Below are 71,717 nucleotides of genomic sequence, written 5' to 3'. Positions count from 1 at the left end.
GTGTCTGGGTAACTGGAGGAGCCCAGTCCTGTATGGCCTGGATTTTGCTTTCCAGTGGCTGTACCTGGCCTCCACCTACTAGGTGGCCCAGGTATACAACCTTACTCTGCCCTATCTGGCACTTTGTGGCCTTGATAGTTAGGCCTGCCTTTTGCAGGGCCTCCAAAACTTTCTTCAGGTGGATCAGGTGATCCTCCCAGGTGGAGCTAAAGACAGCAATATCATCCAGATAAGCTGCACAAAAGTCATCCAACCCAGTAAGGACTTGGTTCACCAACCTTTGAAAAGTGGCAGGTGCATTCTTCAAACCAAAGGGCATTACCACAAACTGATAATGTCCACTAGGGGTAGAGAATGCTGTTTTGGCTTTTGACTCCTCAGCTAGTCTGATTTGCCAGTAGCCAGCTGTCAGATCAAATGTGCTCAGAAACTTGGCAGAAGCCAATCTGTCAATGAGCTCATCTGCTCTTGGAATGGGGTGAGCATCTGTCCTAGTGACAGCATTGAGACCCCTGTAATCCACGCAAAACCTCATTTCTCTCTTACCATCTTGGGTATGAGGTTTTGGCACCAGGACTACTGGGCTGGCCCATGGGCTCTCTGATGGCTCAATCACTCCAAGCTCCAACATCTTTTGCACCTCAGCCTTGATGCAATCCCTGACATGATCAGGTTGCCTGTAGATCTTATTCTTGACAGGCAGACTGTCACCAGTGTCCACAACATGGGTACACCAGTCAGTTTGGCTGGGTGTGAGTGAAAACATTTGCCTGTGAGCCTGCAAAACTTGTCTGCAGTCCCTCTGTTGCTGGTCAGTGAGGCTGCCTGCCAAGGCTACTCCATCAACTGAACCATCATCAGGGTTCTGGGAAAGCAGGTCTGGGAGAGGGTCACTCTCTTCCTCCTGTTCCCCATCTGTGGCCATGAGCAAGCTCATGTCCTCCCTGTCTACAAATGCCTTCAAGCGATTCACATGGATTACCCTGTGAGGGCTCCTGGGTGTTCCAAAGTCTACCAAGTAGGTGACTTCCCCTTTCTTCTCAATAATAGGATAGGGTCCACTCCATTTGTCTTGGAGTGCTGCTGGAGCCACTGGCTCCAGTACCCATACCTTCTGTCCTGGTTGGAACTCTACCAGTACAGCCTTTTGGTCATGCCAAGCTTTCTGCAATTCTTGGCTGGCCTCCAGGTTTTTGGATGCTCTTTCCATGTACTCAGCCATCCTGGAGCGGAGACCAAGTACATAGTCCACTATGTCTAGTTTGGGCTTTTTGAGAGGTAACTCCCATCCTTCCTTCACCAAACACAATGGACCTCTCACAGGGTGGCCAAACAAAAGTTCAAAAGGGCTGTAGCCAACCCCCTTCTGTGGGACCTCTCTGTAAGCAAAGAGCAGGCAGGGTAAAAGAATGTCCCATTTCCGCCTGAGCTTCTCTGGTAATCCTTTTATCATGCCTTTAAGGGTCTTGTTAAATCTCTCCACAAGCCCATTGCATTGTGGATGATATGGGGTGGTAAACTTGTAGTTTACTCCACATTCCTTCCACATTGCTTTTAGATAGCTGGACATAAAATTTGTCCCCCTATCTGATAGTACCTCCTTAGGAAAGCCCACTCTTGAGAAAACTGCAATGAGGGCTTTTGCCACCACAGGTGCTGTGGTGGTCCTTAGGGGAATAGCCTCTGGGTACCTGGTGGCATGATCCACTACCACCAGTATGAATCTGTTCCCAGATGCTGTTTGGGGGTCCATTGGACCCACAATATCAATTCCAACTCTCTCAAAGGGGACCCCCACCACAGGTAGTGGTATTAGGGGGGCCTTTGTTGTGCCACCTGACTTACCACTGGCTTGGCAAGTGACACAGGAGCGACAAAACTCCTTGACATCCTCTGACATGTGAGGCCAGTGAAAGTGTGGAACAAGCCTGTCCCACGTCTTGTTCTGGCCTAAGTGTCCTGCAAGGGGAATATCATGGGCCAAGGTAAGGAGGAATCCCCTAAACTGCAGAGGTATCACCAACCTCCTGGTCATGCCAGGCTTGGGGGCTCTAGCCTCTGAGTAAAGGAGTCCCTCATCCCAATACACAGTATGGGTACCTTGGGCATCCCCAGCAGCCTCAGCAGCAGCCTGCTGTCTGAGGGGTTCAAGGGAAGGGCAATCTAATTGAGCCTGCCTCAGGTCTGCCCTTGAGGGTCCCCCTGTCCCCAGAAACTCAACCTGGTCAGGTTCAAGCTCCTCAGAGACAGTCTCCTCTTGGACTGCAGAATCAGTTTCCTCTGAAACCTGATCCTCAACCTGGGGCAAGGTGGAAGGCAAGGCCTTTCCTCTCTTGCTCCTTCTCTTGGGTTGTGGCTGGTCTATTGTCTCAAGATCCACCACTGGTTCAGGAAGGCACTTCTTAGCCTGAGCCCTTGTCATGGCAAGGACATGCTCTGAAATCCCTAGCATTTCTGCATGAGTCCTGTACTCCACTTCTGACCATGCTGAGCTTTCAAGGTCATTGCCTAACAGACAGTCTACTGGTAGGTCTGCACTCACCACAACCTTCTTTAGGCCATCAACCCCTCCCCAGGAGAAGTTCACAACTGCCACACTATGGGAGGTAGTGGAGTTGCTTGCATTGGTTACTAGGTAGCTCTCTCCTAGTACAATCTGTCCAGGGTCCACAAAGCCAGGGGTCACCATGGTGACACTAGCACATGTGTCCCTGTAAGCTTGAGCCAGTTTCTCATTTATTAAGGGAGTCTGCCTGTATTTGCCCAGGTTAGTGGGGCTTACTGCAGTGGGCAACTCAATGTCCACATCATACAGGAGAACTGCCTGTGTAGGGACTCTGACTAGGCCAGATCCTACTTCAATACCCAGGGTCAACCCAGCTACACCCTTGGACTGTGTTCCACCACTGCTTACTGTACTTGGGGTTGCAGTTGCTTTAGGAGCTGTAGTGGTGGGAACTGGATTTGCCTTGGTGCACTCACTGCCCCAGTGTGAAACTGATTTGCAGGTATTACACCAAGGTGTCTTTGGACCTTTGTTCTTCTTCTTCTTGTTACCATTTTGGGAACCACCCTCCTTACTATTAGTTTGGGGGCCTGAAGACTTCTGGTCTTTTTCTTTATCTTTCTGATTCTGATTACCACCCTTCTGGTCTGTTTTCTTCTGGTCACCACCTTGGTTCTGGGGTTTCTGCTTAATCCTTGTTCTGACCCATTTGTCTGCCTTCTTTCCCAATTCTTGGGGAGAGGTCAGATCAGAGTCAATAAGGTATTGATGCAACAGCTGGTTTGTACAGTTATTAAGGATCTGTTCTCTCATCATAAGATTGTACAATCCTGTATAGTCTGAAACTTTACTTCCCTGTAACCAACCCTCCAAAGCCTTAGTGGCACACTCCACAAAATCAGTCCAGTCTTGAGTCTGTGCTTTCTGGGTGTCTCTGAACAACAACCTGTATTGCTCAGTGGTTAGGCCATACCCTTCAATGAGAGCACTCTTCAAAACAGAGTAGTTTTTGGCATCCTCAGGTCTAACTGTGAGGAGCCTGTCTCTCCCTTTCTCAGAAAAGGAGTACCACAAAATTGCAGCCCACTGGTTCTCAGGAACCTGCTGTACCATGCAGGCTCTCTCAAGAGCAGTCATCCATTTGTGGATGTCATCCCCTTCTTTAAAGGGGGGCACAATCTTGGTCAGGTTTCTATTGTCATAGGCCCTGTCTTTTTCTCTTGGAAAATTGCTGCCACCAGTGACATCTAAGCCACTTAATTTCTGCTCTCTTGCCAAGGCAAGTCTAGCTTGAGCCAAGGCTACCTCCTCCCTCTCTATCTGGAGTTTGACAGCCCTCATTCTGGCCCTATGCTCTAACTTTTGAGAAGCATTCATGCCTCTCTGTGATTCCCTGGAGGCACTAGAAAGATGAGAGTCTCCTGAGGGAGATCTCACTCTTCTGTTGCCTGGGAGAATCATTTGTTGGGATCTGGGGAGGTGCTGGCCCTCTCCATTTCCCAGTAGGTCCAAGTTGGCCTGGCTAAGCCTACCAACTGGAACCTGGCTACCCTGATCCTGTACTTCTAAGTCCTCAACTTCTGAGTCCTCATCCAAGTCATCATCATCCTCCTCTTCAGGGGGATCAACTGCAGGGGGGTTCCCTCCAGTTCCTGTATCTAGGGAAGCTGCTTTTGCCCTCTCTAAGTCATCCTGTTCTAGGAGTCCTATCAGGATTAGGCAGGTGGGGCTTCTGCCCCTTTTTAACCCTCTTGCTTTGCACAAGACAATCAAGTCTCTGCGGGTTAGTTTGTCATATCCAGAAGTTGCCTGGGTAGGGTCAACTGTCACAGGACTAGACCCTGAGGCCTTTCCTGTGTCGGACATGGTTACTAGTGAGGTGTAAGTGGTGCACTTACCTACACTAAGTGTTTTCCTACTGGACCTTGCTAGTGAGTTGTAGTCAGGGGTGTGCTACTCCCTTCAACCTACAACTACTAAGTTCAGTAGAACTTAATATGCTAAGCTTTTGATTTTATATGTACCTAGAGGTACTTGATGTGATCTTTCAATTTGATATAAAGATTGCAATGGTAAAACAACAGCAAGCTCAAATCCGCACCGCTGCTCACCAATGTGAGAAGTTGGCCTGGTAGGGGATGTTTCCAATTCTGGAACCACCTACTACCTGACCAAACAATCCCCTTATGGTGTCTGGTTGTAAGTCAACCTTATTAGACAAGCTATCCTAGTGGTAGCATGGACTAAGCAGCCTAAAGGCTTAACTTAAGAGGTCGTGTTAAGCGAGCTGTTTTACCACATACAATCCTGTAATACCAAATGAAAGGACACCACACAAGTATATATTATAAAAATATATGTGTTTATTACTAAAAACAATCCCCAGTATTCTTTATGAATAAAGGGGCACAAGCGTTAAATCAAAAGCACTGTTTAAACATACAAAGTTGCACAATTATGGATGAGGGCAGGGGGCCACTCAAACCATATACTAAACAAGTGGTATAAGAGAGGCCACTCGAGCAGTGGTTAGGCCTAGGGCCTAGGGAATCGCTGGGAGCAGTCAGGACAAGCAATGCTGAAGTCGGGAATGGCCCTCGGGATTCGGGAGATGTGCGGAAAGCGCACGCATGCACCAATGTTAACCAATGGTGCGTAAAAGTCAAATAGTTAAAGTTTAAGGACACTTCCGCTGAACCTAGAGGAACAAAACTTAACACACAGACCCTAGAGGTGTGCACCAGTGTGGGAACACCGGCGGAGCAAAGTTACCTCACCCACAGGAAGTGGGTGCACAGGGTCGAAGTGGCGTCGGGTTTTGACACGCAGGCTCTTGGTGCTTGAAGCTGAAAGGGCTGCAGGCAGGGTGAAGACGAAGTGTCCGGTGGAGTCCAAGGGTGGACCCAAGTTGTAGAGTACCTGAAAGCAGAGGGGACAGAGTCTGGGTCACTCAGCAGTGACCAGGGTGGAACCAGGACGGAACCAGGCAATGTCGGGCGCAATCAGGTGGTCGTCGAGGCGCTTCTCTTCGCTGTCACGTGGGCTCTGGGGCATCTGCGACGTCCAGGAGCAGGTCACGATCTGTCCCACGCAGGCTCTCACCGTCGGTGCAGTCGGCTTCCGGTTTGGAGCAAACAAGCCTTGGTAAGAGCAATCCACGCGGGATTGGAAGATGGCGTCTCACTCGGACCAGGAAGGTCAGAGTCGGGGCTCCCTTTCAGGGGAGCTGGTGTGGATCTGGAGCAACCAGAATCACGAGTCTTCTTTTGTAGTTCGTCGGCACAGGGACCACAAGCCAGCTGGCAAGTGACCGGGCCAACGCGTTGAGCCAAATCGTGCCAAAGGGCCCCACGCAGCACTCGTCGAGTGTGGAGGGCTGAACTTCGGCTCAGGAGTAGCTCAGGGTGGGGGCTTCTCAAACCCCGGTGTACAGCTTCGAGGGTCACTCGTGGGCTGCACGGTCAGCGTCTCGTGGTCACTTCAAGATGGCGTGCCCCACGCTTCCGGTCGCCTCCACGGGTCTCAGCTTTGCAGGGACTGTGGATCGGGCTGTTAGAAGCTGGGCAGGCTTGATCTCGTCGATCTCAGTCGCTCGAGTTCCGGCGGGAACTGCAACCAAGTAGACGTCGAGGGCTGGATGGTGCCTGCTGCTGCAGGGTGGTCACTCCTTGACCACAAGGGAGATTCTTCGGGCTTCCACGTTGAGATGGAGGGCGAAGGGTCCAGAATATCGTTTCAAATGTTTCTTCCAGGAAATCTGATGTGCATTGGCACTGCTCCCACTCTTATTCGAATCTGGTGGGCGTGATTACCTGCTAGGTCCCCTCCTATGGGTGGGACCCAGGAAGTGGGTGGATACACCCCCTTCCTTTGATCCAGGCCGCCCTGGCACGAGGGCTGGAGTGCCCCAGAACCGGTTTGGCCGGATTATGCAAGGGGCAGCCTTGTGCGCCCCAGGCAGTGTCTGGTTTCTTTCAAACCTCCCTGCTACAATACACTATCTCCTGTCTGGAGGGCGGTGACACCCTCCTGTGACAGGAAACCCCTTGTCCAGGACCCCCTTGACTGGGTTTCGGTCAGCTCCAGGGGTCCAGACATTTGTCTGTGGCAGAGGCATCCATTTTGGGGATCTTAAGGTCTTTGGAGAAATCAACCGCATTAAAGTAAAGTAACATGTCTTACCCCTCTAGAGGGGTGGAATGCCATCCCCGTCGCCAGAACTGGCGAGGGGATGGTATTCCAAAGCGTATGACACCTTACACGACATGTTTTGATAAAGCCAAACCAGAGTTGCTAAATAACCGCGAGGATTATAAGGCACTTAATAGTATATGGTATGGCATTATCCTGAAACAGCTTAGGGATTTGTTCCCGACGGCTGCAGACAGGCTCAGCTCATGCTAGAGCTCCATCTCACATAAAAACCAAGCACCCAGCCTCCAGGATTGGTGAGGCCTGTCTATAGGAGTGGCTCACAGGTTTACATGTGTCCAGATATAGGTTTAGACATAGGTATACTATATCTAAGCAAGGGGTGTGTACACCACCTTACCCCAGCTGAGTGATCAGCCAGTTGTGTCAATTTAAGAACCAGCCAGGGGTGGCAAAAGATATGCTGCAGCCCCTGGTAGGCCTTAGTGGCTCCTGTGCCCTGTGCACCTATAGTGCATTCTACAGGGGCTGACAAGGAGTCCATTTCCAATTGGTATGTGCCTATAGCACATGTGTCATTAATTTAGTGAGAGAACAGCAGGCTGGGGGTCTGATCAGCAGGCCCACAGCCTCAGTAGTCGAAAACCAGTGAAGCAAAAAGCAAAAATTTGGGGTGACCATAGGATAGCAGACCCTACTCTCCTACAGTGCGTAAAAGTCAAATAGTTAAAGTTTAAGGACACTTCCGCTGAACCTAGAGGAACAAAACTTAACACACAGACCCTAGAGGTGTGCACCAGTGTGGGAACACTGGCGGAGCAAAGTTACCTCACCCACAGGAAGTGGGTGCACAGGGTCGAAGTGGCGTCGGGTTTTGACACGCAGGCTCTTGGTGCTTGAAGCTGAAAGGGCTGCAGGCAGGGTGAAGACGAAGTGTCCGGTGGAGTCCAAGGGTGGACTCAAGTTGTAGAGTACCTGAAAGCAGAGGGGACAGAGTCTGGGTCACTCAGCAGTGACCAGGGTGGAACCAGGACGGAACCAGGCAATGTCGGGCGCAATCAGGTGGTCGTCGAGGCGCTTCTCTTCGCTGTCACGTGGGCTCTGGGGCATCTGCGACGTCCAGGAGCAGGTCACGATCTGTCCCACGCAGGCTCTCACCGTCGGTGCAGTCGGCTTCCGGTTTGGAGCAAACAAGCCTTGGTAAGAGCAATCCACGCGGGATTGGAAGATGGCGTCTCACTCGGACCAGGAAGGTCAGAGTTGGGGCTCCCTTTCAGGGGAGCTGGTGTGGATCTGGAGCAACCAGAATCACGAGTCTTCTTTTGTAGTTCGTCGGCACAGGGACCACAAGCCAGCTGGCAAGTGACCGGGCCAACGCGTTGAGCCAAATCGTGCCAAAGGGCCCCACGCAGCACTCGTCGAGTGTGGAGGGCTGAACTTCGGCTCAGGAGTAGATCAGGGTGGGGGCTTCTCAAACCCCGGTGTACAGCTTCGAGGGTCACTCGTGGGCTGCACGGTCAGCGTCTCGTGGTCACTTCAAGATGGCGTGCCCCACGCTTCCGGTCGCCTCCACGGGTCTCAGCTTTGCATGGACTGTGGATCGGGCTGTTAGAAGCTGGGCAGGCTTGATCTCGTCGATCTCAGTCGCTCGAGTTCCGGCGGGAACTGCAACTAAGTAGACGTCGAGGGCTGGATGGTGCCTGCTGCTGCAGGGTGGTCACTCCTTGACCACAAGGGAGATTCTTCGGGCTTCCACGTTGAGATGGAGGGCGAAGGGTCCAGAATATCGTTTCAAATGTTTCTTCCAGGAAATCTGATGTGCATTGGCACTGCTCCCACTCTTATTCGAATCTGGTGGGCGTGATTACCTGCTAGGTCCCCTCCTATGGGTGGGACCCAGGAAGTGGGTGGATACACCCCCTTCCTTTGATCCAGGCCGCCCTGGCACGAGGGCTGGAGTGCCCCAGAACCGGTTTGGCCGGATTATGCAAGGGGCAGCCTTGTGCGCCCCAGGCAGTGTCTGGTTTCTTTCAAACCTCCCTGCTACAATACACTATCTCCTGTCTGGAGGGCGGTGACACCCTCCTGTGACAGGAAACCCTTTGTCCAGGACCCCCTTGACTGGGTTTCGGTCAGCTCCAGGGGTCCAGACATTTGTCTGTGGCAGAGGCATCCATTTTGTGGATCTTAAGGCCTTTGGAGAAATCAACCGCATTAAAGTGAAGTAACATGTCTTACCCCTCTAGAGGGGTGGAATGCCATCCCCGTCGCCAGAACTGGCGAGGGGATGGTATTCCAAAGCGTATGACACCTTACACGACATGTTTTGATAAAGCCAAACCAGAGTTGCTAAATAACCGCGAGGATTATAAGGCACTTAATAGTATATGGTATGGCATTATCCTGAAACAGCTTAGGGATTTGTTCCCGACGGCTGCAGACAGGCTCAGCTCATGCTAGAGCTCCATCTCACATAAAAACCATGCACCCAGCCTCCAGGATTGGTGAGGCCTGTCTATAGGAGTGGCTCACAGGTTTACATGTGTCCAGATATAGGTTTAGACATAGGTATACTATATCTAAGCAAGGGGTGTGTACACCACCTTACCCCAGCTGAGTGATCAGCCAGTTGTGTCAATTTAAGAACCAGCCAGGGGTGGCAAAAGATATGCTGCAGCCCCTGGTAGGCCTTAGTGGCTCCTGTGCCCTGTGCACCTATAGTGCATTCTACAGGGGCTGACAAGGAGTCCATTTCCAATTGGTATGTGCCTATAGCACATGTGTCATTAATTTAGTGAGAGAACAGCAGGCTGGGGGTCTGATCAGCAGGCCCACAGCCTCAGTAGTCGAAAACCAGTGAAGCAAAAAGCAAAAATTTGGGGTGACCATAGGATAGCAGACCCTACTCTCCTACAGTGCACTTACCTACACTAAGTGTTTTCCTACTGGACCTTGCTAGTGAGTTGTAGTCAGGGGTGTGCTACTCCCTTCAACCTACAACTACTAAGTTCAGTAGAACTTAATATGCTAAGCTTTTGATTTTATATGTACCTAGAGGTACTTGATGTGATCTTTCAATTTGATACAAAGATTGCAATGGTAAAACAACAGCAAGCTCAAATCCGCACCGCTGCTCACCAATGTGAGAAGTTGGCCTGGTAGGGGATGTTTCCAATTCTGGAACCACCTACTACCTGACCAAACAATCCCCTTATGGTGTCTGGTTGTAAGTCAACCTTATTAGACAAGCTATCCTAGGGGTAGCATGGACTAAGCAGCCTAAAGGCTTAACTTAAGAGGTCGTGTTAAGCGAGCTGTTTCACCACATACAATCCTGTAATACCAAATGAAAGGACACCACACAAGTATATATTATAAAAATATATGTGTTTATTACTAAAAACAATCCCCAGTATTCTTTATGAATAAAGGGGCACAAGCGTTAAATCAAAAGCACTGTTTAAACATACAAGTTGCACAATTATGGATGAGGGCGGGTGGCCACTCAAACCATATACTAAACAAGTGGTATAAGAAAGGCCACTCGAGCAGTGGTTAGGCCTAGGGCCTAGGGAATCGCTGGGAGCAGTCAGGACAAGCAATGCTGAAGTCGGGAATGGCCCTCGGGATTCGGGAGATGTGCGGAAAGCGCACGCATGCACCAATGTTAACCAATGGTGCGTAAAAGTCAAAGAGTTAAAGTTTAAGGACACTTCCGCTGAGCCTAGAGGAACAAAACTTAACACACAGACCCTAGAGGTGTGCACCAGTGTGGGAACACCGGCGGAGCAAAGTTACCTCACCCACAGGAAGTGGGTGCACAGGGTCGAAGTGGCGTCGGGTTTTGACACGCAGGCTCTTGGTGCTTGAAGCTGAAAGGGCTGCAGGCAGGGTGAAGACGAAGTGTCCGGTGGAGTCCAAGGGTGGACTCAAGTTGTAGAGTACCTGAAAGCAGAGGGGACAGAGTCTGGGTCACTCAGCAGTGACCAGGGTGGAACCAGGACGGAACCAGGCAATGTCGGGCGCAATCAGGTGGTCGTCGAGGAGCTTCTCTCCGCTGTCACGTGGGCTCTGGGGCATCTGCGATGTCCAGGAGCAGGTCACGATCTGTCCCACGCAGGCTCTCACCGTCGGTGCAGTCGGCTTCAAGTTTGGAGCAAACAGGCCTTGGTAAGAGAAATCCACGCAGGATCGGAAGATTGCTTCTCACTCGGACCAGGAAGGTCAGAGTCGGGGCTCCTTTTCAGGGGAGCTGGAGTGGATCTGGAGCAACCAGAATCACAAGTCTTCTTAGGTAGTTCGTCGGCACAGGGACCACAAGCCAGCTGGCAAGTGACCGGGCCAACGCGTTGAGCCAAATCGTGCCAAAGGGCCCCACGCAGCACTCGTCGAGTGTGGAGGGCTGAACTTCGGCTCAGGAGTGGCTCAGGGTGGGGGCTTCTCAAACCCCGGTGTACAGCTTCGAGGGTCACTCGTGGGCTGCACGGTCAGCGTCTCGTGGTCACTTCAAGATGGCGTGCCCCACGCTTCCGGTCGCCTCCACGGGTCTCAGCTTTGCAGGGACTGTGGATCGGGCTGTTAGAAGCTGGGCAGGCTTGATCTCGTCGATCTCAGTCGCTCGAGTTCCGGCGGGAACTGCAACTAAGTAGACGTCGAGGGCTGGATGGTGCCTGCTGCTGCAGGGTGGTCACTCCTTGACCACAAGGGAGATTCTTCGGGCTTCCACGTTGAGATGGAGGGCGAAGGGTCCAGAATATCGTTTCAAATGTTTCTTCCAGGAAATCTGATGTGCATTGGCACTGCTCCCACTCTTATTCGAATCTGGTGGGCGTGATTACCTGCTAGGTCCCCTCCTATGGGTGGGACCCAGGAAGTGGGTGGATACACCCCCTTCCTTTGATCCAGGCCGCCCTGGCACGAGGGCTGGAGTGCCCCAGAACCGGTTTGGCCGGATTATGCAAGGGGCAGCCTTGTGCGCCCCAGGCAGTGTCTGGTTTCTTTCAAACCTCCCTGCTACAATACACTATCTCCTGTCTGGAGGGCGGTGACACCCTCCTGTGACAGGAAACCCTTTGTCCAGGACCCCCTTGACTGGGTTTCGGTCAGCTCCAGGGGTCCAGACATTTGTCTGTGGCAGAGGCATCCATTTTGTGGATCTTAAGGCCTTTGGAGAAATCAACCGCATTAAAGTGAAGTAACATGTCTTACCCCTCTAGAGGGGTGGAATGCCATCCCCGTCGCCAGAACTGGCGAGGGGATGGTATTCCAAAGCGTATGACACCTTACACGACATGTTTTGATAAAGCCAAACCAAAGTTGCTAAATAACCGCGAGGATTATAAGGCACTTAATAGTATATGGTATGGCATTATCCTGAAACAGCTTAGGGATTTGTTCCCGACGGCTGCAGACAGGCTCAGCTCATGCTAGAGCTCCATCTCACATAAAACCATGCACCCAGCCTCCAGGATTGGTGAGGCCTGACTATAGGAGTGGCTCACAGGTTTACATGTGTCCAGATATAGGTTTAGACATAGGTATACTATATCTAAGCAAGGGGTGTGTACACCACCTTACCCCAGCTGAGTGATCAGCCAGTTGTGTCAATTTAAGAACCAGCCAGGGGTGGCAAAAGATATGCTGCAGCCCCTGGTAGGCCTTAGTGGCTCCTGTGCCCTGTGCACCTATAGTGCATTCTACAGGGGCTGACAAGGAGTCCATTTCCAATTGTGGTATGTACCTAGGGTACATGGAATCCATTTTACAGAGAGAGCAGATGGCCTGGGGCCCTGATTAGCAGGGAACCAGGTCAACTAAGTCAAAAAACCAGCTAAACACAGGCAAAAAATCTGGGGTAACCATAGTCAGGTAGCCACCTTCCTACATAACCCCCCCCCAAACGAAAGGAGATAAGGCTATCCTTGGCCAGGTAAGCCTATATTGCCTGAGTGGCCATATAAGGAAGTACCTGCACTAGCATGGGTACCCCCTGTCTCATGGTCCACTAAGCAGTCCCTCACCCTTTGGGTATTAGAGGGTCTCCACCATAGGGAATCACTACCTTGGGTGTGTTTAGGCAAAGTTAAAGGCTGGTTTGGATATGGAGTATTGAAGCGAGGCTCTACTAATTTAGGGCTTAGCTTCCTCCAATTATCTTCCACCATGTGTGCCTTTCTCCCTTTAACTGAGTTGCACTGTGCTCTCAGGGTCAACCTCTGGCTACCTAAAGCTGGAGGCTGGGTCCCTCTGTTTGGCTTGCTGGAGGGACAGTTCAGGTTTGGGCCCCTTGGGTCCCAGGTTTGGCTGTGCCCAACAGAATCCATCTGTGGGAGGTCCCTAACTGTTTTTAAGGGGGCTCCCTCAGGAGTTTTTAAAGTTTTCACCTTACTAGGGCTACTAGTTTTGGTGCACCTAATCTTTTGATGGGGGTGCTTTATTTGACAGGGGGCCCTCTGGGTCTCACTGTCCTTCTTGTCCTCTGCAGCCCTGGGCTGGCTAAGGCAAGGTAGAGAGGGGCAGGTTACCTGCTCCAGACTGGGTCCCACCTGAGAAGGTTCCACTGACATCAGAGGTTCTGTCAGGCTAGGCCCAACCACCTCTGGGGCAGTTCCTTCATCAGGGGTAAGATCAGTTCCCTGAGGAGGCTGATCCTGTCCTAAAGTCTGGTGAGGGGGAGATTTCTCTTCCTCCTCCATGCTCTCAGTTTGTGTGGAGTTATCCATCATTTCAGGTTTCACAACACACGTGTCAGTTTGAGTTTGGGCTGTGGCCATCACAGCCCCACCAACCTTTTCAGGAGGAGACTCAGTTTGGGTTTCTGCTGTTACCATAACAGCTTTGCTATTCTGTTCAGGAAGAGCTTTTGCTAAAGATGGGGCAGAGAGTTTCTCAGCCCTACCAACCTTTTCAGGAAGGACATCTTGAATTGGGGCTGTAGCCATTACAGCCCCACTAACCTTTCCATTGGAATTCACCATTCTAGAATGGGTTTCCTGTTCAACCTCAGCCCAGGCTGAGATCTCCAAATCATTACCAAGTAGGCAGTCTACAGGCAAGTTTGGTGACACTGCCACTCTCTTTGGGCCAATGACACCTCCCCAGCTGAGACTTACTACTGCCATGGGATGATTTGTTTGGATGCCATCAATGTTTATTACCTGGTATGTGGCACCAGGTAAAAGTTGCTTAGAGGGGACTATGCCATCAGCCACCATGGTGATGCTAGCCCCTGTGTCTCTAAAAGCTTCAACTCTTAAACCATTGATGATGGGTTCTTGTCTATACTTGCTCAAAGTATTTGGGCAAGCAGAGAAGTTGGCAAACCCCATGCCAGCCTCATAAACAAGATCATTGGGTGATGGGGACCTGGATAGGCCAGGGTCCACCTGATTTCCAAAAGTAAACCCACCCAGATTACTGGGTGTGCTTCCACTTCCTGGGGGATTACTGCTGACAGTAACAGGAGGTGTTGAAGCTGGCTTTGGAGGTATATTTTCTTTATTGTTATTCTTGGGACAACAGCTGTCTGTTTTGTAATGCCCCACCTGTTTACAGGGATAACAATAAGGTTTTTTCTCAGTGGAAGAAGTGTCTTGGGACCCACCCCCATCCTTGGAGTTTTGGGGCCCTGGGGAAGTCTTTTCTTTACTTTTATCCCCACCCTTATCTTGAGGCTTGGTAGACTCCTTCTTCTGGTTACTGTCCTGATTCTTAGGCCTAATCCTGGTTCTGACCCATTTGTCTGCCTTCTTTCCCAATTCTTGGGGAGAGGTCAGATCAGAGTCTACCAGGTGCTGGTGTAAGAGCTGGTTCTGACAATTACTTAGGATCTGCTCCCTCATAATCAAATTATACAATCCTGTAAAGTCATGTACTTTGCTGCCATGTAGCCAACCCTCCAGAGCCTTAGTTGCACAATCAACAAAATCAGTCCAGTCCTGAGTCTGTGTCTTCTGGGTGTCTCTGAACTTCAACCTGTACTGTTCAGTGGTTAAGCCAAACCCATCTATCAGAACACTCTTCAGGACTTTGTAATTGTTTGCATCCTCATGTCTAACAGTGAGGAGCTTGTCTCTCCCTTTCTCTGAAAAGGAGTACCATATGATTGCTGCCCACTGTTCCTCAGGAACCTGCTGTACCATGCAGGCTCTCTCAAGAGCAGTCATCCATTTGTGGATGTCATCCCCTTCTTTGAAGGGGGGCACAATCTTTGTCAGGTTTCTACTATCATAGGACCTGGGTTTCTCTTTAGGAATATTGCTGCCACCAGTGGCATCTAAGCCACACAATTTCTGCTCTCTTGCCAAGGCAAGTTTAGCTTGAGCTAAGGTAAGCTTAGCTTGACTCAGGGCTACCTCCTCTCTCTCTATCTGGAGTCTGACAGCCCTCATTCTAGCCCTATGCTCAGCTTTTTGAGAAGCACTCATGCCTCTCTCTGATTCTCTGGAGGCACTAGAAAGATGAGAGTCCCCTGAGGGAGATCTCACTCTTCTGTTGCCTGGGAGAATCACATGTTGGGTTCTGGGGAGGTGCTGGCCCTCTCCATTCCCCAGTAGGTCCAAGTTGGCCTGGCTAAGCCTACCAACTGGAACCTGGCTACCCTGATCCTGTACTTCTAAGTCCCCAGCATCTGAGTCTTCATCCAAGTCATCATCATCCTCCTCTTCAAGGGGATCAACTGCAGGGGGGTTCCCTCCAGTTCCTGTATCTAGGGAAGCTGCTTTTGCCTTCTCTAAGTCATCCTGTTCTAGGAGTTCTACCAGGATTAGGCAGGTGGGGCTTCTGCCCCTTTTTAACCCTCTTGCTTTGCACAAGACAATCAAGTCTCTGCGGGTTAGTTTGTCATATCCAAAAGTTGCCTGGGTAGGGTCAACTGTCACAGGACTAGACCCTGAGGCCTTTCCTGTGTCAGACATGGTTACTAGTGAGGTGTAAGTGGTGCACTTACCTACACTAAGTGTTTTCCTACTGGACCTTGCTAGTGAGTTGTAGTCAGGGGTGTGCTACTCCCTTCAACCTACAACTACTAAGTTCAGTAGAACTTAATATGCTAAGCTTTTGATTTTATATGTACCTAGAGGTACTTGATGTGATCTTTCAATTTGATATAAAGATTGCAATGGTAAAACAACAGCAAGCTCAAATCCGCACCGCTGCTCACCAATGTGAGAAGTTGGCCTGGTAGGGGATGTTTCCAATTCTGGAACCACCTACTACCTGACCAAACAATCCCTTATGGTGTCTGGTTGTAAGTCAACCTTATTAGACAAGCTATCCTAGGGGTAGCATGGACTAAGCAGCCTAAAGGCTTAACTTAAGAGGTCGTGTTAAGCGAGCTGTTTTACCACATACAATCCTGTAATACCAAATGAAAGGACACCACACAAGTATATATTATAAAAATATATGTGTTTATTACTAAAAACAATCCCCAGTATTCTTTATGAATAAAGGGGCACAAGCGTTAAATCAAAAGCACTGTTTAAACATACAAAGTTGCACAATTATGGATGAGGGCAGGGGGCCACTCAAACCATATACTAAACAAGTGGTATAAGAGAGGCCACTCGAACAGTGGTTAGGCCTAGGGCCTAGGGAATCGCTGGGAGCAGTCAGGACAAGCAATGCTGAAGTCGGGAATGGCCCTCGGGATTCGGGAGATGTGCGGAAAGCGCACGCATGCACCAATGTTAACCAATGGTGCGTAAAAGTCAAATAGTTAAAGTTTAAGGACACTTCCGCTGAACCTAGAGGAACAAAACTTAACACACAGACCCTAGAGGTGTGCACCAGTGTGGGAACACCGGCGGAGCAAAGTTACCTCACCCACAGGAAGTGGGTGCACCGGGTCGAAGTGGCGTCGGGTTTTGACACGCAGGCTCTTGGTGCTTGAAGCTGAAATGGCTGCAGGCAGGGTGAAGACGAAGTGTCCGGTGGAGTCCAAGGGTGGACTCAAGTTGTAGAGTACCTGAAAGCAGAGGGGACAGAGTCTGGGTCACTCAGCAGTGACCAGGGTGGAACCAGGACGGAACCAGGCAATGTCGGGCGCAATCAGGTGGTCGTCGAGGCGCTTCTCTTCGCTGTCACGTGGGCTCTGGGGCATCTGCGACGTCCAGGAGCAGGTCACGATCTGTCCCACGCAGGCTCTCACCGTCGGTGCAGTCGGCTTCCGGTTTGGAGCAAACAAGCCTTGGTAAGAGCAATCCACGCGGGATTGGAAGATGGCGTCTTACTCGGACCAGGAAGGTCAGAGTCGGGGCTCCCTTTCAGGGGAGCTGGTGTGGATCTGGAGCAACCAGAATCACGAGTCTTCTTTTGTAGTTCGTCGGCACAGGGACCACAAGCCAGCTGGCAAGTGACCGGGCCAACGCGTTGAGCCAAATCGTGCCAAAGGGCCCCACGCAGCACTCGTCGAGTGTGGAGGGCTGAACTTCGGCTCAGGAGTAGCTCAGGGTGGGGGCTTCTCAAACCCCGGTGTACAGCTTCGAGGGTCACTCGTGGGCTGCACGGTCAGCGTCTCGTGGTCACTTCAAGATGGCGTGCCCCACGCTTCCGGTCGCCTCCACGGGTCTCAGCTTTGCAGGGACTGTGGATCGGGCTGTTAGAAGCTGGGCAGGCTTGATCTCGTCGATCTCAGTCGCTCGAGTTCCGGCGGGAACTGCAACTAAGTAGACGTCGAGGGCTGGATGGTGCCTGCTGCTGCAGGGTGGTCACTCCTTGACCACAAGGGAGATTCTTCGGGCTTCCACGTTGAGATGGAGGGCGAAGGGTCCAGAATATCGTTTCAAATGTTTCTTCCAGGAAATCTGATGTGCATTGGCACTGCTCCCACTCTTATTCGAATCTGGTGGGCGTGATTACCTGCTAGGTCCCCTCCTATGGGTGGGACCCAGGAAGTGGGTGGATACACCCCCTTCCTTTGATCCAGGCCGCCCTGGCACGAGGGCTGGAGTGCCCCAGAACCGGTTTGGCCGGATTATGCAAGGGGCAGCCTTGTGCGCCCCAGGCAGTGTCTGGTTTCTTTCAAACCTCCCTGCTACAATACACTATCTCCTGTCTGGAGGGCGGTGACACCCTCCTGTGACAGGAAACCCTTTGTCCAGGACCCCCTTGACTGGGTTTCGGTCAGCTCCAGGGGTCCAGACATTTGTCTGTGGCAGAGGCATCCATTTTGTGGATCTTAAGGCCTTTGGAGAAATCAACCGCATTAAAGTGAAGTAACATGTCTTACCCCTCTAGAGGGGTGGAATGCCATCCCCGTCGCCAGAACTGGCGAGGGGATGGTATTCCAAAGCGTATGACACCTTACACGACATGTTTTGATAAAGCCAAACCAGAGTTGCTAAATAACCGCGAGGATTATAAGGCACTTAATAGTATATGGTATGGCATTATCCTGAAACAGCTTAGGGATTTGTTCCCGACGGCTGCAGACAGGCTCAGCTCATGCTAGAGCTCCATCTCACATGAAAACCATGCACCCAGCCTCCAGGATTGGTGAGGCCTGTCTATAGGAGTGGCTCACAGGTTTACATGTGTCCAGATATAGGTTTAGACATAGGTATACTATATCTAAGCAAGGGGTGTGTACACCACCTTACCCCAGCTGAGTGATCAGCCAGTTGTGTCAATTTAAGAACCAGCCAGGGGTGGCAAAAGATATGCTGCAGCCCCTGGTAGGCCTTAGTGGCTCCTGTGCCCTGTGCACCTATAGTGCATTCTACAGGGGCTGACAAGGAGTCCATTTCCAATTGTGGTATGTACCTAGGGTACATGGAATCCATTTTACAGAGAGAGCAGATGGCCTGGGGCCCTGATTAGCAGGGAACCAGGTCAACTAAGTCAAAAAACCAGCTAAACACAGGCAAAAAATCTGGGGTAACCATAGTCAGGTAGCCACCTTCCTACAGCCAGGGTCCACCTGAGCTCCATAGTAAACCCACCCAGATTCCTGGGTGTGCTTCCACTTCCTGGGGGATTACTGCTGACAGTAACAGGAGGTGTTGAAGCTGGCTTTGGAGGTATATTTTCTTTATTGTTATTCTTGGGACAACAGTTGTCTGTTTTGTAATGCCCAACCTGTTTACAGGGATAACAATAAGGCTTTTTCTCAGTTGAAGAAGTGTCTTGGGACCCACCCCCCTTCTTGGAGTTTTGGGGCCCTGGGGAAGTCTTTTCTTTATTTTTATCCCCACCCTTATCTTGAGGCTTGGTAGACTCCTTCTTCTGGTTACTGTCCTGATTCTTAGGCCTAATCCTGGTTCTGACCCACTTGTCTGCCTTCTTTCCCAATTCTTGGGGAGAGGTCAGATCAGAGTCCACCAGGTGCTGGTGTAAGAGCTGGTTATGACAATTACTTAGGATCTGCTCCCTCATAATCAAATTATACAATCCTGTAAAGTCATGTACTTTGCTGCCATGTAGCCAACCCTCCAGAGCCTTAGTAGCACAATCTACAAAATCAGTCCAGTCCTGAGTCTGTGTCTTCTGGGTATCTCTGAACTTCAACCTGTACTGTTCAGTGGTTAAGCCAAACCCATCTATCAGAACACTCTTCAGGACTTTGTAATTGTTTGCATCCTCATGTCTAACAGTGAGGAGCTTATCTCTCCCTTTCTCTGAAAAGGAGTACCATAAGATTGCTGCCCACTGTTCCTCAGGAACCTGCTGTACCATGCAGGCTCTCTCAAGAGCAGTCATCCATTTGTGGATGTCATCCCCTTCTTTGAAGGGGGGCACAATCTTTGTCAGGTTTCTACTATCATAGGACCTGGGTTTCTCTTTTGGAATATTGCTGCCACCAGTGGCATCTAAGCCACACAATTTCTGCTCTCTTGCCAAGGCAAGTTTAGCTTGGGCCATGGTAAGTTTAGCTTGAGCCAAGGCTACCTTTTCCCTCTCTATCTGGATTTCGACAGCCCTCATTCTGGCCCTATGCTCAGCTTTCTGAGAAGCACTCATGCCTCTCTCTGATTCTCTGGAGGCACTAGAAATATGAGAGTCCCCTGAGGGAGATCTCACTCTTCTGTTGCCTGGGAGAATCACATGTTGGGTTCTGGGGAGGTGCTGGCCCTCTCCATTCCCCAGTAGATCCAAGTTGGCCTGGCTAAGCCTACCAACTGGGACCTGGCTACCCTGATCCTGTACTTCTAAGTCCTCAACATCTGAGTCCTCATCTAAGTCATCATCATCCTCCTCTTCAGGGGGATCAACTACAGGGGGGTTCCCTCCATTTCCTGTGTCTAGGGAAGCTGCTTTTGCCTTCTCTAAGTCATCCTGTTCTAGGATTTCTACCAGGATTAGGCAGGTGGGGCTTCTGCCCCTTTTTAACCCTCTTGCTTTGCACAAGGCAATCAAGTCTCTGCGGGTTAGTTTGTCGTATCCAAAAGTTGCCTGGGTAGGGTCAACTGTCACAGGAGCAGACCCTGAGGCTTTTCCTGTGTCAGACATGGTTACTAGTGAGGTGTAAGTGGTGCACTTACCTACACTAAGTGTTTTCCTACTGTACCTTGCTAGTTAGTTGTAGTCAGGGTGTGCTAATCCCTTCAACCTACAACTACTAAGTTCAGTAGAACTTAATATGCTAAGCTTTTGATTTTATATGTACCTAGAGGTACTTGATGTGATCTTTCAATTTGATATAAAGATTGCAATGGTAAAACAACAGCAAGCTCAAATCCGCACCGCTGCTCACCAATGTGAGAAGTTGGCCTGGTAGGGGATGTTTCCAATTCTGGAACCACCTACTACCTGACCAAACAATCCCTTATGGTGTCTGGTTGTAAGTCAACCTTATCAGACAAGCTATCCTAGGGGTAGCATGGACTAAGCAGCCTAAAGGCTTAACTTAAGAGGTCGTGTTAAGCGAGCTGTTTTACCACATACAATCCTGTAATACCAAATGAAAGGACACCACACAAGTATATATTATAAAAATATATGTGTTTATTACTAAAAACAATCCCCAGTATTCTTTATGAATAAAGGGGCACAAGCGTTAAATCAAAAGCACTGTTTAAACATACAAAGTTGCACAATTATGGATGAGGGCAGGGGGCCACTCAAACCATATACTAAACAAGTGGTATAAGAAAGGCCACTCGAGCAGTGGTTAGGCCTAGGGCCTAGGGAATCGCTGGGAGCAGTCAGGACAAGCAATGCTGAAGTCGGGAATGGCCCTCGGGATTCGGGAGATGTGCGGAAAGCGCACGCACGCACCAATGTTAACCAATGGTGCGTAAAAGTTGTAAAGTTAAAGTTAAAGGACACTTCCGCTGAACCTAGAGGAACAAAACTTAACACACCGACCCTAGAGATGTGCACCAGTGTGGGAACACCGGCGGAGCAAAGTTACCTCACCCACAGGAAGCGGGTGCACAGGGTCGAAGTGGCGTCGGGTTTTGACACGCAGGTTCTTGGCGCTTGAAGCTGAAGACGCTGCAGGCGATGTGAAGGAGAAGTGTCCGGTGGATCCAAGGGTGGATCTGAAGTGGTGAAGACCTGAAAGCAGAGGGGACAGTGTTCAAAGTCACTGGCCAGTGACCACCGTGGAACCAGATTGGAACCAGGTAAAGTCGGGTGCAAACAGGTGATGAGGTGTTGCTTCTCTCTGCAGCCACGTGGACACGAAGAGGTCAAGGACGTCCAGGAGTCGATCACGAGCTGATGGCGGTGTCGGCAACTCGATTGAAGCAAACAAGCCTTGGCTAATGCAAGCCACGGGGAAGGTGCAAAAAAGGCTTATTACTCGGACCAGCAAGGTCAGAGCGGGTACTCCTTTCTACAGGAGCGAGGGCAGGTCTGGAGCAACCAGACTCACAGTGTAAATTGTAGGTTTCGTCGCCAAGATGGCCGCTGACCACGTGACAAGCGGCCGGGATGGCGAGTCGAGTGGCACAAAGCAAAAGGGCCCCACGCAGATCGTGGAGATGCTGGAGGGCTGATCTTTGGTGCAAATGCTGCTCGATTGTGGGGCTTCTCAAACCCCAAAGCACAGAGTCGAGGGTGCCTCGGGTGCTGCGCAGTCAGCGTCTCGGGGGTCTTTCAAGATGTCCGCTCCCACGTCTCTCGGTGCCTCCACGGGTCCCTTCTTTGTAGGGACTGTGGATCGGGCTGGGAGAAGTCTGGGAAGCTGGGTCTCGTCAGGCTCTGCACTCGGGCTCCGGCGGGAGGCGGCGGCAAAGCAGATGTCGAGGTGCTGGGTGGTGCCTGTGTTCACAGGGTGGCCCCTCCTAGGCCACAAGGGAGATTCTCTTCAGTCTTCTATCATCAGAATGTCGAAGTCCAGTCGTCTTCTTAGTTTAAAGGTGATTTCAGGATGATCTGCTGTGCTAGGGCACTGCTCCCACTCTTATTCCAATCTGAGGGGTGGATCTCCTGCTAGGTCCCTCCCTATGGGTGGGACCAGGAAGGGGGGTGGTTACACCCCCTTTCCTTTGTCCAGGTCTCACTGGAGCTGGGGCTGGGCTGCCCCAGAACCGGTTTGACCGGATTATGCAAGGGGAAGCCTTGTGCTCCCCAGGCACTGTCTGGTTTCTTTCAAACCTCCCTGCTACAATACACTATCTCCTGTCTGGAGGGCGGTGACACCCTCCTGTGACAGGAAACCCTTTGTCCAGGACCCATTTGGTCGAGTTTCAGTCAACTGCAGGGGTCCAGACATTTGTCTGTGGCAGAGGCATCCATTTTGTGGATCTTAAGGTCTTTGGAGAAATCAACCGCATTAAAGCAAAGTAACATGTCTTACCCCTCTAGAGGGGTGGAATGCCATCCCCGTCGCCAGAACTGGCGAGGGGATGGTGTGAGAAGTTGGCCTGGTAGGGGATGTTTCCAATTCTGGAACCACCTACTACCTGACCAAACAATCCCATTATGGTGTCTGGTTGTAAGTCAACCTTATTAGACAAGCTATCCTAGGGGTAGCATGGACTAAGCAGCCTAAAGGCTTAACTTAAGAGGTCGTGTTAAGCGAGCTGTTTTACCACATACAATCCTGTAATACCAAATGAAAGGACACCACACAAGTATATATTATAAAAATATATGTGTTTATTACTAAAAACAATCCCCAGTATTCTTTATGAATAAAGGGGCACAAGCGTTAAATCAAAAGCACTGTTTAAACATACAAAGTTGCACAATTATGGATGAGGGCAGGGGGCCACTCAAACCATATACTAAACAAGTGGTATAAGAGAGGCCACTCGAACAGTGGTTAGGCCTAGGGCCTAGGGAATCGCTGGGAGCAGTCAGGACAAGCAATGCTGAAGTCGGGAATGGCCCTCGGGATTCGGGAGATGTGCGGAAAGCGCACGCATGCACCAATGTTAACCAATGGTGCGTAAAAGTCAAATAGTTAAAGTTTAAGGACACTTCCGCTGAACCTAGAGGAACAAAACTTAACACACAGACCCTAGAGGTGTGCACCAGTGTGGGAACACCGGCGGAGCAAAGTTACCTCACCCACAGGAAGTGGGTGCACAGGGTCGAAGTGGCGTCGGGTTTTGACACGCAGGCTCTTGGTGCTTGAAGCTGAAAGGGCTGCAGGCAGGGTGAAGACGAAGTGTCCGGTGGAGTCCAAGGGTGGACTCAAGTTGTAGAGTACCTGAAAGCAGAGGGGACAGAGTCTGGGTCACTCAGCAGTGACCAGGGTGGAACCAGGACGGAACCAGGCAATGTCGGGCGCAATCAGGTGGTCGTCGAGGCGCTTCTCTTCGCTGTCACGTGGGCTCTGGGGCATCTGCGACGTCCAGGAGCAGGTCACGATCTGTCCCACGCAGGCTCTCACCGTCGGTGCAGTCGGCTTCCGGTTTGGAGCAAACAAGCCTTGGTAAGAGCAATCCACGCGGGATTGGAAGATGGCGTCTTACTCGGACCAGGAAGGTCAGAGTCGGGGCTCCCTTTCAGGGGAGCTGGTGTGGATCTGGAGCAACCAGAATCACGAGTCTTCTTTTGTAGTTCGTCGGCACAGGGACCACAAGCCAGCTGGCAAGTGACCGGGCCAACGCGTTGAGCCAAATCGTGCCAAAGGGCTCCACGCAGCACTCGTCGAGTGTGGAGGGCTGAACTTCGGCTCAGGAGTAGCTCAGGGTGGGGGCTTCTCAAACCCCGGTGTACAGCTTCGAGGGTCACTCGTGGGCTGCACGGTCAGCGTCTCGTGGTCACTTCAAGATGGCGTGCCCCACGCTTCCGGTCGCCTCCACGGGTCTCAGCTTTGCAGGGACTGTGGATCGGGCTGTTAGAAGCTGGGCAGGCTTGATCTCGTTGATCTCAGTCGCTCGAGTTCCGGCGGGAACTGCAACTAAGTAGACGTCGAGGGCTGGATGGTGCCTGCTGCTGCAGGGTGGTCACTCCTTGACCACAAGGGAGATTCTTCGGGCTTCCACGTTGAGATGGAGGGCGAAGGGTCCAGAATATCGTTTCAAATGTTTCTTCCAGGAAATCTGATGTGCATTGGCACTGCTCCCACTCTTATTCGAATCTGGTGGGCGTGATTACCTGCTAGGTCCCCTCCTATGGGTGGGACCCAGGAAGTGGGTGGATACACCCCCTTCCTTTGATCCAGGCCGCCCTGGCACGAGGGCTGGAGTGCCCCAGAACCGGTTTGGCCGGATTATGCAAGGGGCAGCCTTGTGCGCCCCAGGCAGTGTCTGGTTTCTTTCAAACCTCCCTGCTACAATACACTATCTCCTGTCTGGAGGGCGGTGACACCCTCCTGTGACAGGAAACCCTTTGTCCAGGACCCCCTTGACTGGGTTTCGGTCAGCTCCAGGGGTCCAGACATTTGTCTGTGGCAGAGGCATCCATTTTGTGGATCTTAAGGCCTTTGGAGAAATCAACCGCATTAAAGTGAAGTAACATGTCTTACCCCTCTAGAGGGGTGGAATGCCATCCCCGTCGCCAGAACTGGCGAGGGGATGGTATTCCAAAGCGTATGACACCTTACACGACATGTTTTGATAAAGCCAAACCAGAGTTGCTAAATAACCGCGAGGATTATAAGGCACTTAATAGTATATGGTATGGCATTATCCTGAAACAGCTTAGGGATTTGTTCCCGACGGCTGCAGACAGGCTCAGCTCATGCTAGAGCTCCATCTCACATAAAAACCATGCACCCAGCCTCCAGGATTGGTGAGGCCTGTCTATAGGAGTGGCTCACAGGTTTACATGTGTCCAGATATAGGTTTAGACATAGGTATACTATATCTAAGCAAGGGGTGTGTACACCACCTTACCCCAGCTGAGTGATCAGCCAGTTGTGTCAATTTAAGAACCAGCCAGGGGTGGCAAAAGATATGCTGCAGCCCCTGGTAGGCCTTAGTGGCTCCTGTGCCCTGTGCACCTATAGTGCATTCTACAGGGGCTGACAAGGAGTCCATTTCCAATTGGTATGTACCTAGGGTACATGGAATCCATTTTACAGAGAGAGCAGATGGCCTGGGGCCCTGATTAGCAGGGAACCAGGCCAACTAAGTCAAAAAACCAGCTAAACACAGGCAAAAAATCTGGGGTAACCATAGTCAGGTAGCCACCTTCCTACATAACCCCCCCCCAAACGAAAGGAGATAAGGCTATCCTTGGCCAGGTAAGCCTATATTGCCTGAGTGGCCATATAAGGAAGTACCTGCACTAGCATGGGTACCCCCTGTCTCATGGTCCACTAAGCAGCCCCTCACCCTTTGGGTATTAGAGGGTCTCCACCATAGGGAATCACTACCTTGGGTGTGTTTATGCAAAGTTAAAGGCTGGTTTGGATATGGAGTATTGAAGCGAGGCTCTACTAATTTAGGGCTTAGCTTCCTCCAATTATCTTCCACCATGTGTGCCTTTCTCTCTTTAACTGAGTTGCACTGTGCTCTCAGGGTCAACCTCTGGCTACCTAAAGCTGGAGGCTGGGTCCCTCTGTTTGGCTTGCTGGAGGGACAGTTCAGGTCTGGGCCCCTTGGGTCCCAGGTTTGGCTGTGCCCAACAGAATCCATCTGTGGGAGGTCCCTAACTGTTTTTAAGGGGGCTCCCTCAGGAGTTTTTAAAGTTTTCACCTTACTAGGGCTACTAGTTTTGGTGCACCTAATCTTTTGATGGGGGTGCTTTATTTGACAGGGGGCCCTCTGGGTCTCACTGTCCTTCTTGTCCTCTGCAGCCCTGGGCTGGCTAAGGCAAGGGAGAGAGGGGCAGGTTACCTGCTCCAGACTGGGTTCCACCTGAGAAGGGTCCACCGCCATCAGAGGCTCTGTCAGGCCAGGCCTAACAACCTCTGGGGCAGTTCCTTCATCAGGGGTAAGATCAGTTCCCTGAGGAGGCTGATCCTGTCCTAAAGTCTGGTGAGGGGGAGATTTCTCTTCCTCCTCCATGCTCTCAGTTTGTGTGGAGTTATCCATCATTTCAGGCTTCACAACACACCTGTCAGTTTGAGTTTGGGCTGTGGCCATCACAGCCCCACCAACCTTTTCAGGAGGAGACTCAGTTTGGGTTTCTGCTGTTATCATAACAGCTTTGCTATTCTGTTCAGGAAGAGCTTTTGCTAAAGATGGGGCAGAGAGTTTCTCAGCCCTACCAACCTTTTCAGGAAGGACATCTTGAATTGGGGCTGTAGCCATTACAGCCCCACTAACCTTTCCATTGGAATTCACCATTCTAGAATGGGTTTCCTGTTCAACCTCAGCCCAGGCTGAGATCTCCAAATCATTACCAAGTAGGCAGTCTACAGGCAAGTTTGGTGACACTGCCACTCTCTTTGGGCCAATGACACCTCCCCAGCTGAGACTTACTACTGCCATGGGATGATTTGTTTGGATTCCATCAATGTTTGTAACCTGGTATGTGGCACCAGGTAAAAGTTGCTTAGAGGGGACTATGCCATCAGCCACCATGGTGATGCTAGCCCCTGTGTCTCTAAAAGCCTCAACTTTCAAACCATTGATGATGGGTTCTTGTCTATACTTGCTCAAAGTATTTGGGCAAGCAGAGAAGTTGGCAAACCCCATGCCAACCTCATAAACAAGATCATTGGGTGATGGGGACCTGGATAGGCCAGGGTCCACCTGATTTCCAAAAGTAAACCCACCCAGATTCCTGGGTGTGCTTCCACTTCCTGGGGGATTACTGCTGACAGTAACAGGAGGTGTTGAAGCTGGCTTTGGAGGTATATTTTCTTTATTGTTATTCTTGGGACAACAGCTGTCTGTTTTGTAATGCCCCACCTGTTTACAGGGATAACAATAGGGCTTTTTCTCAGTTGAAGAAGTGTCTTGGGACCCACCCCCATCCTTGGAGTTTTGGGGCCCTGGGGAAGTCTTTTCTTTACTTTTATCCCCACCCTTATCTTGAGGCTTGGTAGACTCCTTCTTCTGGTTACTGTCCTGATTCTTAGGCCTAATCCTGGTTCTGACCCACTTGTCTGCCTTCTTTCCCAATTCTTGGGGAGAGGTCAGATCAGAGTCTACCAGGTGCTGGTGTAAGAGCTGGTTCTGACAATTACTTAGGATCTGCTCCCTCATAATCAAATTATACAATCCTGTAAAGTCATGTACTTTGCTGCCATGTAGCCAACCCTCCAGAGCCTTAGTAGCACAATCTACAAAATCAGTCCAGTCCTGAGTCTGTGTCTTCTGGGTATCTCTGAACTTCAACCTGTACTGTTCAGTGGTTAAGCCAAACCCATCTATCAGAACACTCTTCAGGACTTTGTAATTGTTTGCATCCTCATGTCTAACAGTGAGGAGCTTATCTCTCCCTTTCTCTGAAAAGGAGTACCATAAGATTGCTGCCCACTGTTCCTCAGGAACCTGCTGTACCATGCAGGCTCTCTCAAGAGCAGTTATCCACTTGTGGATGTCATCCCCTTCCTTGTAGGGGGGCACAATCTTTGTCAGGTTTCTACTATCATAGGACCTGGGTTTCTCTTTAGGAATATTGCTGCCACCAGTGGCATCTAAGCCACACAATTTTTGCTCTCTTGCCAAGGCAAGTTTAGCTTGGGCTAAGGTAAGCTTAGCTTGACTCAGGGCTACCTCCTCTCTCTCTATCTGGAGTCTGACAGCCCTCATTCTAGCCCTATGCTCAGCTTTCTGAGAAGCACTCATGCCTCTCTCTGATTCTCTGGAGGCACTAGAAAGATGAGAGTCCCCTGAGGGAGATCTCACTCTTCTGTTGCCTGGGAGAATCACATGTTGGGTTCTGGGGAGGTGCTGGCCCTCTCCATTCCCCAGTAGGTCCAAGTTGGCCTGGCTAAGCCTACCAACTGGAACCTGGCTACCCTGATCCTGTACTTCTAAGTCCTCAACTTCTGAGTCCTCATCCAAGTCATCATCATCCTCCTCTTCAGGGGGATCAACTGCAGGGGGGTTCCCTCCAGTTCCTGTATCTAGGGAAGCTGCTTTTGCCTTCTCTAAGTCATCCTGTTCTAGGAGTTCTACCAGGATTAGGCAGGTGGGGCTTCTGCCCCTTTTTAACCCTCTTGCTTTGCACAAGACAATCAAGTCTCTGCGGGTTAGTTTGTCATATCCAGAAGTTGCCTGGGTAGGGTCAACTGTCACAGGACTAGACCCTGAGGCCTTTCCTGTGTCAGACATGGTTACTAGTGAGGTGTAAGTGGTGCACTTACCTACACTAAGTGTTTTCCTACTGGACCTTGCTAGTGAGTTGTAGTCAGGGGTGTGCTACTCCCTTCAACCTACAACTACTAAGTTCAGTAGAACTTAATATGCTAAGCTTTTGATTTTATATGTACCTAGAGGTACTTGATGTGATCTTTCAATTTGATATAAAGATTGCAATGGTAAAACAACAGCAAGCTCAAATCCGCACCGCTGCTCACCAATGTGAGAAGTTGGCCTGGTAGGGGATGTTTCCAATTCTGGAACCACCTACTACCTGACCAAACAATCCCCTTATGGTGTCTGGTTGTAAGTCAACCTTATTAGACAAGCTATCCTAGGGGTAGCATGGACTAAGCAGCCTAAAGGCTTAACTTAAGAGGTCGTGTTAAGCGAGCTGTTTTACCACATACAATCCTGTAATACCAAATGAAAGGACACCACACAAGTATATATTATAAAAATATATGTGTTTATTACTAAAAACAATCCCCAGTATTCTTTATGAATAAAGGGGCACAAGCGTTAAATCAAAAGCACTGTTTAAACATACAAAGTTGCACAATTATGGATGAGGGCAGGGGGCCACTCAAACCATATACTAAACAAGTGGTATAAGAGAGGCCACTCGAACAGTGGTTAGGCCTAGGGCCTAGGGAATCGCTGGGAGCAGTCAGGACAAGCAATGCTGAAGTCGGGAATGGCCCTCGGGATTCGGGAGATGTGCGGAAAGCGCACGCATGCACCAATGTTAACCAATGGTGCGTAAAAGTCAAATAGTTAAAGTTTAAGGACACTTCCGCTGAACCTAGAGGAACAAAACTTAACACACAGACCCTAGAGGTGTGCACCAGTGTGGGAACACCGGCGGAGCAAAGTTACCTCACCCACAGGAAGTGGGTGCACAGGGTCGAAGTGGCGTCGGGTTTTGACACGCAGGCTCTTGGTGCTTGAAGCTGAAAGGGCTGCAGGCAGGGTGAAGACGAAGTGTCCGGTGGAGTCCAAGGGTGGACTCAAGTTGTAGAGTACCTGAAAGCAGAGGGGACAGAGTCTGGGTCACTCAGCAGTGACCAGGGTGGAACCAGGACGGAACCAGGCAATGTCGGGCGCAATCAGGTGGTCGTTGAGGCGCTTCTCTTCGCTGTCACGTGGGCTCTGGGGCATCTGCGATGTCCAGGAGCAGGTCACGATCTGTCCCACGCAGGCTCTCACCGTCGGTGCAGTCGGCTTCCGGTTTGGAGCAAACAAGCCTTGGTAAGAGCAATCCACGCGGGATTGGAAGATGGCGTCTTACTCGGACCAGGAAGGTCAGAGTCGGGGCTCCCTTTCAGGGGAGCTGGTGTGGATCTGGAGCAACCAGAATCACGAGTCTTCTTTTGTAGTTCGTCGGCACAGGGACCACAAGCCAGCTGGCAAGTGACCGGGCCAACGCGTTGAGCCAAATCGTGCCAAAGGGCCCCACGCAGCACTCGTCGAGTGTGGAGGGCTGAACTTCGGCTCAGGAGTAGCTCAGGGTGGGGGCTTCTCAAACCCCGGTGTACAGCTTCGAGGGTCACTCGTGGGCTGCACGGTCAGCGTCTCGTGGTCACTTCAAGATGGCGTGCCCCACGCTTCCGGTCGCCTCCACGGGTCTCAGCTTTGCAGGGACTGTGGATCGGGCTGTTAGAAGCTGGGCAGGCTTGATCTCGTCGATCTCAGTCGCTCGAGTTCCGGCGGGAACTGCAACTAAGTAGACGTCGAGGGCTGGATGGTGCCTGCTGCTGCAGGGTGGTCACTCCTTGACCACAAGGGAGATTCTTCGGGCTTCCACGTTGAGATGGAGGGCGAAGGGTCCAGAATATCGTTTCAAATGTTTCTTCCAGGAAATCTGATGTGCATTGGCACTGCTCCCACTCTTATTCGAATCTGGTGGGCGTGATTACCTGCTAGGTCCCCTCCTATGGGTGGGACCCAGGAAGTGGGTGGATACACCCCCTTCCTTTGATCCAGGCCGCCCTGGCACGAGGGCTGGAGTGCCCCAGAACCGGTTTGGCCGGATTATGCAAGGGGCAGCCTTGTGCGCCCCAGGCAGTGTCTGGTTTCTTTCAAACCTCCCTGCTACAATACACTATCTCCTGTCTGGAGGGCGGTGACACCCTCCTGTGACAGGAAACCCTTTGTCCAGGACCCCCTTGACTGGGTTTCGGTCAGCTCCAGGGGTCCAGACATTTGTCTGTGGCAGAGGCATCCATTTTGTGGATCTTAAGGCCTTTGGAGAAATCAACCGCATTAAAGTGAAGTAACATGTCTTACCCCTCTAGAGGGGTGGAATGCCATCCCCGTCGCCAGAACTGGCGAGGGGATGGTATTCCAAAGCGTATGACACCTTACACGACATGTTTTGATAAAGCCAAACCAGAGTTGCTAAATAACCGCGAGGATTATAAGGCACTTAATAGTATATGGTATGGCATTATCCTGAAACAGCTTAGGGATTTGTTCCCGACGGCTGCAGACAGGCTCAGCTCATGCTAGAGCTCCATCTCACATAAAAACCATGCACCCAGCCTCCAGGATTGGTGAGGCCTGTCTATAGGAGTGGCTCACAGGTTTACATGTGTCCAGATATAGGTTTAGACATAGGTATACTATATCTAAGCAAGGGGTGTGTACACCACCTTACCCCAGCTGAGTGATCAGCCAGTTGTGTCAATTTAAGAACCAGCCAGGGGTGGCAAAAGATATGCTGCAGCCCCTGGTAGGCCTTAGTGGCTCCTGTGCCCTGTGCACCTATAGTGCATTCTACAGGGGCTGACAAGGAGTCCATTTCCAATTGGTATGTACCTAGGGTACATGGAATCCATTTTACAGAGAGAGCAGATGGCCTGGGGCCCTGATTAGCAGGGAACCAGGCCAACTAAGTCAAAAAACCAGCTAAACACAGGCAAAAAATCTGGGGTAACCATAGTCAGGTAGCCACCTTCCTACAGATGGTATTCCAAAGCGTATGACACCTTACACGACATGTTTTGATAAAGCCAAACCAAAGTTGCTAAATAACCGCGAGGATTATAAGGCACTTAATAGTATATGGTATGGCATTATCCTGAAACAGCTTAGGGATTTGTTCCCGATGGCTGCAGACAGGCTCAGCTCATGCTAGAGCTCCATCTCACATAAAACCACGCACTCAGCCTCCAGGATTGATGAGGCCTGACTATAGGAGTGGCTCACAGGTTTACATGTGTCCAGATATAGGTTTAGACATAGGTATACTATATCTAAGCAAGGGGTGTGTACACCACCTTACCCCAGCTGAGTGATCAGCCAGTTGTGTCAATTTAAGAACTAGCCAGGGGTGGCAAAAGATATGCTGCAGCCCCTGGTAGGCCTTAGTGGCTCCTATGCCCTGTGCACCTATAGTGCATTCTACAGGGGCTGACAAGGAGTCCATTTCCAATTGTGGTATGTACCTAGGGTACATGGAATCCATTTTACAGAGAGAGCAGATGGCCTGGGGCCCTGATTAGCAGGGAACCAGGTCAACTAAGTCAAAAAACCAGCTAAACACAGGCAAAAAATCTGGGGTAACCATAGTCAGGTAGCCACCTTCCTACATTGGTCCCCCAGGCTGTGCTTGGTACCCCAGGCTGTGCTTGGTCCTCCTGGTTGCTCTTGGTCCCCCAGGCTGTGCTTGGTCCCCCAGGCTGTTCTTGGTCCCCCAGGCTGTGCTTGGTCCCCCAGGCTGTGCTTGGTCCCCCAGGCTGTGCTTGGTCCCTCCAGTTGCTCTTGGTCCCCCAGGCTGTGCTTGGTCCCCCAGGCTGTGCTTGGTCCCCCAGGCTGTGCTTGGTCCCCCAGGCTGTGCTTGGTCCCCCTGTGTGAGAAGTTGGCCTGGTAGGGGATGTTTCCAATTCTGGAACCACCTACTACCTGACCAAACAATCCCCTTATGGTGTCTGGTTGTAAGTCAACCTTATTAGACAAGCTATCCTAGGGGTAGCATGGACTAAGCAGCCTAAAGGCTTAACTTAAGAGGTCGTGTTAAGCGAGCTGTTTTACCACATACAATCCTGTAATACCAAATGAAAGGACACCACACAAGTATATATTATAAAAATATATGTGTTTATTACTAAAAACAATCCCCAGTATTCTTTATGAATAAAGGGGCACAAGCGTTAAATCAAAAGCACTGTTTAAACATACAAAGTTGCACAATTATGGATGAGGGCAGGGGGCCACTCAAACCATATACTAAACAAGTGGTATAAGAGAGGCCACTCGAACAGTGGTTAGGCCTAGGGCCTAGGGAATCGCTGGGAGCAGTCAGGACAAGCAATGCTGAAGTCGGGAATGGCCCTCGGGATTCGGGAGGTGTGCGGAAAGCGCACGCATGCACCAATGTTAACCAATGGTGCGTAAAAGTCAAATAGTTAAAGTTTAAGGACACTTCCGCTGAACCTAGAGGAACAAAACTTAACACACAGACCCTAGAGGTGTGCACCAGTGTGGGAACACCGGCGGAGCAAAGTTACCTCACCCACAGGAAGTGGGTGCACAGGGTCGAAGTGGCGTCGGGTTTTGACACGCAGGCTCTTGGTGCTTGAAGCTGAAAGGGCTGCAGGCAGGGTGAAGACGAAGTGTCCGGTGGAGTCCAAGGGTGGACTCAAGTTGTAGAGTACCTGAAAGCAGAGGGGACAGAGTCTGGGTCACTCAGCAGTGACCAGGGTGGAACCAGGACGGAACCAGGCAATGTCGGGCGCAATCAGGTGGTCGTTGAGGCGCTTCTCTTCGCTGTCACGTGGGCTCTGGGGCATCTGCGACGTCCAGGAGCAGGTCACGATCTGTCCCACGCAGGCTCTCACCGTCGGTGCAGTCGGCTTCCGGTTTGGAGCAAACAAGCCTTGGTAAGAGCAATCCACGCGGGATTGGAAGATGGCGTCTTACTCGGACCAGGAAGGTCAGAGTCGGGGCTCCCTTTCAGGGGAGCTGGTGTGGATCTGGAGCAACCAGAATCACGAGTCTTCTTTTGTAGTTCGTCGGCACAGGGACCACAAGCCAGCTGGCAAGTGACCGGGCCAACGCGTTGAGCCAAATCGTGCCAAAGGGCCCCACGCAGCACTCGTCGAGTGTGGAGGGCTGAACTTCGGCTCAGGAGTAGCTCAGGGTGGGGGCTTCTCAAACCCCGGTGTACAGCTTCGAGGGTCACTCGTGGGCTGCACGGTCAGCGTCTCGTGGTCACTTCAAGATGGCGTGCCCCACGCTTCCGGTCGCCTCCACGGGTCTCAGCTTTGCAGGGACTGTGGATCGGGCTGTTAGAAGCTGGGCAGGCTTGATCTCGTCGATCTCAGTCGCTCGAGTTCCGGCGGGAACTGCAACCAAGTAGACGTCGAGGGCTGGATGGTGCCTGCTGCTGCAGGGTGGTCACTCCTTGACCACAAGGGAGATTCTTCGGGCTTCCACGTTGAGATGGAGGGCGAAGGGTCCAGAATATCGTTTCAAATGTTTCTTCCAGGAAATCTGATGTGCATTGGCACTGCTCCCACTCTTATTCGAATCTGGTGGGCGTGATTACCTGCTAGGTCCCCTCCTATGGGTGGGACCCAGGAAGTGGGTGGATACACCCCCTTCCTTTGATCCAGGCCGCCCTGGCACGAGGGCTGGAGTGCCCCAGAACCGGTTTGGCCGGATTATGCAAGGGGCAGCCTTGTGCGCCCCAGGCAGTGTCTGGTTTCTTTCAAACCTCCCTGCTACAATACACTATCTCCTGTCTGGAGGGCGGTGACACCCTCCTGTGACAGGAAACCCTTTGTCCAGGACCCCCTTGACTGGGTTTCGGTCAGCTCCAGGGGTCCAGACATTTGTCTGTGGCAGAGGCATCCATTTTGGGGATCTTAAGGTCTTTGGAGAAATCAACCGCATTAAAGTAAAGTAACATGTCTTACCCCTCTAGAGGGGTGGAATGCCATCCCCGTCGCCAGAACTGGCGAGGGGATGGTATTCCAAAGCGTATGACACCTTACACGACATGTTTTGATAAAGCCAAACCAGAGTTGCTAAATAACCGCGAGGATTATAAGGCACTTAATAGTATATGGTATGGCATTATCCTGAAACAGCTTAGGGATTTGTTCCCGACGGCTGCAGACAGGCTCAGCTCATGCTAGAGCTCCATCTCACATAAAAACCATGCACCCAGCCTCCAGGATTGGTGAGGCCTGTCTATAGGAGTGGCTCACAGGTTTACATGTGTCCAGATATAGGTTTAGACATAGGTATACTATATCTAAGCAAGGGGTGTGTACACCACCTTACCCCAGCTGAGTGATCAGCCAGTTGTGTCAATTTAAGAACCAGCCAGGGGTGGCAAAAGATATGCTGCAGCCCCTGGTAGGCCTTAGTGGCTCCTGTGCCCTGTGCACCTATAGTGCATTCTACAGGGGCTGACAAGGAGTCCATTTCCAATTGGTATGTGCCTATAGCACATGTGTCATTAATTTTACAGAGAGAGCAGATGGCCTGGGGCCCTGATTAGCAGGGAACCAGGTCAACTAAGTCAAAAAACCAGCTAAACACAGGCAAAAAATCTGGGGTAACCATAGTCAGGTAGCCACCTTCCTACATAACCCCCCCCCAAACGAAAGGAGATAAGGCTATCCTTGGCCAGGTAAGCCTATATTGCCTGAGTGGCCATATAAGGAAGTACCTGCACTAGCATGGGTACCCCCTGTCTCATGGTCCACTAAGCAGTCCCTCACCCTTTGGGTATTAGAGGGTCTCCACCATAGGGAATCACTACCTTGGGTGTGTTTATGCAAAGTTAAAGGCTGGTTTGGATATGGAGTATTGAAGTTAGGCTCTACTAAGTTAGGGCTTGGCTTCCTCCAATTATCTTCCACCAGGTGTGCCTTTCTTTCTTTAACTGAGTTGCACTGCGCTCTCAGGGTCAACCTCTGGCTACCTAAAGCTGGAGGCTGGGTCCCTCTGTTTGGCTTGCTGGAGGGACAGTTCAGGTTTGGGCCCCTTGGGTCCCAGGTTTGGCTGTGCCCAACAGAATCCATCTGTGGGAGGTCCCTAACTGTTTTTAAGGGGGCTCCCTCAGGAGTTTTTAAAGTTTTCACCTTACTAGGGCTACTAGTTTTGGTGCACCTAATCTTTTGATGGGGGTGCTTTATTTGACAGGGGGCCCTCTGGGTCTCACTGTCCTTCTTGTCCTCTGCAGCCCTGGGCTGGCTAAGGCAAGGTAGAGAGGGGCAGGTTACCTGCTCCAGACTGGGTTCCACCTGAGAAGGGTCCACTGACATCAGAGGTTCTGTCAGGCTAGGCCCAACCACCTCTGGGGCAGTTCCTTCATCAGGGGTAAGATCAGTTCCCTGAGGAGGCTGATCCTGTCCTAAAGTCTGGTGAGGGGGAGATTTCTCTTCCTCCTCCATGCTCTCAGTTTGTGTGGAGTTATCCATCATTTCAGGTTTCACAACACACGTGTCAGTTTGAGTTTGGGCTGTGGCCATCACAGCCCCACCAACCTTTTCAGGAGGAGACTCAGTTTGGGTTTCTGCTGTTATCATAACAGCTTTGCTATTCTGTTCAGGAAGAGCTTTTGCTAAAGATGGGGCAGGGAGTATCTCCGCCCTACCAACCTTTTCAGGAAGGACATCTTGAATTGGGGCTGTAGCCATTACAGCCCCACTAACCTTTCCATTGGAATTTACCATTCTAGAATGGATTTCCTGTTCAACCCCAGCCCAGGCTGAGATTTCTAAATCATTACCCAGTAGACAGTCTACAGGCAAGTTTGGGGACACTGCCACTCTCTTTGGGCCAGTGACACCTCCCCAGCTGAGACTTACTACTGCCATGGGATGATTTGTTTGGATGCCATCAATGTTTATTACCTGGTATGTGGCACCAGGTAAAAGTTGCTTAGAGGGGACTATGCCATCAGCCACCATGGTGATGCTAGCCCCTGTGTCTCTAAAAGCTTCAACTCTTAAACCATTGATGATGGGTTCTTGTCTATACTTGCTCAAAGTATTTGGGCAAGCAGAGAAGTTGGCAAACCCCATGCCAGCCTCATAAACAAGATCATTGGGTGATGGGGACCTGGATAGGCCAGGGTCCACCTGATTTCCAAAAGTAAACCCACCCAGATTCCTGGGTGTGCTTCCACTTCCTGGGGGATTACTGCTGACAGTAACAGGAGGTGTTGAAGCTGGCTTTGGAGGTATATTTTCTTTATTGTTATTCTTGGGACAACAGCTGTCTGTTTTGTAATGCCCCACCTGTTTACAGGGATAACAATAGGGTTTTTTCTCAGTTGAAGAAGTGTCTTGGGACCCACCCCCATCCTTGGAGTTTTGGGGCCCTGGGGAAGTCTTTTCTTTACTTTTATCCCCACCCTTATCTTGAGGCTTGGTAGACTCCTTCTTCTGGTTACTGTCCTGATTCTTAGGCCTAATCCTGGTTCTGACCCATTTATCTGCCTTCTTTCCCAATTCTTGGGGAGAGGTCAGATCAGAGTCTACCAGGTGCTGGTGTAAGAGCTGGTTCTGACAATTACTTAGGATCTGCTCCCTCATAATCAAATTATACAATCCTGTAAAGTCATGTACTTTGCTGCCATGTAGCCAACCCTCCAGAGCCTTAGTAGCACAATCTACAAAATCAGTCCAGTCCTGAGTCTGTGTCTTCTGGGTGTCTCTGAACTTGAACCTGTACTGTTCAGTGGTTAAGCCAAACCCATCTATCAGAACACTCTTCAGGACTTTGTAATTGTTTGCATCCTCATGTCTGACAGTGAGGAGCTTGTCCCTCCCTTTCTCTGAAAAGGAGTACCATAAGATTGCTGCCCACTGTTCCTCAGGAACCTGCTGTACCATGCAGGCTCTCTCAAGAGCAGTCATCCATTTGTGGATGTCATCCCCTTCTTTGAAGGGGGGCACAATCTTTGTCAGGTTTCTACTATCATAGGACCTGGGTTTCTCTTTAGGAATATTGCTGCCACCAGTGGCATCTAAGCCACACAATTTCTGCTCTCTTGCCAAGGCAAGTTTAGCTTGAGCTAAGGTAAGCTTAGCTTGACTCAGGGCTACCTCCTCTCTCTCTATCTGGAGTCTGACAGCCCTCATTCTAGCCCTATGCTCAGCTTTTTGAGAAGCACTCATGCCTCTCTCTGATTCTCTGGAGGCACTAGAAAGATGAGAGTCCCCTGAGGGAGATCTCACTCTTCTGTTGCCTGGGAGAATCACATGTTGGGTTCTGGGGAGGTGCTGGCCCTCTCCATTCCCCAGTAGGTCCAAGTTGGCCTGGCTAAGCCTACCAACTGGAACCTGGCTACCCTGATCCTGTACTTGTGAGTCCCCACCATCTGAGTCCTCATCCAAGTCATCATCATCCTCCTCCTCTTCAGGGGGATCAACTACAGGGGGGTTCCCTCCAGTTCCTGTATCTAGGGAAGCTGCTTTTGCCTTCTCTAAGTCATCCTGTTCTAGGATTTCTACCAGGATTAGGCAGGTGGGGCTTCTGCCCCTTTTTAACCCTCTTGCTTTGCACAAGGCAATCAAGTCTCTGCGGGTTAGTTTGTCATATCCAAAAGTTGCCTGGGTAGGGTCAACTGTCACAGGACTAGACCCTGAGGCCTTTCCTGTGTCAGACATGGTTACTAGTGAGGTGTAAGTGGTGCACTTACCTACACTAAGTGTTTTCCTACTGGACCTTGCTAGTGAGTTGTAGTCAGGGGTGTGCTACTCCCTTCAACCTACAACTACTAAGTTCAGTAGAACTTAATATGCTAAGCTTTTGATTTTATATGTACCTAGAGGTACTTGATGTGATCTTTCAATTTGATATAAAGATTGCAATGGTAAAACAACAGCAAGCTCAAATCCGCACCGCTGCTCACCAATGTGAGAAGTTGGCCTGGTAGGGGATGTTTCCAATTCTGGAACCACCTACTACCTGACCAAACAATCCCCTTATGGTGTCTGGTTGTAAGTCAACCTTATTAGACAAGCTATCCTAGGGGTAGCATGGACTAAGCAGCCTAAAGGCTTAACTTAAGAGGTCGTGTTAAGCGAGCTGTTTTACCACATACAATCCTGTAATACCAAATGAAAGGACACCACACAAGTATATATTATAAAAATATATGTGTTTATTACTAAAAACAATCCCCAGTATTCTTTATGAATAAAGGGGCACAAGCGTTAAATCAAAAGCACTGTTTAAACATACAAAGTTGCACAATTATGGATGAGGGCAGGGGGCCACTCAAACCATATACTAAACAAGTGGTATAAGAGAGGCCACTCGAACAGTGGTTAGGCCTAGGGCCTAGGGAATCGCTGGGAGCAGTCAGGACAAGCAATGCTGAAGTCGGGAATGGCCCTCGGGATTCGGGAGGTGTGCGGAAAGCGCACGCATGCACCAATGTTAACCAATGGTGCGTAAAAGTCAAATAGTTAAAGTTTAAGGACACTTCCGCTGAACCTAGAGGAACAAAACTTAACACACAGACCCTAGAGGTGTGCACCAGTGTGGGAACACCGGCGGAGCAAAGTTACCTCACCCACAGGAAGTGGGTGCACAGGGTCGAAGTGGCGTCGGGTTTTGACACGCAGGCTCTTGGTGCTTGAAGCTGAAAGGGCTGCAGGCAGGGTGAAGACGAAGTGTCCGGTGGAGTCCAAGGGTGGACTCAAGTTGTAGAGTACCTGAAAGCAGAGGGGACAGAGTCTGGGTCACTCAGCAGTGACCAGGGTGGAACCAGGACGGAACCAGGCAATGTCGGGCGCAATCAGGTGGTCGTCGAGGCGCTTCTCTTCGCTGTCACGTGGGCTCTGGGGCATCTGCGACGTCCAGGAGCAGGTCACGATCTGTCCCACGCAGGCTCTCACCGTCGGTGCAGTCGGCTTCCGGTTTGGAGCAAACAAGCCTTGGTAAGAGCAATCCACGCGGGATTGGAAGATGGCGTCTTACTCGGACCAGGAAGGTCAGAGTCGGGGCTCCCTTTCAGGGGAGCTGGTGTGGATCTGGAGCAACCAGAATCACGAGTCTTCTTTTGTAGTTCGTCGGCACAGGGACCACAAGCCAGCTGGCAAGTGACCGGGCCAACGCGTTGAGCCAAATCGTGCCAAAGGGCCCCACGCAGCACTCGTCGAGTGTGGAGGGCTGAACTTCGGCTCAGGAGTAGCTCAGGGTGGGGGCTTCTCAAACCCCGGTGTACAGCTTCGAGGGTCACTCGTGGGCTGCACGGTCAGCGTCTCGTGGTCACTTCAAGATGGCGTGCCCCACGCTTCCGGTCGCCTCCACGGGTCTCAGCTTTGCAGGGACTGTGGATCGGGCTGTTAGAAGCTGGGCAGGCTTGATCTCGTCGATCTCAGTCGCTCGAGTTCCGGCGGGAACTGCAACCAAGTAGACGTCGAGGGCTGGATGGTGCCTGCTGCTGCAGGGTGGTCACTCCTTGACCACAAGGGAGATTCTTCGGGCTTCCACGTTGAGATGGAGGGCGAAGGGTCCAGAATATCGTTTCAAATGTTTCTTCCAGGAAATCTGATGTGCATTGGCACTGCTCCCACTCTTATTCGAATCTGGTGGGCGTGATTACCTGCTAGGTCCCCTCCTATGGGTGGGACCCAGGAAGTGGGTGGATACACCCCCTTCCTTTGATCCAGGCCGCCCTGGCACGAGGGCTGGAGTGCCCCAGAACCGGTTTGGCCGGATTATGCAAGGGGCAGCCTTGTGCGCCCCAGGCAGTGTCTGGTTTCTTTCAAACCTCCCTGCTACAATACACTATCTCCTGTCTGGAGGGCGGTGACACCCTCCTGTGACAGGAAACCCTTTGTCCAGGACCCCCTTGACTGGGTTTCGGTCAGCTCCAGGGGTCCAGACATTTGTCTGTGGCAGAGGCATCCATTTTGGGGATCTTAAGGTCTTTGGAGAAATCAACCGCATTAAAGTAAAGTAACATGTCTTACCCCTCTAGAGGGGTGGAATGCCATCCCCGTCGCCAGAACTGGCGAGGGGATGGTATTCCAAAGCGTATGACACCTTACACGACATGTTTTGATAAAGCCAAACCAGAGTTGCTAAATAACCGCGAGGATTATAAGGCACTTAATAGTATATGGTATGGCATTATCCTGAAACAGCTTAGGGATTTGTTCCCGACGGCTGCAGACAGGCTCAGCTCATGCTAGAGCTCCATCTCACATAAAAACCATGCACCCAGCCTCCAGGATTGGTGAGGCCTGTCTATAGGAGTGGCTCACAGGTTTACATGTGTCCAGATATAGGTTTAGACATAGGTATACTATATCTAAGCAAGGGGTGTGTACACCACCTTACCCCAGCTGAGTGATCAGCCAGTTGTGTCAATTTAAGAACCAGCCAGGGGTGGCAAAAGATATGCTGCAGCCCCTGGTAGGCCTTAGTGGCTCCTGTGCCCTGTGCACCTATAGTGCATTCTACAGGGGCTGACAAGGAGTCCATTTCCAATTGGTATGTGCCTATAGCACATGTGTCATTAATTTTACAGAGAGAGCAGATGGCCTGGGGCCCTGATTAGCAGGGAACCAGGTCAACTAAGTCAAAAAAAACAGCTAAACACAGGCAAAAAATCTGGGGTAACCATAGTCAGGTAGCCACCTTCCTACACCCTGGTTGCTCTTGGTCCCCCCGGCTGTGCTTGGTCCCCCTGGTTGCTCTTGGTCCCCCTGGCTGTGCTTGGTACCCCTGGCTGTGCTTGGTCCCCCTGGTTGCTCTTGGTACCCCCGGCTGTGCTTGGTCCCCCAGGCTGTGCTTGGTCCCCCTGGTTGCTCTTGGTCCCCCAGGCTGTGCTTGGTACCCCAGGCTGTGCTTGGTCCCCCAGGCTCTGCTTGGTCCCCCAGGCTCTGCTTGGTCCCCCTGGTTGCTCTTGGTCCCTCAGGCTGTGCTTGGTCCCCCAGGCTGTGCTTGGTCCCCCGGGCTGTGCTTGGTCCCCCAGGCTGTGCTTGGTCCCCCTGGTTGCTCTTGGTCCCCCTGGCTGTGCATGGTACCCCTGGCTGTGCTTGGTCCCCCTGGTTGCTCTTGGTCCACCAGGCTGTGCTTGGTCCCCCAGGCTGTGCTTGGTCCCCCTGGTTGCTCTTGGTCCCCCAGGCTGTGTGTGAGAAGTTGGCCTGATAGGTGATGTTTCCAATTCTGGAACCACCTATTATCAGACCAAACAATCCCTTATGGTGTCTGGTTGTAAGTCAACCTTATTAGACAAGCTATCCTAGGGGTAGCATGGACTAAGCAGCCTAAAGGCTTAACTTAAGAGGTCGTGTTAAGCGAGCTGTTTTACCACATACAATCCTGTAATATCAAATGAAAGGACACCACACAAGTATATATTATAAAAATATATGTGTTTATTACTAAAAACAATCCCCAGTATTCTTTATGAATAAAGGGGCACAAGCGTTAAATCAAAAGCACTGTTTAAACATACAAGTTGCACAATTATGGATGAGGGCGGGTGGCCACTCAAACCATATACTAAACAAGTGGTATAAGAGATGCCACTCGAGCAGTGGTTAGGCCTAGGGCCTAGGGAATCGCTGGGAGCAGTCAGGACAAGCAATGCTACACAGGCAGTTCTCCTGTATGATGTGGACATTGAGTTGCCCACTGCAGTAAGCCCCAGTAACCTGGGCAAATACAGACAGACTCCCTTAATTAATGAGAAACTGGCTCAAGCTTACAGGGACACATGTGCCAGTGTCACAATGGTGACACCTGACTTTGTGGACCCTGGACAGATTGTACTAGGTGAGAGCTACCTAGTAACCAATGCAAGCAACTCCACTACTTCCCATAGTGTGGCAGTTGTGAACTTCTCCTGGGGAGGGGTTGATGGCCTAAAGAAGGTTGTGGTGAGTGCAGACCTACCAGTAGACTGTCTGTTAGGCAATGACCTTGAAAGCTCAGCATGGTCAGAAGTGGAGTACAGGACTCATGCAGAAATGCTAGGGATTTCAGAGCATGTCCTTGCCATGACAAGGGCTCAGGCTAAGAAGTGCCTTCCTGAACCAGTGGTGGATCTTGAAACAATAGACCAGCCACAACCCAAGAGAAGGAGCAAGAGAGGAAAGGCTCAGCCTTCCACCTTGCCCCAGGTTGAGGATCAGGTTTCAGAGGAAACTGATTCTGCAGTCCAAGAGGAGACTGTCTCTGAGGAGCTTGAACCTGACCAGGTTGAGTTTCTGGGGACAGAGGGACCCTCAAGGGCAGACCTGAGGCAGGCTCAATTAGATTGCCCTTCCCTTGAACCCCTCAGACAGCAGGCTGCTGCTGAGGCTGCTGGGGATGCCCAAGGTACCCATACTGTGTATTGGGATGATGGACTCCTTTACTCAGAGGCTAGAGACCCCAAGCCTGGCATGACCAGGAGGTTGGTTATACCTCTGCAGTTTAGGGGGTTCCTCCTTACCTTGGCCCATGATATTCCCCTTGCAGGACACTTAGGCCAGAACAAGACGTGGGACAGGCTTGTTTCACACTTTCACTGGCCTCACATGTCAGAGGATGTCAAGGAGTTTTGTCGCTCCTGTGTCACTTGCCAAGCCAGTGGTAAGTCAGGTGGCACAACAAAGGCCCCCCTAATACCACTACCTGTGGTGGGAGTTCCCTTTGAAAGAGTTGGAATTGATATTGTGGGTCCAATGGACCCCCAAACAGCATCTGGGAACAGATTCATACTGGTGGTAGTGGATCATGCCACCAGGTATCCAGAGGCTATTCCCCTAAGGACCACCACAGCCCCTGTGGTGGCAAAGGCCCTCATTGCAGTTTTCTCAAGAGTGGGCTTTCCTAAGGAGGTACTATCAGATAGAGGCACGAATTTTATGTCTAGCTATCTGAAAGCAATGTGGAAGGAATGTGGAGTAAACTATAAGTTTACCACCCCATATCATCCCCAATGCAATGGGCTTGTGGAGAGATTTAACAAGACCCTAAAAGGCATGATAAAAGGATTACCAGAGAAGCTCAGGCGGAAATGGGACATTCTTTTACCCTGCCTGCTCTTTGCTTACAGAGAGGTCCCACAGAAGGGGGTTGGCTACAGCCCTTTTGAACTTTTGTTTGGCCACCCTGTGAGGGGTCCATTGTGTTTGGTGAAGGAAGGATGGGAGTTACCTCTCAAAAAGCCCAAACTAGACATAGTGGACTATGTACTTGGTCTCCGCTCCAGGATGGCTGAGTACATGGAAAGAGCATCCAAAAACCTGGAGGCCAGCCAAGAATTACAGAAAGCTTGGCATGACCAAAAGGCTGTGCTGGTAGAGTTCCAACCAGGACAGAAGGTGTGGGTACTGGAGCCAGTGGCTCCAGCAGCACTCCAAGACAAATGGAGTGGACCCTATCCTATTATTGAGAAGAAGGGGGAAGTCACCTACTTGGTGGACTTTGGAACACCCAGGAGCCCTCACAGGGTAATCCATGTGAATCGCTTGAAAGCATTTGTGGACAGGGAGGACATGAGCTTGCTCATGGCCACAGATGGGGAACAGGAGGAAGAGAGTGACCCTCTCCCAGACCTGCTTTCTCAGAACCCTGATGATGGTTCAGTGGATGGAGTAGCCTTGGCAGGCAGCCTCACTGACCAGCAACAGATGGACTGCAGACAAGTTTTGCAGGCCCACAGGCATTTGTTTTCACTCACACCCAGCCAGACTGACTGGTGTACCCATGTAGTGGACACTGGTGACAGTCTGCCTGTCAAGAATAAGATCTACAGGCAACCTGACCATGTCAGGGATTGCATCAAGGCTGAGGTACAAAAGATGTTGGAGCTTGGAGTGATTGAGCCATCAGAGAGCCCATGGGCCAGCCCAGTAGTCCTGGTGCCAAAACCTCATACCCAAGATGGAAAGAGAGAAATGAGGTTTTGCGTGGATTACAGGGGTCTCAATGCTGTCACTAGGACAGATGCTCACCCCATTCCAAGAGCAGATGAGCTCATTGACAGATTGGCTTCTGCCAAGTTTCTGAGCACATTCGATCTGACAGCTGCCTACTTGCAAATCAGACTAGCTGAGGAGTCAAAAGCCAAAACAGCATTCTCTACCCCTAGTGGTCATTATCAGTTTGTGGTAATGCCCTTTGGTTTGAAGAATGCACCTGCCACTTTCCAAAGGTTGGTGAACCAAGTCCTTACTGGGTTGGATGACTTTTGCGCAGCATATCTATATGATATTGCTGTCTTTAGCTCCACCTGGGAGGATCACCTGATCCACCTGAAGAAAGTTTTGGAGGCCCTGCAGAAGGCAGGTGTAGGAGAGTAGGGTCTGCTATCCTATGGTCACCCCAAATTTTTGCTTTTTGCTTCACTGGTTTTCGACTACTGAGGCTGTGGGCCTGCTGATCAGACCCCCAGCCTGCTGTTCTCTCACTAAATTACTGACACATGTGCTATAGGCACATACCAATTGGAAATGGACTCCTTGTCAGCCCCTGTATAATGCACTATAGGTGCCCAGGGCATAGGGGCCACCAAGGCCTACCAGGGGCTGCAGCCTATCTTTTGCCACCCCTGGCTGGTTCTTAAATTGACACAACTGGCTGATCACTCAGCTGGGGTAAGGTGGTGTACACACCCCTTGCTTAGATATAGTATACCTATGTCTAAACCTATATCTGGACACATGTAAACCTGTGAGCCACTCCTATGGAAGGCCTCATCAATCCTGGAGGCAGAGTGCGTGGTTTTATGTGAGATGGAGCTCTAGCATGAGCTGAGCCTGTCTGCAGCTGTCGGGAACAACTCCCTAAGCTGTTTCAGGATAATGCCATACCATATACTCTTAAGTGCCTTATAATCCTCGCGGTTAAATAGCAACTTTGGTTTGGCTTTATCAAAACATGTCGTGTAAGGTGTCATACGATTTGGAATACCATCCCATCGCCAGTTCTGGCGACGGGGATGGCATTCCACCCCTCTAGAGGGGTAAGACATGTTACTTCACTTAAATGCGGTTAATTTCTCCAAAGACCTTAAGATCCACAAAATGGATGCCTCTGCCACAGACAAATGTCTGGACCCCTGCAGTTGACCGAAACTCAACCAAATGGGTCCTGGACAAAGGGTTTCCTGTCACAGGAGGGTGTCACCGCCCTCCAGACAGGAGATAGTGGATTGTAGCAGGGAGGTTTGAAAGAAACCAGACACTGCTTGGGGCGCACAAGGCTGCCCCTTGCATAACCCGGCCAAACCGGTTCTGGGGCACTCCAGCCCTCGTGCCAGGGCGGCCTGGATCAAAGGAAGGGGGTGTATCCACCCACTTCCTGGGTCCCACCCATAGGAGGGGACCTAGCAGGTAATCACGCCCCCCAGATTCGAATAAGAGTGGGAGCAGTGCCAATGCACATCAGATTTCCTGGAAGAAACATTTGAAACGAAATTCTGGACCCTTCGCCCTCCATCTCAACGTGGAAGCCCGAAGAATCTCCCTTGTGGTCAAGGAGTGACCACCCTGCAGCAGCAGGCACCATCCAGCCCTCGACGTCTACTTAGTTGCAGTTCCCGCCGGAACTCGAGCGACTGAGATTGACGAGATCAAGCCTGCCTGCCTTCTAACAGCCCGATCCACAGTCCCTGTGTGAGAAGTTGGCCTGGTAGGGGATGTTTCCAATTCTGGAACCACCTACTACCTGACCAAACAATCCCTTATGGTGTCTGGTTGTAAGTCAACCTTATTAGACAAGCTATCCTAGGGGTAGCATGGACTAAGCAGCCTAAAGGCTTAACTTAAGAGGTCGTGTTAAGCGAGCTGTTTTACCACATACAATCCTGTAATACCAAATGAAAGGACACCACACAAGTATATATTATAAAAATATATGTGTTTATTTCTAAAAACAATCCCCAGTATTCTTTATGAATAAAGGGGCACAAGCGTTAAATCAAAAGCACTGTTTAAACATACAAAGTTGCACAATTATGGATGAGGGCAGGGGGCCACTCGAACCATATACTAAACAAGTGGTATAAGAGAGGCCACTCGAACAGTGGTTAGGCCTAGGGCCTAGGGAATCGCTGGGAGCAGTCAGGACAAGCAATGCTGAAGTCGGGAATGGCCCTCGGGATTCGGGAGATGTGCGGAAAGCGCACGCATGCACCAATGTTAACCAATGGTGCGTAAAAGTTGTAAAGTTAAAGTTAAAGGACACTTCCGCTGAACCTAGAGGAACAAAACTTAACACACAGACCCTAGAGGTGTGCACCAGTGTGGGAACACCGGCGGAGCAAAGTTACCTCACCCACAGGAAGTGGGTGCACAGGGTCGAAGTGGCGTCGGGTTTTGACTCGCAGGCTCTTGGTGCTTGAAGCTGAAAGGGCTGCAGGCGGGTTAAAGATGAAGTGTCCGGTGGAGTCCAAGGGTGGACTCAAGTTGTAGAGTACCTGAAAGCAGAGGGGACAGAGTCTGGGTCACTCAGCAGTGACCAGGGTGGAACCAGGACGGAACCAGGCAATGTCGGGCGCAATCAGGTGGTCGTCGAGGAGCTTCTCTCTGCTGTCACGTGGGCTCTGGGGCATCTGCGACGTCCAGGAGCAGGTCACGATCTGTCCCACGCAGGCTCTCACAGTCGGTGCAGTCGGCTTCAAGTTTGGAGCAAACAAGCCTTGGCAAGAGCAATCCACGCGGGATCGGAAGATTGCTTCTCACTCGGACCAGGAAGGTCAGAGTCGGGGCTCCTTTTCAGGGGAGCTGGTGTGGATCTGGAGCAACCAGATTCACGAGTCTTCTTAGGTAGTTCGTCGGCACAGGGACCACAAGCCAGCTGGCAAGTGACCGGGCCAACGCGTTGAGCCAAATTGTGCCAAAGGGCCCCACGCAGCACTCGTCGAGTGTGGAGGGCTGAACTTCGGCTCAGGAGTAGCTCAGGGTGGGTGCTTCTCAAACCCCGGTGCACAGCTTCGAGGATCACTCGTGGGCTGCATGGTCAGCGTCTCGTGGTCAATTCAAGATGGCGTGCCCCACGCTTCCGGTCGCCTCCACGGGTCTCAGCTTTGCAGGGACTGTGGATCGGGCTGTTAGAAGCTGGGCAGGCTTGATCTCGTCGATCTCAGTCGCTCGAGTTCCGGCGGGAACTGCAACTAAGTAGACGTCGAGGGCTGGATGGTGCCTGCTGCTGCAGGGTGGTCACTCCTTGACCACAAGGGAGATTCTTCGGGCTTCCACGTTGAAATGGAGGCGAAGGGTCCAGAATATCGTTTCAAATGTTTCTTCCAGGAAATCTGATGTGCATTGGCACTGCTCCCACTCTTATTCGAATCTGGTGGGCGTGATTACCTGCTAGGTCCCCTCCTATGGGTGGGACCCAGGAAGTGGGTGGATACACCCCCTTCCTTTGATCCAGGCCGCCCTGGCACGAGGGCTGGAGTGCCCCAGAACCGGTTTGGCCGGATTATGCAAGGGGCAGCCTTGTGCTACCCAAGCAGTGTCTGGTTTCTTTCAAACCTCCCTGCTACAATACACTATCTCCTGTCTGGAGGGCGGTGACACCCTCCTGTGACAGGAAACCCTTTGTCCAGGACCCATTTGGTCGAGTTTCGGTCGACTGCAGGGGTCCAGACATTTGTCTGTGGCAGAGGCATCCATTTTGTGGATCTTAAGGCCTTTGGAGAAATCAACCGCATTAAAGTAAAGTAACATGTCTTACCCCTCTAGAGGGGTGGAATGCCATCCCCGTCGCCAGAACTGGCGAGGGGATGGTATTCCAAAGCGTATGACACCTTACACGACATGTTTTGATAAAGCCAAACCAGAGTTGCTAAATAACCGCGAGGATTATAAGGCACTTAATAGTATATGGTATGGCATTATCCTGAAACAGCTTAGGGATTTGTTCCCGACGGCTGCAGACAGGCTCAGCTCATGCTAGAGCTCCATCTCACATAAAACCACGCACTCAGCCTCCAGGATTGATGAGGCCTGACTATAGGAGTGGCTCACAGGTTTACATGTGTCCAGATATAGGTTTAGACATAGGTATACTATATCTAAGCAAGGGGTGTGTACACCACCTTACCCCAGCTGAGTGATCAGCCAGTTGTGTCAATTTAAGAACCAGCCAGGGGTGGCAAAAGATATGCTGCAGCCCCTGGTAGGCCTTAGTGGCTCCTGTGCCCTGTGCACCTATAGTGCATTCTACAGGGGCTGACAAGGAGTCCATTTCCAATTGGTATGTACCTAGGGTACATGGAATCCATGTTACAGAGAGAGCAGATGGCCTGGGGCCCTGATTAGCAGGGAACCAGGTCAACTAAGTCAAAAAACCAGCTAAACACAGGCAAAAAATCTGGGGTAACCATAGTCAGGTAGCCACCTTCCTACATAACCCCCCCCCCAAACGAAAGGAGATAAGGCTATCCTTGGCCAGGTAAGCCTATATTGCCTGAGTGGCCATATAAGGAAGTACCTGCACTAGCATGGGTACCCCCTGTCTCATGGTCCACTAAGCAGTCCCTCACCCTTTGGGTATTAGAGGGTCTCCACCATAGGGAATCACTACCTTGGGTGTGTTTATGCAAAGTTAAAGGCTGGTTTGGATATGGAGTATTGAAGCGAGGCTCTACTAATTTAGGGCTTAGCTTCCTCCAATTATCTTCCACCATGTGTGCCTTTCTCTCTTTAACTGAGTTGCACTGTGCTCTCAGGGTCAACCTCTGGCTACCTAAAGCTGGAGGCTGGGTCCCTCTGTTTGGCTTGCTGGAGGGACAGTTCAGGTTTGGGCCCCTTGGGTCCCAGGTTTGGCTGTGCCCAACAGAATCCATCTGTGAGAGGTCCCTAACTGTTTTTAAGGGGGCTCCCTCAGGAGTTTTTAAAGTTTTCACCTTACTAGGGCTACTAGTTTTGGTGCACCTAATCTTTTGATGGGGGTGCTTTATTTGACAGGGGGCCCTCTGGGTCTCACTGTCCTTCTTGTCCTCTGCAGCCCTGGGCTGGCTAAGGCAAGGTAGAGAGGGGCAGGTTACCTGCTCCAGACTGGGTCCCACTTGAGAAGGGTCCACTGACATCAGAGGTTCTGTCAGGCTAGGCCCAACCACCTCTGGGGCAGTTCCTTCATCAGGGGTAAGATCAGTTCCCTGAGGAGGCTGATCCTGTCCTAAAGTCTGGTGAGGGGGAGATTTCTCTTCCTCCTCCATGCTCTCAGTTTGTGTGGAGTTATCCATCATTTCAGGTTTCACAACACACGTGTCAGTTTGAGTTTGGGCTGTGGCCATCACAGCCCCACCAACCTTTTCAGGAGGGGACTCAGTTTGGGTTTCTGCTGTTATCATAACAGCTTTGCTATTCTGTTCAGGAAGAGCTTTTGCTAAAGATGGGGCAGAGAGTTTCTCAGCCCTACCAACCTTTTCAGGAAGGACATCTTGAATTGGGGCTGTAGCCATTACAGCCCCACTAACCTTTCCATTGGAATTCACCATTCTAGAATGGGTTTCCTGTTCAACCTCAGCCCAGGCTGAGATCTCCAAATCATTACCAAGTAGGCAGTCTACAGGCAAGTTTGGTGACACTGCCACTCTCTTTGGGCCAATGACACCTCCCCAGCTGAGACTTACTACTGCCATGGGATGATTGGTTTGGATTCCATCAATGTTTGTAACCTGGTATGTGGCACCAGGTAAAAGTTGCTTAGAGGGGACTATGCCATCAGCCACCATGGTGATGCTAGCCCCTGTGTCTCTAAAAGCCTCAACTTTCAAACCATTGATGATGGGTTCTTGTCTATACTTGCTCAAAGTATGTGGGCAAGCAGAGAAGTTGGCAAACCCCATGCCAGTTTCATAAACAAGATCATTGGGTGATGGGGACCTGGATAGGCCAGGGTCCACCTGAGCTCCCACAGTAAACCCACCCAGATTCCTGGGTGTGCTTCCACTTCCTGGGGGATTACTGCTGACAGTAACAGGAGGTGTGGAAGCTGGCTTTGGAGGTATATTTTCTTTATTGTTATTCTTGGGACAACAGTTGTCTGTTTTGTAATGCCCCACCTGTTTACAGGCATAACAATAAGGCTTTTTCTCAGTTGAAGAAGTGTCTTGGGACCCACCCCCATCCTTGGAGTTTTGGGGCCCTGGGGAAGTCTTTTCTTTATTTTTATCCCCACCCTTATCTTGAGGCTTGGTAGACTCCTTCTTCTGGTTACTGTCCTGATTCTTAGGCCTAATCCTGGTTCTGACCCACTTGTCTGCCTTCTTTCCCAATTCTTGGGGAGAGGTCAGATCAGAGTCTACCAGGTGCTGGTGTAAGAGCTGGTTCTGACAATTACTTAGGATCTGCTCCCTCATAATCAAATTATACAATCCTGTAAAGTCATGTACTTTGCTGCCATGTAGCCAACCCTCCAGAGCCTTAGTAGCACAATCTACAAAATCAGTCCAGTCCTGAGTCTGTGTCTTCTGGGTGTCTCTGAACTTCAACCTGTACTGTTCAGTGGTTAAGCCAAACCCATCTATCAGAACACTCTTCAGGACTTTGTAATTGTTTGCATCCTCATGTCTAACAGTGAGGAGCTTATCTCTCCCTTTCTCTGAAAAGGAGTACCATAAGATTGCTGCCCACTGTTCCTCAGGAACCTGCTGTACCATGCAGGCTCTCTCAAGAGCAGTCATCCACTTGTGGATGTCATCCCCTTCCTTGTAGGGGGGCACAATCTTTGTCAGGTTTCTACTATCATAGGACCTGGGTTTCTCTTTTGGAATATTGCTGCCACCAGTGGCATCTAAGCCACACAATTTCTGCACTCTTGCCAAGGCAAGTTTAGCTTGGGCCATGGTAAGTTTAGCTTGAGCCAAGGCTACCTTCTCCCTCTCTATTTGGAGTTCGACAGCCCTCATTCTGGCCCTATGCTCAGCTTTCTGAGAAGCACTCATGCCTCTCTCTGATTCTCTGGAGGCACTAGAAATATGAGAGTCCCCTGAGGGAGATCTCACTCTTCTGTTGCCTGGGAGAATCACATGTTGGGTTCTGGGGAGGTGCTGGCCCTCTCCATTCCCCAGTAGGTCCAAGTTGGCCTGGCTAAGCCTACCAACTGGAACCTGGCTACCCTGATCCTGTACTTCTAAGTCCTCAACATCTGAGTCCTCATCTAAGTCATCATCATCCTCCTCTTCAGGGGGATCAGTTACTGGGGGGTTCCCTCCAGTTCCTGTGTCTAGGGAAGCTGCTTTTGCCTTCTCTAAGTCATCCTGTTCTAGGATTTCTACCAGGATTAGGAAGGTGGGGCTTCTGCCCCTTTTTAACCCTCTTGCTTTGCACAAGGCAATCAAGTCTCTGCGGGTTAACTTGTCATATCCAAAAGTTGCCTGGGTAAGGTCAACTGTCGCAGGACTAGACCCTGAGGCCTTTCCTGTGTCAGACATGGTTACTAGTGAGGTGTAAGTGGTGCACTTACCTACACTAAGTGTTTTCCTACTGGACCTTGCTAGTGAGTTGTAGTCAGGGGTGTGCTACTCCCTTCAACCTACAACTACTAAGTTCAGTAGAACTTAATATGCTAAGCTTTTGATTTTATATGTACCTAGAGGTACTTGATGTGATCTTTCAATTTGATATAAAGATTGCAATGGTAAAACAACAGCAAGCTCAAATCCGCACCGCTGCTCACCAATGTGAGAAGTTGGCCTGGTAGGGGATGTTTCCAATTCTGGAACCACCTACTACCTGACCAAACAATCCCTTATGGTGTCTGGTTGTAAGTCAACCTTATTAGACAAGCTATCCTAGGGGTAGCATGGACTAAGCAGCCTAAAGGCTTAACTTAAGAGGTTGTGTTAAGCGAGCTGTTTTACCACATACAATCCTGTAATACCAAATGAAAGGACACCACACAAGTATATATTATAAAAATATATGTGTTCATTTCTAAAAACAATCCCCAGTATTCTTTATGAATAAAGGGGCACAAGCGTTAAATCAAAAGCACTGTTTAAACATACAAAGTTGCACAATTATGGATGAGGGCAGGGGGCCACTCGAACCATATACTAAACAAGTGGTATAAGAGAGGCCACTCGAACAGTGGTTAGGCCTAGGGCCTAGGGAATCGCTGGGAGCAGTCAGGACAAGCAATGCTGAAGTCGGGAATGGCCCTCGGGATTCGGGAGATGTGCGGAAAGCGCACGCATGCACCAATGTTAACCAATGGTGCGTAAAAGTTGTAAAGTTAAAGTTAAAGGACACTTCCGCTGAACCTAGAGGAACAAAACTTAACACACAGACCCTAGAGGTGTGCACCAGTGTGGGAACACCGGCGGAGCAAAGTTACCTCACCCACAGGAAGTGGGTGCACAGGGTCGAAGTGGCGTCGGGTTTTGACTCGCAGGCTCTTGGTGCTTGAAGCTGAAAGGGCTGCAGGCGGGTTAAAGATGAAGTGTCCGGTGGAGTCCAAGGGTGGACTCAAGTTGTAGAGTACCTGAAAGCAGAGGGGACAGAGTCTGGGTCACTCAGCAGTGACCAGGGTGGAACCAGGACGGAACCAGGCAATGTCGGGCGCAATCAGGTGGTCGTCGAGGAGCTTCTCTCCGCTGTCACGTGGGCTCTGGGGCATCTGCGACGTCCAGGAGCAGGTCACGATCTGTCCCACGCAGGCTCTCACCGTCGGTGCAGTCGGTTTCAAGTTTGGAGCAAACAAGCCTTGGCAAGAGCAATCCACGCGGGATCGGAAGATTGCTTCTCACTCGGACCAGGAAGGTCAGAGTCGGGGCTCCTTTTCAGGGGAGCTGGTGTGGATCTGGAGCAACCAGATTCACGAGTCTTCTTAGGTAGTTCGTCGGCACAGGGACCACAAGCCAGCTGGCAAGTGACCGGGCCAACGCGTTGAGCCAAATTGTGCCAAAGGGCCCCACGCAGCACTCGTCGAGTGTGGAGGGCTGAACTTCGACTCAGGAGTAGCTCAGGGTGGGGGCTTCTCAAACCCCGGTGCACAGCTTCGAGGATCACTCGTGGGCTGCACGGTCAGCGTCTCGTGGTCAATTCAAGATGGCGTGCCCCACGCTTCCGGTCGCCTCCACGGGTCTCAGCTTTGCAGGGACTGTGGATCGGGATGTTAGAAGCTGGGCAGGTTTGATCTCGTCGATCTCAGTCGCTCGAGTTCCGGCGGGAACTGCAACTAAGTAGACGTCGAGGGCTGGATGGTGCCTGCTGCTGCAGGGTGGTCACTCCTTGACCACAAGGGAGATTCTTCGGGCTTCCACGTTGAAATGGAGGCGAAGGGTCCAGAATATCGTTTCAAATGTTTCTTCCAGGAAATCTGATGTGCATTGGCACTGCTCCCACTCTTATTCGAATCTGGTGGGCGTGATTACCTGCTAGGTCCCCTCCTATGGGTGGGACCCAGGAAGTGGGTGGATACACCCCCTTCCTTTGATCCAGGCCGCCCTGGCACGAGGGCTGGAGTGCCCCAGAACCGGTTTGGCCGGATTATGCAAGGGGCAGCCTTGTGCTACCCAAGCAGTGTCTGGTTTCTTTCAAACCTCCCTGCTACAATACACTATCTCCTGTCTGGAGGGCGGTGACACCCTCCTGTGACAGGAAACCCTTTGTCCAGGACCCATTTGGTCGAGTTTCGGTCGACTGCAGGGGTCCAGACATTTGTCTGTGGCAGAGGCATCCATTTTGTGGATCTTAAGGCCTTTGGAGAAATCAACCGCATTAAAGTAAAGTAACATGTCTTACCCCTCTAGAGGGGTGGAATGCCATCCCCGTCGCCAGAACTGGCGAGGGGATGGTATTCCAAAGCGTATGACACCTTACACGACATGTTTTGATAAAGCCAAACCAGAGTTGCTAAATAACCGCGAGGATTATAAGGCACTTAATAGTATATGGTATGGCATTATCCTGAAACAGCTTAGGGATTTGTTCCCGACGGCTGCAGACAGGCTCAGCTCATGCTAGAGCTCCATCTCACATAAAACCACGCACTCAGCCTCCAGGATTGAGGAGGCCTGACTATAGGAGTGGCTCACAGGTTTACATGTGTCCAGATATAGGTTTAGACATAGGTATACTATATCTAAGCAAGGGGTGTGTACACCACCTTACCCCAGCTGAGTGATCAGCCAGTTGTGTCAATTTAAGAACCAGCCAGGGGTGGCAAAAGATATGCTGCAGCCCCTGGTAGGCCTTAGTGGCTCCTGTGCCCTGTGCACCTATAGTGCATTCTACAGGGGCTGACAAGGAGTCCATTTCCAATTGGTATGTACCTAGGGTACATGGAATCCATGTTACAGAGAGAGCAGATGGCCTGGGGCCCTGATTAGCAGGGAACCAGGTCAACTAAGTCAAAAAACCAGCTAAACACAGGCAAAAAATCTGGGGTAACCATAGTCAGGTAGCCACCTTCCTACACCCTGCAAAGCTGAGACCCGTGGAGGCGACCGGAAGCGTGGGGCACGCCATCTTGAATTGACCACGAGACGCTGACCGTGCAGCCCACGAGTGATCCTCGAAGCTGTGCACCGGGGTTTGAGAAGCCCCCACCCTGAGCTGCTCCTGAGCCGAAGTTCAGCCCTCCACACTCGACGAGTGCTGCGTGGGGCCCTTTGGCTCTATTTGGCTCAACGCGTTGGCCCGGTCACTTGCCAGCTGGCTAGTGGTCCCTGTGCCGACGAAACGACTAAGAAGACTCGTGAATCTGGTTGCTCCAGATCCACACCAGCTCCCCTGAAAAGGAGCCCCGACTCTGACCTTCCTGGTCCGAGTGAGAAGCAATCTTCTGATCCCGCGTGGATCGCTCTTGCCAAGGCTTGTTTGCTCCAAACTTGAAGCCGACTGCACCGACGGTGAGAGCCTGCGTGGGACAGATCGTGACCTGCTCCTGGACGTCGCAGATGCCCCAGAGCCCACGTGACAGCGGAGAGAAGCTCCTCGACGACCACCTGATTGCGCCCGACATTGCCTGGTTCCGTCCTGGTTCCACCCTGGTCACTGCTGAGTGACCCAGACTCTGTCCCCTCTGCTTTCAGGTACTCTTCGACTTGAGTCCACCCTTGGACTCCACCGGACACTTCATCTTTAACCCGCCTGCAGCCCTTTCAGCTCCAAGCACCAAGAGCCTGCGTGTCAGAACCCGACGCCACTTCGACCCTGTGCACCCACTTCCTGTGGGTGAGGTAACTTTGCTCCGCCGGTGTTCCCACACTGGTGCACACCTCTAGGGTCTGTGTGTTAAGTTTTGTTCCTCTAGGTTCAGCGGAAGTGTCCTTTAACTTTAACTTTACAACTTTTATGCACCATTGGTTAACATTGGTGCGTGCGTGCGCTTCCCGCACCTCTCCCGAATCCCGAGGGCCATTCCCGACTTCAGCATTGCTTGTCCTGACTGCTCCCAGCGATTCCCTAGGCCCTAGGCCTAACCACTGCTCGAGTGGCCTCTCTTATACCACTTGTTTAGTATATGGTTTGAGTGGCCCCCTGCCCTCATCCATAATTGTGCAACTTTGTATGTTTAAACAGTGCTTTTGATTTAACGCTTGTGCCCCTTTATTCATAAAGAATACTGGGGATTGTTTTTAGGAATAAACACATATATTTTTATAATATATACTTGTGTGGTGTCCTTTCATTTGATATTACAGGATTGTATGTGGTAAAACAGCTCGCTTAACACGACCTCTTAAGTTAAGCCTTTAGGCTGCTTAGTCCATGCTACCCCTAGGATAGCTTGTCTAATAAGGTTGACTTACAACCAGACACCATAAGGGATTGTTTGGTCAGGTAGTAGGTGGTTCCAGAATTGGAAACATCCCCTACCAGGCCAACTTCTCACATTGGTGAGCAGCGGTGCGGATTTGAGCTTGCTGTTGTTTTACCATTGCAATCTTTGTATCAAATTGAAAGATCACATCAAGTACCTCTAGGTACATATAAAATCAAAAGCTTAGCATATTAAGTTCTACTGAACTTAGTAGTTGTAGGTTGAAGGGATTAGCACACCCTGACTACAACTCACTAGTAAGGTACAGTAGGAAAACACTTAGTGTAGGTAGGTGCATCACTTACACCACACTAGAGTCATGTCTGACACAGGAAAAGCCTCAGGGTCTGCTCCTGTGACAGTTGACCTTACCCAGGCAACTTCCAGCTATGACAAACTAACCCGAAGGGACTTGATTGCCTTGTGCAAATCAAGAGGGTTAAAAAGGGGCAGAAGTCCCACCTGCCAAATCCTGATAGACATCCTAGAACAGGATGACTTAGAGAAGGTGAATGGAATTCCCTTACAGTCAGGAAGTGGAGAGAAACCCCCTGTAACTGACACCCCTCAGGAGGAAGATGGAGAGGAGGGGGAGGAGGACTCAGATGTTGAGGACACCGAAGATCAGGATCAGAGGGGTAGCCAGGTCCTAGTTGCCAGGCTTAACCAGGCCAACTTAGACCTACTGGGAAATGGAGAGGGCCAGCACCTCCCCAGATCCCACAGTCTTATTCTCCCAGGCAACAGAAGAGTGAGATCTCCCTCAGGGGACTCTCATATTTCTAGTGCCTCCAGAGAATCTGAGAGAGGTATGACTGCCTCTCAAAAGACTGAGCATAGGGCCAGAATGAGGGCTGTCAGACTCCAAATAGAGAGGGAGGAGGTAGCCCTGGCTCAAGCTAAACTTACCTTGGCTCAAGCTAGATTTACCTTGGCAAGAGAGCAGAAATTAAGTGGCTTAGATGCCACTGGTGGCAGCAATTTTCCAAGAGAAAAAGACAGGGGCTATGACAATAGAAACCTGACAAAAATTGTGCCCCCCTTTAAAGAAGGGGATGACATCCACAAATGGATGACTGCTCTGGAGAGAGCCTGCATGGTACAGCAGGTTCCTCAAGATCAGTGGGCTGCAATTTTATGGTACTCCTTTTCTGAGAAAGGGAGGGACAGGCTCCTCACAGTTAGACCTGAGGATGACAAAAACAACTCTGTTTTGAAGAGTGCTCTTATTGAAGGGTTTGGCCTAACCACTGAGCAATACAGGTTGTTGTTCAGAGACACCCAAAAAGCACAGACTCAAGACTGGACTGATTTCGTTGAGTGTGCCACTAAGGCTTTGTAGGGTTGGTTGCAGGGAAGTAAAGTTTCAGACTATACAGGATTGTACAATCTTATAATGAGAGAACAGATCCTTAATAACTGTACAAACCAGCTGTTGCATCAATACCTTATTGACTCTGATCTGACCTCTCCCCAAGAATTGGGAAAGAAGGCGGACAAATGGGTCAGAACAAGGATTAAGCAGAAACCCCAGAACCAAGGTGGTGACCAGAAGAAAACAGACCAGAAGGGTGGTAATCAGAAAGATAAAGAAAAAAACCAGAAGTCTTCAGGCCCCCAAACTAATAGTAAGGAGGGTGGTTCCCAAAATGGAAACAAGAAGAAGAAGAACAAAGGTCCAAAGACACCTTGGTGTAATACCTGCAAATCAGTTTCACACTGGGGCAGTGAATGCACCAAGGCAAATCCAGTCCCCACCACTCCAGCTCCTAAAGCAACTGCAACCCCAAGTACAGTAAGCAGTGGTGGAACACAGTCCAAGGGTGTAGCTGGGTTGACCCTGGGTATTGAAGTAGGATCTGGCCTAGTCAGAATCCCTACACAGGCAGTTCTCCTGTATGATGTGGACATTGAGTTGCCCACTGCAGTAAGCCCCAGTAACCTGGGCAAATACAGACAGACTCCCTTAATTAATGAGAAACTGGCTCAAGCTTACAGGGACACATGTGCCAGTGTCACAATGGTGACACCTGACTTTGTGGACCCTGGACAGATTGTACTAGGTGAGAGCTACCTAGTAACCAATGCAAGCAACTCCACTACTTCCCATAGTGTGGCAGTTGTGAACTTCTCCTGGGGAGGGGTTGATGGCCTAAAGAAGGTTGTGGTGAGTGCAGACCTACCAGTAGACTGTCTGTTAGGAAATGACCTTGAAAGCTCAGCATGGTCAGAAGTGGAGTACAGGACTCATGCAGAAATGCTAGGGATTTCAGAGCATGTCCTTGCCATGACAAGGGCTCAGGCTAAGAAGTGCCTTCCTGAACCAGTGGTGGATCTTGAAACAATAGACCAGCCACAACCCAAGAGAAGGAGCAAGAGAGGAAAGGCTCAGCCTTCCACCTTGCCCCAGGTTGAGGATCAGGTTTCAGAGGAAACTGATTCTGCAGTCCAAGAGGAGACTGTCTCTGAGGAGCTTGAACCTGACCAGGTTGAGTTTCTGGGGACAGGGGGACCCTCAAGGGCAGACCTGAGGCAGGCTCAATTAGATTGCCCTTCCCTTGAACCCCTCAGACAGCAGGCTGCTGCTGAGGCTGCTGGGGATGCCCAAGGTACCCATACTGTGTATTGGGATGATGGACTCCTTTACTCAGAGGCTAGAGCCCCCAAGCCTGGCATGACCAGGAGGTTGGTTATACCTCTGCAGTTTAGGGGGTTCCTCCTTACCTTGGCCCATGACATTCCCCTTGCAGGACACTTAGGCCAGAACAAGACGTGGGACAGGCTTGTTTCACACTTTCACTGGCCTCACATGTCAGAGGATGTCAAGGAGTTTTGTCGCTCCTGTGTCACTTGCCAAGCCAGTGGTAAGTCAGGTGGCACAACAAAGGCCCCCCTAATACCACTACCTGTGGTGGGAGTTCCCTTTGAAAGAGTTGGAATTGATATTGTGGGTCCAATGGACCCCCAAACAGCATCTGGGAACAGATTCATACTGGTGGTAGTGGATCATGCCACCAGGTATCCAGAGGCTATTCCCCTAAGGACCACCACAGCCCCTGTGGTGGCAAAGGCCCTCATTGCAGTTTTCTCAAGAGTGGGCTTTCCTAAGGAGGTACTATCAGATAGAGGCACGAATTTTATGTCTAGCTATCTGAAAGCAATGTGGAAGGAATGTGGAGTAAACTATAAGTTTACCACCCCATATCATCCACAATGCAATGGGCTTGTGGAGAGATTTAACAAGACCCTAAAAGGCATGATAAAAGGATTACCAGAGAAGCTCAGGCGGAAATGGGACATTCTTTTACCCTGCCTGCTCTTTGCTTACAGAGAGGTCCCACAGAAGGGGGTTGGCTACAGCCCTTTTGAACTTGTTGAACCTGTTTACAGACATGACAATAAGGCTTTTTCTCTGTTGAAGAAGTGTCTTGGGACCCACCCCCATTCTTGGAGTTTTGGGGCCCTGTGGAAGTCTTTTCTTTATTTTTATCCCCACCCTTATCTTGAGGCTTGGTAGACTCCTTCTTCTGGTTACTGTCCTGATTCTTATGCCTAATCCTGGTTCTGACCCACTTGTCTGCCTTCTTTCCCAATTCTTGGGGAGAGGTCAGATCAGAGTCCACCAGGTGCTGGTGTAAGAGCTGGTTCTGACAATTACTTAGGATCTGCTCCCTCATAATCAAATTATACAATCCTGTAAAGTCATGTTCTTTGCTGCCATGTAGCCAACCCTCCAGAGCCTTAGTTGCACAATCAACAAAATCAGTCCAGTCCTGAGTCTGTGTCTTCTGGGTGTCTCTGAACTTCAACCTGTACTGTTCAGTGGTTAAGCCAAACCCATCTATTAGGACACTCTTCAGGACTGTGAGAAGTTGGCCTGATAGGTGATGTTTCCAATTCTGGAACCACCGGTTATCAGACCAAACAATCCCTTATGGTGTCTGGTTGCAAGTCAACCTTATTAGACAAGCTATCCTAGGGGTAGCATGGACTAAGCAGCCTAAAGTCTTAACTTAAGAGGTCGTGTTAAGCGAGCTGTTTTACCACATACAATCCTGTAATATCAAATGAAAGGACACCACACAAGTATATATTATAAAAATATATGTATTTATTACTAAAAACAATCCCCAGTATTCTTTATGAATAAAGGGGCACAAGCGTTAAATCAAAAGCACAGTTTAAACATACAAAGTTGACAATTATGGATGAGGGCGGGGGGCCACTCAAACCATATACTAAACAAGTGGTATAAGAGATACCAATCGAACAGTGGTTAGGCCTAGGGCCTAGGGAATCGCTGGGAGCAGTCGGGACAAGCAGTGCTGAAGTCGGGAAAAGCCCGCGGGATTCGGGTGCAGTGCGGAAAGCGCACGCATGCACCAATGTTAACCAATGGTGCGTAAAAGTTGTAGAGTTAAAGTTTAAGGACACTTCCGCTGAACCTAGAGGAACAAAACTTAAGACACAGACCCTAGAGATGTGTACCAGTGTGGGAACACCGGCGGAGCAAAGTTACCTCACCCACAGGAAGCGGGTGCACAGGGTCGAAGTTGAGTCGGGTTTCGTCACGCAGGCTCTTGGTGCTTGAAGCTGAAAGGGCTGCAGGCGGGGTGAAAGAGAAGTGTCCGGTGGAGTCCAAGGGTGGACTCGAGTCGAAAAGTACCTGAAAGCAGAGGGGACAGAGTCTGGGTCACTCAGCAGTGACCAGGGTGGAACCAGGACGGAACCAGGCAATGTCGGGCGCAATCAGGTGGTCGTCGAGGAGCTTCTCTCCGCTGTCACGTGGGCTCTGGGGCATCTGCGACGTCCAGGAGCGGGTCACGATCTGTCCCACGAGGGCTCTCACCGTCGGCGCAGTCGGCTTCAAGTTTGGAGCAAACAACACTTGGCAAGAGCAATCCACGCGGAACCGGGAGATTGCTTCTCACTCGAACCAGGAGGGTCAGAGTGGGGGCTCCTTTTCAGGGGAGCTGGTGCAGATCTGGAGCAACCAGAGTTGCAGGTCGAATTTCAAAGTTCGTCGGTACAGGGGCCACTAGCCGGCTGGCAAGTGACCGGGCCAACGTGTTGAGCCAAATGGAGCAGAAGGGCCCCACTCAGCACTCGTCGAGTGTGGAGGGCTGAACTTCGGTGCAAGAGTGGCTCAGGGTTGGGGCTTCTCAAACCCCGGTGTACAGCTTCGAGGGTCACTCGTGGGCTGCACGGTCAGCGTCTTGTGGTCAATTCAAGATGGCATGCCCCACGCTTCTGGTCGCCTCCACGGGTCTCAGCTCTGCAGGGACTGTGGATCGGGCTGTTGGAAGGCAGGCAAGCTTGATCTCGTCGATCTCTGTCACTTGAGTTCCGGCAGGAACTGCGACAAAGCAGACGTCGATGGCTGGATGGTGCCTGTTTGCACAGGGTGGTCACTCCTTGACCACAAGGGAGATTCTTCAGTCTTCTACGATGAGTAGGATGTCGAAGGGTCCAGAGTTTCGTTTCTTATGTTTCATCAGGAAATCTGAAGTGCATTGGCACTGCTCCCAGTCTTATACTAATTTTGGGGGCTGGATTACCTGCTAGGTCCCCTCCTATGGGTGGGACCCAGGAAGTGGGTGGATACACCCCCTTCCTTTGATCCAGGCCGCCCTGGCATGAGGGCTGGAGTGCCCCAGAACCGGTTTGGCCTGATTATACAAGGGGCAGCCTTGTGCGCCCCAGGCAGTGTCTGGTTTCTTTCAGACCTCCCTGCTACAATCCACTATCTCCTGTCTGGAGGGTGGTAACACCCCCCTGCGACAGGAAACCCTTTGTCCAGGCCCCATTTGGCTGAGTTTCGGTCAGCTTCAGGGGGTCAGACTCTTGTCTGTGGCAGAGGCATCCATTTTGTGGATCTAAGGTCCTTTTAGAAATTAACCGCATTTAAGTAAAGTAACATGTCTTACCCCTCTAGAGGGGTGGAATGCTATCCCCATCGCCAGAACTGGCGAGGGGATAGTATTCCAAATCGTATTACACCTTACACGACATGTTTTGATAAAGCCAAACCAGAGTTGCTATATAACCGCAAGGATTATAATGCACTTAAGAGTATATGGTATGGCATTATCCTGAAACAGCTTAGGGAGATGTTCCCGACAGCTGCAGACAGGCTCAGCTCATGCTAGAGCTCCATCTCACATTAAACCACGCACTCTGCCTCCAGGATTGATGAGGCCTTCCATAGGAGTGGCTCACAGGTTTATATGTGTCCAGATATAGGTTTAGATATAGGTATACTATATCTAAGTAAGGGGTGATTACACCACCTTACCCCAGCTGAGTGATCAGCCAGTTGTGTCAATTTAAGAACCAGCCAGGGGTGGCAAAATATATGCTGCAGCCCCTGGTAGGCCTTGGTGGCCCCTATGCCCTGGGCACCTATAGTGCATTATACAGGGGCTGACAAGGAGTCCATTTCCAATTGTGGTATGTACCTAGGGTACATGGAATCCATTTTACAGAGAGAGCAGATGGCCTGGGGCCCTGATTAGCAGGGAACCAGGTCAACTAAGTCAAAAAACCAGCTAAACACAGGCAAAAAATCTGGGGTAACCATAGTCAGGTAGCCACCTTCCTACAAGGACTTTGTAATTGTTTGCATCCTCATGTCTAACAGTGAGGAGCTTATCTCTCCCTTTCTCTGAAAAGGAGTACCATAAGATTGCTGCCCACTGTTCCTCAGGAACCTGCTGTACCATGCAGGCTCTCTCAAGAGCAGTTATCCACTTGTGGATGTCATCCCCTTCCTTGTAGGGGGGCACAATCTTTGTCAGGTTGCTACTATCATAGGACCTGGGTTTCTCTTTAGGAATATTGCTGCCACCAGTGGCATCTAAGCCACACAATTTTTGCTCTCTTGCCAAGGCAAGTCTAGCTTGAGCCAAGGCTACCTCCTCCCTCTCTATTTGGAGTTTGACAGCCCTCATTCTGGACCTATGCTCTATCTTCTGAGAGGCAGTCATACCTCTCTGAGATTCTCTTGAGGCACTAGAAATATGAGAGTCCCCTGAGGGAGATCTCACTCTTCTGTTGCCTGGGAGAATGATATGGTGGGATCTGGGGAGGTGCTGGCCCTCTCCATTTCCCAGTAGGTCTAAGTTGGCCTGGTTAAGCCTGGCAACTAGGACCTGGCTACCCCTCTGATCCTGATCTTCTGGGTCCTCTACATCTGAGTCCTCCTCCTCCTCTTCTTCCTCCTCTTCTCCTTCCTCTGGAGGGGTATCAGTTACAGGGGGGTTCACTCCATCTCCTGACTCTAAGGGAACTTCATTCGCCTTCTCTAAGTCATCCTGTTCTAGAATGGCTATCAGGATAGGACATGTGGGACTTCTGCCCCTTTTTAACCCTCTTGATATGCACAAGGCAATCAAGTCCTTTCGGGTTAATTTGTCATAGCTGGAAGTTGCCTTGGTAAGGTCAACTGTCACAGGAGCAGACCCTGAGGCTTTTCCTGTGTCAGACATGACTACTAGTGAGGTGTAAGTGGTGCACTTACCTACACTAAGTGTTTTCCTACTGTACCTTGCTAGTGAGTTGTAGTCAGGGTGTGCTAATCCCTTTAATCTACAACTACTAAGTTCAGTAGAACTTAAATATGCTAAGCTTTTGATTTATATGTACCTTGAGGTACTTGATGTGATCTTTCAATTTGATAAAAGATTGCAATGGTAAAACAACAGCAAGCTCAAATCCCACCGCTGCCACCAATGTGAGAAGTTGGCCTGATAGGTGATGTTTCCAATTCTGGAACCACCGGTTATCAGACCAAACAATCCCTTATGGTGTCTGGTTGTAAGTCAACCTTGTTAGACAAGCTATCCTAGGGGTAGCATGGACTAAGCAGCCTAAAGGCTTAACTTAAGAGGTCGTGTTAAGCGAGCTGTTTTACCACATACAATCCTGTAATATCAAATGAAAGGACACCACACAAGTATATATTATAAAAATATATGTATTTATTACTAAAAACAATCCCCAGTATTCTTTATGAATAAAGGGGCACAAGCGTTAAATCAAAAGCACAGTTTAAACATACAAAGTTGCACAATTATGGATGAGGGCGGGGGGCCACTCTAACCATATACTAAACAAGTGGTATAAGAGATACCAATCGAACAGTGGTTAGGCCTAGGGCCTAGGGAATCGCTGGGAGCAGTCGAGACAAGCAATGCTGAAGTCGGGAGAGGCCCACGGGATTCGGGAGCAGTGCGGAAAGCGCACGCGTGCACCAATGTTAACCAATGGTGCGTAAAAGTTGTAAAGTTAAAGTTTAAGGACACTTCCGCTGAACCTAGAGGAACAAAACTTAAGACACAGACCCTAGAGATGTGTACCAGTGTGGGAACACCGGCGGAGCAAAGTTACCTCACCCACAGGAAGCGGGTGCACAGGGTCGAAGTTGAGTCGGGTTTCGTCACGCAGGCTCTTGGTGCTTGGAGCTGAAAGGGCTGCAGGCGGGGTGAAAGAGAAGTGTCCGGTGGAGTCCAAGGGTGGACTCGAGTCGAAAAGTACCTGAAAGCAGAGGGGACAGAGTCTGGGTCACTCAGCAGTGACCAGGGTGGAACCAGGACGGAACCAGGCAATGTCGGGCGCAATCAGGTGGTCGTCGAGGAGCTTCTCTCCGCTGTCACGTGGGCTCTGGGGCATCTGCGATGTCCAGGAGCGGGTCACGATCTGTCCCACAAGGGTTCTCACCGTCGGCGCAGTCGGCTTCAAGTTTGGAGCAAACAACACTTGGCAAGAGCAATCCATGCGGAACCGGGAGATTGCTTCTCACTTGAACGAGGAGGGTCAGAGTGGGGGCTCCTTTTCAGGGGAGCTGGTGCAGATCTGGAGCAACCAGATTTGCAGGTCGAATTTCAAAGTTCGTCGGTACAGGGGCCACTAGCCGGCTGGCAAGTGACCGGGCCAACGCATTGAGCCAAATGGAGCAGAAGGGCCCCACGCAGCACTCGTCGAGTGTGGAGGGCTGAACTTCAGTGCAAGAGTGGCTCAGGGTTGGGGCTTCTCAAACCCCGGTGTACAGCTTCAAGGGTCACTCACGGGCTGCACGGTCAGCGTCTCGTGGTCAATTAAAGATGGCGTGCCCCACGCTTCCGGTCGCCTCCACGGGTCTCTGCTCTGCAGGGACTGTGGATCGGGCTGTTGGAAGGCAGGCAAGCTTGATCTCGTCGATCTCTGTCGCTCGGGTTCCGGCGGGAACTGCGACAAAGCAGATGTCGATGGCTGGATGGTGCCTGTTTGCACAGGGTGGTCACTCCTTGACCACAAGGGAGATTCTTCAGTCTTCTACGTTGAGTAGGATGTCGAAGGGTCCAGAGTTTCGTTTCTTATGTTTCATCAGGAAATCTAAAGTGCATTGGCACTGCTCCCAGTCTTATACTAATTTGGGGGGCTGGATTACCTGCTAGGTCCCCTCCTATGGGTGGGACCCAGGAAGTGGGTGGATACACCCCCTTCCTTTGATCCAGGCCGCCCTGGCACGAGGGCTGGAGTGCCCCAGAACTGGTTTGACCGGATTATGCAAGGGGCAGCCTTGTGCGCCCCAAGCAGTGTCTGGTTTCTTTCAAACCTCCCTGCTACAATCCACTATCTCCTGTCTGGAGGGTGGTAACACCCCCCTGCGACAGGAAACCCTTTGTCCAGGCCCCATTTGGCTGAGTTTCGGTCAGCTGCAGGGGGTCAGACTCTTGTCTGTGGCAGAGGCATCCATTTTGTGGATCTAAGGTCCTTTTAGAAATTAACCGCATTTAAGTAAAGTAACATGTCTTACCCCTCTAGAGGGGTGGAATGCTATCCCCGTCGCCAGAACACCTTACACAACATGTTTTGATAAAGCCAAACCAGAGTTGCTATATAACCGCGAGGATTATAAGGCACTTAAGAGTATATGGTATGGCATTATCCTGAAACAGCTTAGGGAGTTGTTCCCGACAGCTGCAGACAGGCTCAGCTCATGCTAGAGCTCCATCTCACATTAAACCACGCACTCTGCCTCCAGGATTGATGAGGCCTTCCATAGGAGTGGCTCACAGGTTTATATGTGTCCAGATATAGGTTTAGATATAGGTATACTATATCTAAGTAAGGGGTGAATACACCACCTTACCCCAGCTGAGTGATCAGCCAGTTGTGTAAATTTAAGAACCAGCCAGGGGTGGCAAAAGATATGCTGCAGCCCCTGGTAGGCCTTGGTGGCTCCTATGCCCTGGGCACCTATAGTGCATTATACAGGGGCTGACAAGGAGTCCATTTTCAATTGTGGTATGTACCTAGGGTACATGGAATCCATTTTACAGAGAGAGCAGATGGCCTGGGGCCCTGATTAGCAGGGAACCAGGTCAACTAAGTCAAAAAACCAGCTAAACACAGGCAACAAATCTGGGGTAACCATAGTCAGGTAGCCACCTTCCTACAGTGTCTAGTGGGGAAGTACCACTTCTAGACATGGCTGTACGTTTGCTGTTATGTTATGTTATGTTGTTATGTTAAGTAGCTTTTATATAGCGTACGGCTACATCCAGCAATTTGGCCGCAACAGGGTCGTCCGCCGTGTCAAGGTGGAAGTTGAAATCACCGGCCACAACACAATGCTGTGTGGTCAGCGCCAGCTCAGAGACGGCTGTCTGCAGATCCTCCAAAAAGGAACCCACCGGGCCTGGTGGTCTATAAACCAACAACCCCTTCAAGGCCTGACCTGGGGACAGTCTGAGCGTGAAGGCGAGCGACTCGGCATTCCCAATGGAGTTCAGGGGAAGCACCGAGCAGGAGACGCTCTTTTTCACCACAACCGCCACTCCCCCTCCCCTGCCCTTAACTCTGTCCTGCCGGAAGATATTGTACGCAGGAGGAATGGCTGAGAAGACGTCCGGATTGGAAGCCTCTCCCAGCCAAGTTTCGGTCAGTAGCAAGCACAGGGGATTTTCCCTGACCAGAAGATCGTAAATGTGCAGGGCGTGGCGCCCTACCGACCTCGTGTTCAGCAGCAGGCAAAGATGCTTCACGCCAGCTGTTGCCGGGTGAGGAACCGTAGCACAAATCCAGGAAGGCGTCCAACCACAGCCCGGACAGCGTCGTTTGCCCCTAAACCGCCCCGGGAAAATGGAGCGGCAAGAGCTAGAATGGCCCCGCATGTCCCGCAATGACGCAGAGGAATAGCAAATCATCTCAGCCAGAGTATTGCCGGACCGGGGTCCCCCGCCGCCCCGACGCCTCCGGGACGCTGACGGGCGCAGACGGGCAGGACTCCGGCACGACTCAGGCTAAGCGAGGGCGTCCACCTGCGCGTCACGCTGCGCGTGAGGGAGCGACTTTAAGTAGGCGCTCCAATCAAGCCTGAGCGTGTGAGTCCGCTCCAAGATGGCGGCCGCCGCTGGCTGAAGTAGCCCAAACAAAGATGGCGCCCAAAATGACCCCCAGGACCCGGACCCACCAAAGTGGTGGTGCTTGGCAGGCAGAAAATGCCGTTTTTAAGGTGCAGGTAAGGGGAGAAGGGGGCGCTGGCAGCAAGCAGGCAGGCTAAAATCAGGGAAGAATGAAACAGAAAAACGAACCCAAATGCAAAACAGGATGTTTTAAAAAGTACTCGGCGCTAGTAGCAGCGCGAGCGCGGCGAAGTGGTAGATGGTCTAACCAGCACCATGCTAGAGCCTGCCTTCAGTAGGCGCTCCAATCAAGCCTGAGCGTGCGAGTCCGCTCCAAGATGGCGGCCGCCGCTGGCTGAAGTAGCCCAAACAAAGATGGCGCCCAAAATGACCCCCAGGACCCGGACCCACCAAAGTGGTGGTGCTTGGCAGGCAGAAAATGCCGTTTTTAAGGTGCAGGTAAGGGGAGAAGGGGGCGCTGGCAGCAAGCAGGCAGGCTAAAATCAGGGAAGAATGAAACAGAAAAACGAACCCAAATGCAAAACAGGATGTTTTAAAAAGTACTCGGCGCTAGTAGCAGCGCGAGCGCGGCGAAGTGGTAGATGGTCTAACCAGCACCATGCTAGAGCCTGCCTTCAGTAGGCGCTCCAATCAAGCCTGAGCGTGCGAGTCCGCTCCAAGATGGCGGCCGCCGCTGGCTGAAGTAGCCCAAACAAAGATGGCGCCCAAAATGACCCCCAGGACCCGGACCCACCAAAGTGGTGGTGCTTGGCAGGCAGAAAATGCCGTTTTTAAGGTGCAGGTAAGGGGAGAAGGGGGCGCTGGCAGCAAGCAGGCAGGCTAAAATCAGGGAAGAATGAAACAGAAAAACGAACCCAAATGCAAAACAGGAAGTTTTAAAAAGTACTCGGCGCTAGTAGCAGCGCGAGCGCGGCGAAGTGGTAGATGGTCTAACCAGCACCACGCTAGAGCCCGCCTTAAGTAGGCGCTCCAATCAAGCCTGAGCGTGCGAGTCCGCTCCAAGATGGCGGCCGCCGCTGGCTGAAGTAGCCCAAACAAATATGGCGCCCAAAATGACCCCCAGGACCCGGACCCACCAAAGTGGTGGTGCTTGGCAGGCAGAAAATGCCGTTTTTAAGGTGCAGGTAAGGGGAGAAGGGGGCGCTGGCAGCAAGCAGGCAGGCTAAAATCAGGGAAGAATGAAACAGAAAAACGAACCCAAATGCAAAACAGGAAGTTTTAAAAAGTACTCGGCGCTAGTAGCAGCGCGAGCGCGGCGAAGTGGTAGATGGTCTAACCAGCACCACGCTAGAGCCCGCCTTCAGTAGGCGCTCCAATCAAGCCTGAGCGTGCGAGTCCGCTCCAAGATGGCGGCCGCCGCTGGCTGAAGTAGCCCAAACAAAGATGGCGCCCAAAATGACCCCCAGGACCCGGACCCACCAAAGTGGTGGTGCTTGGCAGGCAGAAAATGCCGTTTTTAAGGTGCAGGTAAGGGGAGAAGGGGGCGCTGGCAGCAAGCAGGCAGGCTAAAATCAGGGAAGAATGAAACAGAAAAACGAACCCAAATGCAAAACAGGAAGTTTTAAAAAGTACTCGGCGCTAGTAGCAGCGCTAGTAGCAGCGCCAGCGCGGCGAAGTGGTAGATGGCTGTGAGGGTGCTGGTGTGTGATTGGCTGGAGTTGGCTGGGATACCAGGATCCAGGATGTCTGGATGGGTCTGCCCAGTGGTGAGTGCTCAGATCAGCATGCTGATGTGAGGGGAGGGCTGCACCTGGTTCCTGATGGGGCTGGGCTTTCCCCACACAATGCTGGCCCCGCCCCCTGTGGTGCGTCTAACGACCCTAGCCCTGCCAGTGAATAGAGTGAGGTGATGAGCACATCAAGGGTGCTCCAAAACCAGCTGTGACTGTTTTCTCCCCCACCCTGCACCTACAGACAAAGGAATGTGGTGCATAAAAATGGGGCTGTGTCGCCACACAAACTGTTCTCTGCCAGGATCCTGCCTGAGGGGGCTGCTGCTGTTGCTGGGGCCAGGAAGACCGCCACTTGGATTATCTCCCTGCCTGGAGACCCAGTGAGCTGGCTCTGGGCCCAGCCTTGCCCCCTGCCTGCTTTAAGGAACTTTGCTGTGCCCGTAGCGCTTGGGAGCGCTGTGCCTGCACCCCTAGCGCTGAGAGCGCTGCGAATCGTCTTTGAGCGCTGGGAGCGCTTTACTTTCCCTTTTCGTGGCTGCCCACGCCACTTTTTGCCGATTTGACAGTCCCCTGGCAGGTGCCCACCCTGCCAAGGACCTTGTGCTTTACCCTGTCACGAGCGCTTTGGGAGCGCTTTATTGAGCTTAAGGCCGGTGCCCACCCGGCATTGCCCTGTGAAGTTTTCCCCGTCGCCGCCCGGCCGTACAGGAAGTCAGGCAGGCCGTGACCTCATTCCCCAGGCCGCGCTCTGATTGGCTGCCAGCCCGGGACAGGAAGGAGGGAGCCGGAAGCTACCGGGAGCCGACCCTGGGATCCGGTGCACTCACCCAGGAGAGAGAGAAGCCTTCTGTCCAGCAGCGGGGCAACCGTGGTGTGGGGAGAGCCCCGCAGCTGCCGAGGAATAGAAGGAGCCTGGAGACCCTGGGAGCGCCCACCAGAAACCGGGTAAGTGGGGCTCGGTGTTCCCGTCTAGGGAGGAGGGCGTCGGGGCACATTGCCGGCGCCCGCCCTCCCCTCCAGTACCAGGGCTTTGTTGTCAAAGAGCCTGAGAGGCCCCGGGGGGGCCTCCCTGCAGATTTGAGCCCCGGGCGGGCTCCTACGTTACTGGGGCATTTCTTCAGGGCCGCGAGAGGCTCTGGGTGGCATCATTTCCTTTCGAGTCCCCCGAAGAGGGACTCCAACGCCCAGAGCCATTTGTTCTCTTGAGTCCCGGAGGGACTCCAACGGCCGTATTTTGTGTATGAGCCTGAAAGGCTCAAGGGGGCATTTTGATTTACTGAGAGCCCACGAGGGGCTCAGGCGCCACAACTATCTTTGAGAGCCCAGAGATTCTCAGGGGCCATTTGTTTATTCAGAGCCCAGCGAGGCTCCAAAAAGGGGACAGTCATTTCTACAGAGCCTGTGACACTCAGTAACACCAGCAAGTAGCAAACACAGTAAAACATTTTGGCCTGTATCTTTCCGCCGTCTTTGTAAGCCTGTGACACTGTGAGTTTCAGGAATTCCACAAGCAGCACTATAGGTGGACTCTCTACTAGTACATACATAGTCAGATAGTACTAAAAAATGCCTTTTTACTTTTTTCTCTTGTTTTGCAAAAGAAATTACTGGTACGTGAACTTGTGGTAGCCGCCATAATGGCAGCTCACTCAGCTTTAACCCAAGAAATACAGACACAGGCCATGATGATGCAGACTCGCAGTACTTTAAGCAGTACATGCAGGTGGGAATAGGAATGTCTTACTTTTCTATAGGGGTGGCACTGCCACTGGCCATACTTCATCCACTCAGCGTCTGCGCTACTACATCATACACCTCTGCTATCGACGAGGAGGATAAAGAAGATAACATCCAGGCTTCAAAGTACGTCTATGATTCTTCTTAATGTCTCAAATGTACCAAAATTTCTTTTTGTTAACAACCAACTTACACCCTTTTCATTATATTTTGGAAACCGCTGTATTCTTTCTTATGTTGAATTGCATTCAACAAAACCATTTTTTACAGTCATAAATAAATATTAAGACTCGCTCGTCCTTCGTTTCACTCTTCTTTAGCTTTTCGTTCTTCACATCCCTAAACTACATCTGATCTGATATGACTTGGCTTTAAAATAAAAATTGGCCAGCTGAGTTCAAGTGAAATAGAGGGGACCATTGGTTACCAGAGAAGTACAGCCACTAATGCTATTACAAGTCAAGGTTGACTGTCTTCTCCGTGATAGCCCAAAAAGTAGTTATAAATTAGTAAATGTTCTTGACAGTACAGTGTACTTATACTAGTGTACTGTGTACTACTGTACAGTACATCATACACTCCTTTACGAGCCTACTCAAAAAAAATATAATAAGTAAGTAGTATAATAACTTACCACCATCCGCCGCCGCTGAGCCTTCCCCCCCAGCTCCTCCTGTTGGCACCGCCGCATCCAGAGTGGACCCCTCCGCACTGCTGGCCCCAGCACGGATGGTCATCTGTGCCGCATCAGATGTTGTGACGTCTAGGAAAAACATGTCATATTTTCAGATGCCATACACAACCCCCTATTTTGTCTCGTAATGGAAGGAAATGTTACATAACACATTTTGTATTACTGGGATTGAAAAAATGTTACGGTTTTGGGGAGGGTGTTAACCTTTTAGATGCTTATTCCATTAAATGCTACACTTCTTCTTTTGAC

This window comes from Lissotriton helveticus, assembly GCF_964261635.1.
Source record: "Lissotriton helveticus chromosome 1_1 unlocalized genomic scaffold, aLisHel1.1 SUPER_1_unloc_30, whole genome shotgun sequence".
NCBI classification, from domain to species: Eukaryota; Metazoa; Chordata; class Amphibia; order Caudata; family Salamandridae; genus Lissotriton; species Lissotriton helveticus.
Note: the sequence above shows the minus strand (reverse complement) of the source record.